Here is a 72,089-nt window from a genome sequence, read left to right on the forward strand (position 1 = left end):
TATTTTCCTCACAAACAAATGCAAATTCTGCAAATGGCAGATGGTTTCCAGGAACAAATCTATTCCCCCATCACTATTATTAATCTCAGTGTTACTACTACTGAGTTACTACTCAGTTTACCATTATATACACTGAAATGGTAAAAACAAGAAGGATTTTGGTTCATTGTAGTAGGTTCTAACTATTAAACAGATGGCTTTAAAATGTATTTTTTTTCTCATCACCCTGCTGCTATACTCTGAGCTATAGAGAGGAACCATGAGTTCTTTAAGAATATAGACTTGTCAGTTATCTTTGCTTTAGTGCACCGGATATAGCTGGCAATCTACCGGTGCTATTGACATTTTGTCTAACTTGGCTAAGTAATTTCACTCTGGAAGAGAGGATTATTTTAAATAGATAGATAGGTGTGAATATCTATATATATGTTATTCTAAGACTCGGAATGTTCACATTGGGGAAGTGGTGAACACCAGAAAACTTTAAATTAACATGAGACATATGGATATGTTAGAAATCACTGATTTTATATCACTTACTATGAGATTTTGTTCCTCCACTTGAATTCAAATGATGACCATCACAATACAACTTCACTGGACTAGGCACAAAATAAGCAAAAGGCTTAAGTGAGCTTAAGTGAATCAACAGCAAAACAGCGAGGCATGACAAAAACACTCTTAGGGATGCAATAAAGCACTTTTTTCAAACAATGTGGGAGGTGGGCAAGACACTTCAGAACAGCTTGGACCATAGCCATGTGGCATGTGGTGACATCTTTTGAGGAAATGATTTAGTCAACCACAGGTCAAGAAAGGAAATAATTATAAACAGTGACAATCTCGGAGAACAACAGCCATAGCCACAAATTAAAGTTCACTCTTCAAAGGACTTCATATTAAGCTTCAGATCCCAAAATAATTGACATGATTAGCATAACCTTTGAATATAAAGAACAACCTTTTTTCTAACCTGTGATATGGACCACTACAGAAAAGGAAAAAAAAGAAATAGTTGTTTCTTGTTTCTTTACAGTATTTGTGTGCCTTTTATTTTCCTTTTTTTTTTTTTTTTAAACTCATATGATCTTTTAAATGAAATCCCTAGAGAAGCTTCTTGGATTGCCCCTATTGAGAATGCCTTAGAGATGTGTGGAACACAGTTAAGAAATGGTTGCTGTTGAGTACGAAGAGTCTGACTGAACTTTTAATACCGCACGTTCTATTTTTCTTCTCTTCTTTTCCTCACTCAGAAGTGAACAAGCTCCTGAATGATGCGATGAGGGAAACTTGGTGCTTTCTTTACACAATGCACAACTTGTAGGAAAAACTGCATGTACCTTGTGTTTATGACCAGAGCCATGGGTCAAAATGAAATAATCAAGAGATTTCATTTGCAGTGCATTTTTATGTTTTCTGGAAGTTTGTTTTAAGACAAGGAACATATTTATTGATAGTTCAGTCTTTTCATTGGTCTAATGAATGGCTTAAAGACAATGATAAGACTTGAGTCTGTGTGTGTGTGTACTGAAGAAAACATGGAATTTACCTTCTCTACTCCCATTCTAGTATGTTCTCCCTGAATAAGCAACAAATTGGTGGTAGCTATTACCCCAAGTGGTTTCCAGATGTTAACCACGTGACTGAACAGAACTATTCTCTGACAAGAGAGGCAAGTGATGGGAATTGTTAGTATATGTGATGATTTTAATAACCATTAAGCACACTTTTTTGTCTATCAACTCCACCTGCACAATGTAAAAAACCTACATAAATGGGATACTTTTTATGGGAAAGACAAAGATTTAAATCTATATAGCATATGTGAATCTTTCTTTTTTTAAAATAAAAAATAAACTAACAATGAAAGCTGGTTATTATTTATCTTTTAATGTTTTAAACTTTTTTAAGACTAAATTTTGTGCTTATGCTCTATAGAAAGGCATGTACATTCTTACAGTCTATGTTAAGATATGACAAGCCCTTTTGATGTCTTATTACATAGTCTAGGTAAAAATCTGCTTTTAAATTGTTTTCCGCTAACATTGAACACTGATGCACTTTCTATTTTTTTGTTAAGAAAAATAAATAATTCACACTTTTGCAAGTGAAGGTATGTACTTTTTCTGGCTTTCGTTAAATTATACCATTGGAAGCAAGTACCAGCAGACTTCGTGGGTGGCATTTCTCACTGAGACGCAAGACATGAATCAATATTTTTATTAGAGTCAACCCACTTGTCTTCATCAACAAAATATTGTTAATGTTTTTCCATTTAGACTTCAATGCTGGTAAGAAGAACATACAAATTGTTAGAAGTAAGAAATAAACTACTCAGATGAACAGTTTTTCAAAGACTATCATTGGTACAAATTGAAGCAAGAAGTTGAGATTTTTGCCCGTGGAATTTCCAAAAGCTAATGTTTAGCGAGTGTTTTAAAAATGTAAATTATTGAATAGATTGCTTATTTCTCTCTTGTACTTTTACTATTGACACAAATGTAGTGAATGATATTTTTTGAACGTCCTTTGGCTATTACACATTCTATAACAACCGCGTAAATATAAACTAGTGGGGAGTATGGGAGAAAAAAGTAAATGACAATGCGTTCTCCACACATGTGTGCGCACACACACACACACACACAAATACACATCTGCAGCCTGCCTTCAAGTGAGAGAATCATTGTAAATTTTGTAGCACGGTGGCAACATTAAATGGAAGCTCTTTACTTTTGTTGGCCTTGTTTTTTAGGGCCAGAGTAGGGGAGTGGGAAGTGGGAAAGACAGAAAAGTAAATGGTCAAATGTGCATATGCAGTGTTTGTAATGGCCATGCGTGCTGGAGGAACAGGTAAGAGGGGCATTTGAGCTCAATAAAGACTAGACAAAGGAAGAGAAGATAGATTTGAGATTTGAAGAATGAATAGGTTAGTAAAGGAGGGGAGAGCTATGCTGCTGAGAGATCAGAATGGGCAAAGGCCAAGGGGCCCAGGGTGGCACAGCACATTGGGAGAACTCTTGCTGTTCAACATCATGAAAAGAGTAGAACAGATTGGCTGTCTCCAGAAATAAACAGGAAAAATAAAGAGGTATGTTCCTGAAGAGTGTTTTGAAAATTGCTTTGTAAAATCAACCTTTATACCAGATGCAAAAGCACCTAAAAAAAGGACTGTGAAGAATCCTTTTATTGTCTAGGCACTGGGACTGCAAAGATGGAAAAAATCCAATCTGCCTTCAGAAAGGTCAACAAAATATACTCAATGAAATATAAATTATGCCATATTTAATTTGTCTTGTACATAAAGACTTTGAGATGTATATGATGCTTTCTTTCTTAAAGTGAGGCATTCCCATAAAAATGACCTCATTTCCTTGTTCTTGCCATGCTCAGATCTGCAAGTATCATCTTCAAGAAAAGTGTTTTCTAAGTAGAGTAACTTGACCTCAAGAGTGTACAAGACATTCCTTTGGAATGTGGAAAGAAGATATTAAAACTTGTTTACATCTTATTTTTATCCCAAGCTTTTAAATTTCTACTTTTATTTATGTTTTGTGTACACAGAATGTATTACTAAATAATGTATTCATATAACTTATAAGTAAATAAATATACATATACAAGAGGTGTGCTAAAAACTTTTTAGTGATAGGGCATATATAACAGAAAAGTTCTGGAGACGATCTCTATAGAAGTTAATATTTTTCTCCTACCAATTAAGCTGGATGATACGGTAGCTAGCACCAGGTGGAGAGTGCTGCTTTGGTTTAGCTGAAGATATAAAGCACAGGGCTTCTCATAAGCTTTGCTTGCTGGGAATCGGAATGATCTTGTCACCATTAATCTTATATGTTGTTGCTTTCAAAACTATAAAAGCATGGAGCAAGGTAGTCACACCTGAGGTCCATATATTTCTAGGCAGTCCTTTGGTGGATTCAGAAAACCCCCAAAGTGCACTGGGGTGTGCATGTGTGTGTGTGTGTGTGTGTGTGTGTGTGTGTTTGTGTGTTTGTGTGTGTGTCTCCCTTTCACTTGAAATGGCCCATAACTTTAAGCTGAATCTTAGGGAGACCATGACCAGCCCCTACCCGACACCACCAACAATTTAATAGACTTATCACAGGACGAAATCTTATCTTTGTGGGCTGGCTGACCCGTGTGCTCCAATCACATACGCCACATTTTAAGCAACCAGCCTTCCTGGATTATGGCTCATTCCTTGTCCTTATGACCTATTTCTTCTTCTCATTCAGGGTTACGTCCTAGTTTTGTTTTATTCCCGCTACACGATCTCTTGACAATGCGCTGATTTTCAAAAAATTCTGCTTCCCAAGTGAAGTCAGAACCAGTCGTAATATTGTGATCCTGGCTCTGCCCTTGTCTGGTTTCCTCCAAGTTTTGGCCTGTCCACCTCTCTGGCTCTTCCTGGCTACTGCCAACACGACCAATGACAGGTAGATGTCTGAAGGGGTGTAGAGTTTAATTCTTCCTTCAGGCTTTTCCTTCAAAATATAACTCAATTAAAAGCATAATTCAATTCTAACAAGTAATATTTACGATTCCATTCTAGGCATCTCAGGAAGATATAAAAATAAGTAAAATAGGTCCTGCAAGTAAAATAGGTCTTGTACTTAAGGAAACTACAGTTGAGTAGATCACAGGGATAGCAGGAAAAGTATTTAAACTTAGGTTTCATACCTGAAAGCCACTGCACCTTCCACCATACTACACTGACAATTTTGTCCAAACCAGGTGGGAATTGTGTGTGGGTTTGTAGATTTTCAACACTGTTTAATAAAAACATTTCTTTTTAAAATCTGAAGCTCTATCTGAAACCCTATACTCATTAAACAACAACTCTTCTTTTCCCTCTTGCCTCAGCCCCTAGTGACCACCATCCTACTTTCTGTTTCTATGAATTTGACTACTCTAGACACCTCGTATATGTGGAATCATACAGTATGTGTCCTCTTGTGAAAGGCTTATTTCACTCACCATAATGTCCTCAAGTTTCCCTCATGCTGTAGCATGTGATAGAATTTCCTTCCTTTTTAAGGCTGAATAATATTCCATTGTATCATATACCTTACTCTATCCACTCATCTCTTGATGGACATTTGGGCTGCTTCCATCTCTTGACTATTTTGAATAGCACCGCTATAAACATAGGAGTGCAAATATCTCTTCAAGACCCTGCTTTCAGTTATTTTGAATATATTCACTTGCATCCATTTTTAACCTATACAAAGAAAATTTTCTCCTAAAGACTTACATTTTGCCAGCATTTTATAAAAAATTCTCTGAAAGTATAATTAGACAAAGGAATGGTATTTGCCTTTAGAATATGAATTAAGGAGAATTTTACAGTTTCTGTATTTTCTTAATAAAATAGAGATGACAATAGAAAATCCATTGTCATACCTTTACATAAAATATTTTCCATTGGTCAATAATATAGACAGATAGATAGGCAGAAAATAGTCCACTTCAGAATAAATTGCACTTACTTTCTAAATTGCAAAGATTGATTCATATGATCTGATTGTCTTCTTAAAAGATCTTTTTTATAATTCTTTTTTTTTTTAAACCTCTTTATTGAGGTATAATTGCTTTACAATGGTGTGTTAGTTTCTGCTTTATAATTCTTTTTTTCCTGGCTTTAGAAATCATCAGGAAGAGAGTAGAAAGAGAGAGTAAAGGTACTAAAATCAGCCACACAAGAAAGGAGGAGAATTATATTTGCTGATATTTCTGATACTACTAAATAAAAGTTTGTGCAGTACAATTAAGAGTTTTGAGCCAAGCATAATTAAATATCAGAGGTATACTTACAAAAGTGGCATGTGTCACAAATTTAAACTCCTTCATGATCTTAGAATCATAGGACTTGAGAGCTTATCAAGCCCTACTCCCTGATTTCTCAGTTGGATAAACCGGTTCAAAGAGACTAATGGTCTGTTTAATGTTACAAAGCTTGTTACTCCTGAAGCTGGAACATCACTTCAATATTCTGCTCACTGCATGCTATTGTGCCATTATGCTATTATGATTACATATATATTTCATCTGCTCTTAAGTGAACGTAGCAGGACATAGATGTTCAGACTGTATTAACAGGGAAATTACTCTTTCTGCTTTGCTTTGCTTTTTTTTTAAAACATGTGTACAGAATGCATCATCTTCCCCTCAGCCTATGGGATGGTTTGAAGATTGAGACTTTCCTGCCCTCAAGGGAACAAGATCTGGTTAGGCGTTGCTAATACCTCTTGCTCTGAATTTGAAGACCATCAAGATCTGTTATAGAAGGCAAAGAATGCATGCTAGGGTACACAGACATTCCGAAGATCAATGGAGGGATTCCCATGAGGGATGTGAGGACGTAGAGGAAGGTGACTAGGAAGCATTTCCAGAAAGTATCAAGAGCTTAGGAATATGAGAACCAGTCATGGGAAGTGCTCAAAAGGGAGATGATCCCTTTCCTAAAGAAGAGTCATGTCGCAATGCAAACAACATTGTTGCAGTTTCCAGTCACATACACTGACCACCCAGCCTACGTCTGAGGCAGAAACTTCCACCGTCCTCAACCAAGTCCTGTACACTGCTTTGGTGTGAATCACTCTGACTGTGAATAGTCCATCAGGAGTGACAAGTGCCCATGCTCCAAGACTGTATTTAGTCCGTATCTGAGTAACTCATGTGTCATCCCCCCCGCCATGCTGCCTCAGCCTAGCTCACAATACCCCAGGTGACCCATCTGCTGTGAAATGGCCCCATGTCTGCCATGCATATCTAGTAGGAGTAGTGGGTGAAAAAAGGAGGATTCCCCACACCTGCATTTAGAAGGACTGAACTGAAAAAACTTAAGGTCCCTAGAACTGAGGAAATGGCTATACTAAAGTTTATAATCTCATATAGCCATTCATTTCTAAAAAGTTCATTCTTATTGTTTAACAAGAATTCAGGACTTTTAAGTATTTTCTAGTTTTTCTTTCATAAATGGATAAGGGAAAAGTATAAAGGAACTTACTTTGTTAGTTTATAAAATTTTAAGTATTACCTAACACTGAGATATTTTGTCCAATTTGTACGTACTGTTAATGTATATGTGTTTCTCTCTCTGAATAATGCAACAGATAAAAACCAACCAACGCAAAGAGGGCAAGATTTGATGCTCAAGAATGAGGAAAACAACAAATGCATAAACTGTGTATTGTCTGATGACTAAAGTGATTCCAATTAACTGTGATCATTTGAAAGTACCAAATATACTACTCTAAATGGCTTATCTTACAATCATCTTTCTGAAGCCAGTAAGTGTGTCCTAAAGGATTTCTAAACACATAGTGTCACAGCAAACTAAACTCTCACCTTACCATTTATCTTTAGATCCCAACAGATATTGAAACACTGCAAAAAGGGAGGGTTTTTGTTTTTGTTTGTTTGGTTTTTGCTTTTATTTTATTTACTTGTTTTTCTGAGGTTAAACACTGAAGTTACCAAAAAAGGAGTGCATCAATAATGGGCATATAGATTGGCTGAAAGGAAATGAGTAAAAAACAAAAAAATTAAGAGACACACAAAGAGTAAAAGAATGTATGAAGAAAAATCTTCCAGGGATAACTCTTCCCCCAAGTTCAAAAGAGCAAAAGATCCACCAGAAAAGAAGCAAACAACCATCCTGGGACTTAATTGCATTGCAAAGTAATGCATGAAAGGATCATGAAAGTTACAAAACAAGTTACATGAAAGGAACATAACATTTTTGTTCAACAGTTTCCTACCAGATGGCATTTCTAAATACAGTAATCTAAAACCTTCTGTTTGTTCTATGAATAAAGATGAAAGGAATAGCAACAATAGCTAAGCATTGAAATCACTGGAAATAAGAGTATTTTGATTAGATTTATAAGAATCTGGCTTATTCCAGTAATGATCCTAAATGTGGGAAGGCTCAAGTTCTAGGTGAAACTCAGAATCCCAGCATTCAGGTACTGCTTACCTACTTGCTCAAAGTGATGCTCATTCAAGGCGAACTGGTGCTCATTCAAGGTGGAGGAGCAAACCAGGAATGAAAACCAGGAGACTTGGGGATAATCTGAAGAAACACAGAACTCCTAATCGATAGAGACTCTAAAGGGCTACAATCTAAATCCCAGAAGCATTTTTTTTCCTAAAATAGAAGAGTTGGGACATACCCTAATTTTTGTGAGCTACTGTGTAAATGTGTGTGACTGGACTTTGGCGTCAGATAGAACCAATATACAAATCAAGGCTCTACAAATGACTGGCAGTATGAGCTTGAGCCAAGTTCTTTACCCCCTGAGCCTCACTGGCAAAAACAGATAGTAACAGTGCACAGTTTTCTTACCGACCAGGGTTCTTGGCCTCCTTAATCAATAGGAATTGATAAGAAACCAGACAAGAAATTCAGGCAAGGCTTTATTGGGGCCCCTGCTGCAGCCACGGGCAGCAAGAACAAGCAACAGGTCCCCTTGCTTCCTCCCTGGAGGCGGGGCGGGGGGGGAGCTAGTTCCTTATATGGGGTGAGGGAAGGGATGTGTCCAAGGGTCAGGCCAGAGGGGTCCCTTAGATGGTCTGCCTACCCCTTTGGTGGTGCTGTGTGCAGGGGGCATGTGCAGTCCCCTGATTTTGCTCCTGGCTCTTCAGAAGTGGCGATTGGGTTTTTGGTCTTTTTGTATCTTGTTGTTCATTATTTGACCCAACTGGCATGCAAGCAGTTATTTTTAGTCCCTTATAGTTTCTTTGTATTTTGTAGGAGACGTCTGTCCAGGTGCAAGTACTGCAGCAAAGGGTCCCAGATTCCAGCCTGTCTCAGTTTTATGGGAATGTACTTATGATACCTAGTTAAGTCCCAATGTTTTACTCTTTTTTACTATTACTATTTTACTATTATTAGCAATAATAATCATAATAATTATGTTTCTGATTTTTTTGCCATTTCAAAAGCATGGAGTAGTGCACAAAAAGTTTTTCTGGCAGTAAATGGAGTTCTAAGAGTAGAACTCAAAAGCCTTACCTGGCATATCTCCAGTGGTCACTCCTCGTACAGCCCTGCCCCCTTCTCACCTGGCCTTGAAGGTTATCGAGAATTCAAGTGGGGAAGGCCGATCTAGAGACAGAAGTAATTTTTTTTTTTTTTACTTGGAGTATAGCTGCTTTACAATGGTGTGTTAGTTTCTGCTGTACAATGAAGTGAATCAGCTATATGTATACATATATCCCCTCCCTCTTGGACCTCCCCCCCAGCCCACCCATCTAGGTCATCACAGAGCACCAAGCTGAGCTTCCTGTGCTTTACAGCAGATTCCCACTAGCTATCTATTTTACACATGGTAGCGTATACATGTCAATCCTAATCTAGAAGCAATTTTTGAGAATTGGCTATCAGAGCTCTGCCCATCCCAGCCTGTCCTCATTAATGACTTCATTCTCAGTACTGTCTGTTGAAGATTTAGAGGCTTGTGAAAGAAAACAAGAGTTCCTTTTTGATCTGGTTAACTAATGGAATGTAGGGCCATTCCCAGGGACAGCATTGGTATAACACTGATAGCATAGAGCTTATCTTGGCGTCTGAAGATAAGCAGTTTAGTCACCTGGGAGTAGCATAATTACCTTGAACAAATAAAAGATATGTTGCAATTGCTTAAATATGGAGCAGACTACAGTGAATGGAAGGCTGGTGTTTAATGGCTCTTAAAGATCCACTGGGTTGTTTGCTGAATTTTACATGAGGAGTGAGCCACCTGCTGGGACTGAAGCCCTCAGTATTAAAAGACGCCTATGATTAGGCCTTGATATAGAAAGCAATTCCTTTTTTTTTTTTTTTTGGTACTTTAAAAATTGTGATAAAATATACATAACAAAAAATTTACCATTTTAACCATTTTTAAGTGTATAGTTTCAGTGGCATTAAGCACATTCACAATGTTGTATAACCATCACCATTTCCAGAAATTTTTCATCATCCCAAACAGAAACTCTGTACCCATTAAACAACAACTTCCCATCATCCCCCCCCAGCCCCCCACCCTGGCTTAAAGCCCTTGGTAACCACTATTCTACTCGACTCTGTCTTTAAGAATCTGTCTATTCTAGAGACCACGTACAGGTGGGATCATAAAATATTTGTCTTTTATGTCCAGTTTATTTTCAAGGTTCATCTGTGTTGTAGCATGTTATCAGAATTTCAGTCCTTTTTAAGGCTGAAAAATATTCCATTGTATGTGTATACCACATTTTCTTTTCCATCCACCCATCCATGGACACTTCGGTTGTTTCCACCTTTTAGCTATCATGAATAATGCCATCAACACTGGTGTGCAAGTATCTGAGGCTGCGCTTCCATTTCTTTGGTATGTATACCTAGAAGGAGCATTGCTAAATCATATGGTAATTCTGTTTAACTTTTTAAGGAACCGCCAAACTTTTCCACAGCTGCTGCACCATTTTACATTCCCCTCAGCAATCTACAAGTGTTCCAACTTCTCCACAAACATTTATTTTTTTTTCAATAATGGCCACCTTCAGAAATAGAGACACAGAGGTAGAGAACAAACTATGGACACCAAGGGGGGAAAGTGGGGCAGGGGGGATGAATTGGGGGATTGGGATTGACATAAAACCACTAATATGTGTAAAACAGATAACTAATAAGACCCTGTGGTATAAAAAATAAATAAAATTAAATTTTAAAAACAAAATGGCCCCTAGGGCTACCATGGCGCAGTGGTTGAGAGTCCGCCTGCCGATGCAGGGTACACGGGTTTGTGCCCCGGACCAGGAAGGTCCCACATGCCGCAGAGCGGCTAGGCCCGTGAGCCATGGCCGCTGAGCCTGCGCGTCCGGGGCCCGTGCTCCACAATGGGAGAGGCCACGACAGTGAGAGGCCCGCATACCGCAAAAAAAAAAAAAAAAAAAAAAAAAAAGGCCCCCTAATAGGTATGAAATGGTACCTCTTTCAATCAGATTATCCTAAGCAAACTATTTTTATAAACTACACGAAGAGTTATTATTACATGGCTGTCTTATCCTGTATATAAAATGCTACAAACATCCTGTGTAAGTCTCACAGGAGAAGGTAAAATATGGTTATTATATGTTAAATTTTAAACATCCTAACACCAATATTTCTCCAAATCAAAAGCAATCCTGAGTTTTCGAACTGCAGTTGAAAATCCTACGGCAAAGAAGTATATCCGTGCCTTACCGAAGGGGTCACCTGTATGACACCAGTCTTGGCAAAACCAAAGCCTCAGTACAGCCTAAACTGCCTCAGACTTGACCCGGAGGCAGGACAGCGCAGCCCGACTGCGCATGCGCGTCTTGAGGCGCGCTCCCTGCCAGCCTACGTGCGCGGGCCCGCGGAACAGCGTAAGGGCGGGGCTCGTGAATCTCCAGTCGTGGCGGCAGTCATGGCGGCTACGTCGGGTTCAGTTCGCCTACAGCGCTGCATGGTGTCGCCGGCGGGGAGGCACAGCGCCTCTCTGATCTTCCTGCATGGCTCAGGTGGACTACAGTTTTCCGTCCCGGTTACTGCAGCATGGGAAACGCCCCCCCCCCACTCGGTTCCCCCAGTGTTGCCCTAGTGGGGGAACCGCTGGCCCTAGTAGGGCGCGGTGGACTCGGAGAGGGTGACTCTCCCCGCGGTAGCCCCGCGGCTGTGGACATACGGGTCTGGTAACCTGTCCCCGGCCGTCCTTCCCCCCCACCCCACCCTTGTCTTCCTTTTGCCTGTCTTGCAGTCACTGGCCCGCTGTTCTGGCCTTTGTGTCCCGTCATTCGGCCAGAGGCCCTCTGTTTACATTCTGTCCATTGCAACCATTGCCACACATTCCCCCGCCCCATGTCTCTCCCCCAAATTTAAACAGAGCAAGTTAGAAAGGTAAGTCTTTTGCTAGAGACAAATAACATTATCTAGTACTTTTCAGAGTCAGCTACTAGTGATTGGAATTTTCAACCGCAGTGGATTATTTATCTCCTTTCTGTGAGGGACCATGCCAGGGCTCGAGTGCCTTTCCCCCTTCACTCTTTCCTGCTCCCCCTTCCTTCTCCTTTCCCACTCCCCCTTGTCTTTCAGACCCCAAGATAAAGCACAGAGTCAACTCTGAGTCCCAGGGGCAGGTATTCTCCTTCCACCGCCTGCCTTTAGTGATGTGTTTAATTCTGTACAGCGTTTCTTACACTTACCTGTAGTTACTTCTGTCTTCCCCACTTCACTTCTTCCTCAAGAGTAAGGACGCTTGTTTGAATCTTTGCATCCCTAGTGCGGCCCAGGGTAAGTTCTTGGGAAGTGTTTTTTAAGGAAATGAAATGCAGCTTGTGTCCTCAGGGGGCCTACCTAAATTTAAAAACAATTCATTTAGTTTGACTCAGCAGTGGAGATCACAAGAGATCACAAGATGGTGCATGATTTACTGCCAAGTGAATTGTAAGGAAAAAAACTTTGGATAGGCATTATTAAGGCTTTTGGAAAATGAAGAGCTTGTTAGGTTTGCCAGAGGAAGTGGTCTTTAAACTGGGACTTATGTAGGCTTAAAGAAGACAGTCATTGGATAGTGGAGAGGATTGTAAAGGTACAGGGCGGAAACCTGGAAATGGGCAGTTGTAGGAAATATTCTCATTTTAAAAATGAGTCTGGGTAGATTGAATAGTTTGTCCATGGTCACTTGGCTATTACTGTGAGTGGTGGTGGAATTGGGATTTGAACCCAGATCTCTGACTCCAGAATCAGTGCTCTGGACAGGTAAGTTGAAAAAACTGAACTAGGATGTATCATTTTGGAAATAGGGAAGAAAAAGACCAAAGATGTTTGAAGGGAAAGACTTGACTAATGAAATATACTTAGAAGATGAGGGGTCTAAGATGACAGCAATGCTTATAACTCGGAGACTAATACTAATATTATTTGGGGCTCCAAGGGTGTTTATAAGCACCCAGAAATTCCCCAATACCATAGTCCTTTTCATAAGTAAATAATTTCATAAAAAGTCTGAGACTTCTTTTTTCCCTGGACAGCTTTGCTTAAAGTTACTATCCTCAGTCTTTTCAATTTCAAATTACTGACATTTTAAAATTTGTAACCATATGTCTCTGAAAGCCAAAGTTGTACGTATATATTTTTTCCCTCTGTGCTTTGAACGAAGAGTTTATCCAAAGAATCCTGCCAGTTATGCAAGTATAATGCAGTTCCTGTGTATTTTGAGCTCCAACTTATTGGGAATATGATTTTACATTAGACAATAATATATGTGGTTATGTTATAGGATATGTTTGGCTTCTGGTTAATACAAATGTGGGCAAACCGATTTTAACAGTTTTACCATACTCTTGGAATAAGGTGCTGGCTTTTTAAAGAGCGGACTTTATGAATGGATCGATGCATGTTGTTTTGTAGCATTTAGTTTTGCTTTTCAAGGTTGAAAAAGTGTTTAGAGGCAGATTTTGTTTTTTTAAAAAATCTTGAAAACTTGAGGTTCTCTTCTAGGCTGTGGCAGCCATAGAACATCATATAGGAATAGAAGTTATATCTAGCCAACTTAATTTGAGTGTTTCCAACTACTAAAATACCAAAAAAGTACCTTCTTCTTTCAGGATGAGGAAAACAAATGATAGCTTAATTAGCTTTGCTCAGCTTCTCAGATTAGATAAGTTCACTATTATACGCTCCATTAGGACACCGTGGTTCTTCTTTCAGTGACATTCACCGTATTTGTAATTACCTAATTTAATGTCTGTATTCCACACTGAGCTCTAAGGTTCACACAGGCCCAAATCATGCATGACTTGCTTTCTCCCCGTAGAGTAAGTCTCAGCAAATAGACTGAGTTGGCTCTTACTAAATTCACCAGTAACCTCTGTGTTGCTAAATGTAATGGACATTTTTCAGTCATCATTTTATTTGAACTGTCAGCAGCATTCACCTTTCTTCTTGAAACACTCTCCTGGTTCTTGATATCTGTATATGTATTTTGCACACTCATTCTCCTCTCCCTGGCCATTAATGTTGGGCTTCCTCAAAATTCGGTCCTAGGTTCTCTTTTCTTCTCCCTCTACATTTTTCTCCTCAGGCTAAATTCCATACAAGCCCACAGATTCTATTTTTATCTCCGTTCATGTGACACAAATATGTGTCTCCATTTTAGATCTCCTTTGAGCTCTAGACCTGGTTATCCAACTGCCTAATAGTCATTCATGCATTAATCTATTCATTCAAGAAATATCTATTACATGGCCACTGTGCAAAGCACTGTGCTACGCTCTCAGCTCTTAAGAACCTGGATTTTGTCCTCCACCTGGTTGTAGTTTGCTCAACCCTTCGTGTAGGACCTAGAATGCATAACAAAGGGGTACCTCACACTCAGTGTGTGTAGACCTGCTGCCTCCTGTGTTTCCTGTCTTGGTGTATATAGCTCTGGCCAAAAACCTTGCCATCACCCTAGAAACCCTTCATAATTGACCCCTCATAACTAATCTGTTGCCATTTTCTTTTAATTTTATCTCCTAAATATCTCTAGTATCTATTTCTGTATACTGCACTGCTATCACTGTAGTCCAAGCATCTGTCATCTGAACAGTGGCCTCCTAACTACCCTTCCACATCTCTCTTTGTCCTCCTTCAGGTCTGTCTTCACATAGCTTCCAGAGTAATCCTTAGAAGCATGCCCCCTTTCTGCCCCCAAAAAACCTTCATGGCTTCTCCATGCTCTCAGGCTTTGTCGGGATGTTAGGATCCATCCTGCATTCACTGCTTTTCCTCTCATTTTCTGCTTTTCATTTCTTCAATGCCATACTGTTTCCTGTACAGCATTTCAGCATTTGCCATATCCTGTCTGAGATGCCTTTCCCTGTGCACTTCAGTTTTTACCATCCTGTAGATCGCAGTTCAAACCATTCAACGACTATCTACTGGATGCCTAGTTTGTGTCAGCACTGTCCTAGGCATCAGATGAACAAGTAACTCACTGGCTGAAACACAAAATGAACCTTGCCTTGTGGAGTTTATATTCTAGTGAAGTTGTCCCTGAATCCTTAACTGGGTCAATTCTGAATCTAATAAACCCTTGAGGTACGAAGTGTCTTACCTTTGCAGTGGTTACATTTGTCTTTCACATTCATTTATATGATTATTTGACTAATGTCTGTTTCTCACAATAAACTATACACTCCATGAGTATAGGAATTCTTTCTCCCCATCACCTTCCCATCACTGCCTCTCTAGCAGTAAGCACGGTGTCTGACACATTAGTAGGTATTCAATAGATACTTTTTTAATTGCTGCCTTAATGAATTGATTGATTAAAAACTAGAGTTGTTAACTTGAAAATTTTCTCTTTAGGACCACATAAAGTGAACCTATAATTCCTTCCATTTTTTTATGGAAATACACATATATTAATTCTTGCATGAGGCTTGGTTGTTTTTCAGCCATGGGATGTACAGTCATTATTTTAGATTAAACATTGCCAAAATTAATTTCTCATTTCTTCAGGTAAAAAGTGAAAGTATGCTGAATACCCCTTTTGAAGAAATTTGGTTTTTTAACCAAGAAAATTGTTTTAGGTTGTTACAATTACAAAATTTTATAAGCACTTTAGGAATTTACTATTTTTAAGAGTAAAAAAATAAATGACAGTGTTTAAAATCAGATATGGAAAGGATTTCTTTTTTAGAAAAATCAATTGATTTATTTGTTCCTATTGTATCCTTTAAACAAATGAGGAAACTTAAAACTCAAAGTTAAACAGGTCTTTAAAGTGAAGTCAGGAGTAAAATAATCAAAATTATTTCTAACTATTGATGGCTGATCAGTTATTTCCTATTAATAAATCGGTTTCTATACAGTTATTTTTATTTATGAAGATTTTTTTATTCTGTGTTCCAGCCTCTGTGTGACGTGAAAGTTATAGACTGCTTTTAAATACACTGTATTGTCAAACTGTTTTAACTTAATCTAGATTTTGTGATTCATCAGGTGATTCTGGACAAGGATTGAGAACGTGGATCGAGCAAGTTTTAAATCAAGATTTCACATTCCAACATGTAAAAGTTATTTATCCAACAGCTCCTCCCAGGTATGCAGTAATTTAATTCATTACTCAGTATAACTCTGTGGCATAAAATATATATAAATGTACCAGCTAGATGGTTTTACAGCTTAATTCTGTATTTAAAATATTTTAAATTGGGGTTCTTTTTTCCAGAACTTTTTTTTTTGGTTTAGCAATTACTCTGTTAGACCAAGTTTTGCTAGGTAGTTTATTCTTTGAAAAGCATTCCCTGAAGCTCTTAACTTAAACTTTGTCCTAGGCATGGTTTACAGGACTCTGCTTTCTGTGGCCCTGCAGATTGCTCATCTTTCAAACCCTTCCCCTTCATTCACCCCCTAAAGAAACTAATAACTCAAACAAGGATAATCTTTCTAATAATTCAGTTAAACCAGAGTTCATAATCTCTGGCAAAAGGCTTTTGTGGCATTCTTTCTACACATAGAAGGTTTTAGAAATAATTTTAAGCTTTTTGAATCAGTAAACCAGAATAGGAACATGGAATCAACTACTTAATCCATATTTATACAACCTGTAGACGTGTTTAACAAAATGCACAATCATAAGACTGGTATAGTTTTGAAGTCAAACTGCTTTTTTATGATTATTAAATTAACATCCACATGGTCTTTTAAACTGGGATTTACAAGTTTTTTTGTGTGTGTAAGTGAAATATTGTGCTGAGCTATGCAACCCAATCTGACTTCCCATAATCTGTTCTTGATTTGGTCTTATTAGCACACTGTGTGCTTATGCAAATGCTTTGATTTATTTTTCTGAAACTTAGCATTAAGGAGAAGTATTGATAGAAGCAGAACTTGAAGGACCTTTTCATATCTACTGTTAAAAATTTACTTACTTGAGTTGATAGAATTGAAAAAGGTAGAACAATAAAATGGTAATTTTGTTGTAAGATTTAAGATTCAAAGAAAAGTTATTATTTTAATATAATTTTGGAGCAGTTTAGTATTTTGGTAGTGAAGATAAAAGACCTAATGGCCAGTGGGTAATTTTTGTGCTGTAAATTGAAGGTCTTTGAAAATGTCCGAAGAGCTTTATTATTTACTCTTGGCTTTTAGGGTGAGTGAAGTTAAGAGGGAGGAAGACAGTGGTATTTCCCATGGGAATGGGAAAGATAAGTTCAGTTTTGGCTAAATATAAATGTAATTGGCTGATAAAATTGAATGGAAGATCATTGGAAGCATGATTCTAGGAATTACTATTTTTCGCTTATGAATATCATGTCATTACCAATTATGATATGAATTCTAGACCAGTGTACCTTATACTTAGGCCATAGATGTTTCTGAGAGTCCAGAAATCTCCATGTGCTCTAAAGCATTATTTGTAGGTGCTGTTGTGATTTAATAAAATATAAAAGCATTGAAATTTTTTACTGAATTCATAGTAACTTTTTATTATATGTTTTCATAGTCAATAGCTATTTGGACAGATCAACAGACATTTTAGACCATGCTATCAATGGAATATACTATAAGCTACATATATACATTTAAAATTTTTGGCACCAAATTAAAAAAAAGGAAGAAGAAACAGCTAAAATTAATAGCTTATTTTATTTAACCCTTATGTCCAAAATATTATCATTTCAACATGTAATCAATTTCAATATGAAATTATTAAAATGATATTTTACATTCTTTTGTTCATTTTCGTGTCGTAGACCATTTTAGTTTTTATCCTCAGTTTATCACTATGCATACCTATTTATCTTATTTCTTACTTTCCTTCAGGAAAAATTCCTAGAAAGTGCTCAGAGGTCTTAAAGTCAATTTCTTCTTGTTTAGAGGATTAGCTTTTCCAAATTGTTTTCCAAAAATGGAACAATTTGCATTATTTAACTTAGCCTGTTATTAATGTAATGTGGTTAGGTTAAAAAAATAGTAGATTGGGAATTCCCTGGCTTTCCAGTGGTTAGGAATCAGTGCTGTCACTGCCAGGGCTCCAGGTTTGATCCCTGGTTGGGGAACTAAGATCCCACAAGCCACGTGGCACGGCCAAAAAAAAAAAAACAAAAGTAGATAGATAGGTAGTTAAATAGGTATAGATGTGTGATTTTTTTTTTCTTGTACTTTCTTGTACTCAAAATTTTTTAAATATTTTTTCTTGATCACAAAATTAATTGTTGCCTTTACAGTGATACCTACTTTATAATTTAACAGCCTCTCAAAGAAGACTGAAAAGAAAAATATAGAGTTGTGTCAAAATAAGAGCAGACTACTAATTTGTTGATCAATTTTAAGCTTAGTTAATGGGTATGTGCTTTGGAAATATATTTGAAGTCACTTTTATGTTATAGTTAGACAGTTTTAATGCCATTTATATTTCAATATATCATTAATAAGAGTGAAGCATATGTAATACATATCTAAAGTGACAAATATAGTAATAAATCAAAAATAAATCCACTTGTTATTCCTTGTAATTAGTTTGAATGAAAAATCTGGTATGTACTATACAACGTGGAATTTTTGAGAAACCAGTACTTCAGTTAAAGAGGAAAAGTGAAGACTTTTAGAAATAGGTCATCTAATTCTTAATTAAAATAAAATTATAAGGGCTATTAATGAAGAATTTGTCAGTTCTGTGTCTTAATTTTCACGTCAGAAATTAACAGATTTGACTAGATCTCTAAAATCACTTACAATGATTAACTTTTTGGATTTGGGGACCCTTCAGATTTTATCTAGTAAAGATAGAGTAAGAGCCAGTAGTGTGGGACTTCCCTGGTTGCATACTGGTTAAGAGTCCACCTGCCAATGCAGGGGACACAGGTTCAAGCCCTGGTCCGGGAAGATCCCACATCCCGCAGAGCAACTAAGCCTGTGCACTACAACCACTGAGCCTGCGCTCTAGAGCCTGTGAGCCACAACTGCTGAGCCCACATGCCACAACTACTGAAACCCACATGCCTGGAGCCCATGCTCCACAGTGAAGCCACTGCAATGAGAAGCCCACGCACTGCAACGAAGAGTAGCTCCCGCTCGCCACAACTAGAGAAAGCCTGTGTGCAGCAGCAAAGACCCAATGCAGCCAACAATAGAAATAAAAAATTTAAAAATTTCTAAATAAATAAATAAAATAAAAAGCAAACTGGGTTTATATGAAATTCAAAACCAAGCTAAACAAAAATCATTTAAAAAAAAAGAACCGGTAGTGTAATACTCATCGTCTTTTTTGCTGTACTTGTTAGGCCAATAGGTCAGGGAAATACCCAAGATGATAATATTATTCAGCAGGAGATTGAAGATACATGGAAGTATTGTGGTACAGTATTTAAGAATGCAGTTTTTGGATTAGGCAGACCTGTGATTGAATCCTGATTTCTCTACTTAATGCTATAAGATTTTGAGCAAAGGTATATTGCCTCCCTAATGGTGTCCCAATTTCTTGAGCACTGAAGTAGAGATAATTGTATCTACCTCAGAGTTGTGAGAATTGAACATATAATGTACATAAATTCTTCAGCACGAAGTCTGACATAAAATAAGCACTCAATAAATGTTAGTTACTTAGAGTAGTCTATGATAACCTTGTGGGCAAGATATAGAAATATCCAAAGAATTACTGATAATCCTTGAGGAAATTTTCCAGATCTGTGTTTCTGGGTTGTATTCTTAAGCCTTATTTGGGTTTGCAGTTTTATTTTAATTTAGGTGAGGAGACAGTGCTCAAATTTCCAGATGATATCCTCAAAAGAAATGCCCAGTCATGTTGTTTGCCCATGTTTTTATTTGGTTGTCTATCCTTTACTTACTGATTTGTTAAAGCTCTGTATGCTTTTAGATACAGCTTGTTGTTGTTGTTAGATGTATGCATTCAAATATCTTGTCCCTGTCTGGTTTGCATTGTCACTCTTAATGAAATCCTGTGACCATACGTTTCTTTAAAAGTAAAATTTACAGTGAAATGCAAACATCTTAAGCATACAGGTCAATCCGTTTTTATGAATATATGCACTTGTTTACTTCAAATATAGAGAATGTTCCCACCACCCCAGCAAGTTTTTTTGTGCCTCCTTCCAATCAATTCCTACCACACATAGATTACCATTGTTCTGATTTCTATCACTGTAGTATAGTTTCGCCTGTTCTTGAATTTCAACTAAATGGGATAATTTAACCTTCTGTGTCTGGCTTCTTTCACTCAACATAGTGTTTATGTGCTTATCAGTAGTTCATTTAAAAATTTTTGAGTAGATATTATATGTGAATGTACCACACATTTATTTATCCATTCTACTGTTGATAGACATTTGGATTATTTCCAGTTTTTGAAAACAATGTATGTCACTGCTATAAGTACTTTTGTGTTTTTGTGAACATATTTTAATGGATTCTTACCTGAACTCTGTTCTGTTTCATTGGTCTATTTTTTTAATTTTATGCCAATATAAAACTGTTCTGATTAATATAGCTTTATAGGGAACTTTGAAATCAAATTGTATAAGTTTTCTTTAACACTTTTTCATCCTAGGTTCTTTGCATTTGTATGTAAATTTTAGAATTCACTTACCAATTTTACAAAACACCTGTTTGGATTTTGATTAGAATTGCATGTAATCCATAGCAGGTTTATTTACAGAAAATTGATGTCTTCCAGCCCATGCACATGGTGTGTCACCGTTTATTTAGATCTCTATTCATTTCTCTCTGCAGTGGTTTAGAGTTTTCAGTATAGAGGTCTTTTGCCAAATTTATTCACAAATATTTTATGTTTTTTTTGTTATTGTAAATGGAATTTTTTTAAATTTAAATCTCTAATTTGATTGTTACAAGTACATAGAAACATTTTATATTTGTATCTTGTTCTTATATCTTGCTATCTCCCTAAATTCACTTATTTCTAGTAGTTATTTAGTAGATTCCTTATGATTTTTGTATAAACAATCATATCATCTATGAATAAAGGCAGTGTTACTTTCTCCTTCCCAGTCTTCCTTTTATTTTATTTTATTGTCTGCCTTATTGTGCTTGTTTGAACTTCTGATAAAGTGTTTAATAGAATCAGGGAATGCCTTCCTGTGTAATCTTAGAGGGGAAGTGTCCAGTATTTCACCATTATGTATGATGTTAGTTAATAGGTTTTTTCTTTGCACCTTTTATTAAGGAAATTTATTTCTTTGCCTAATTAGCTGAGAGTTTTCTTTATGAATTAGTTAGATGCTTTTTCTGTATTGTTTTGAGATAATCTTGATTTTTATCTTTCATTTTGTCAGCATGGTGAGTTACATTGGTGGACTTTCAAATGTTAAACCAACTATTCATTCCTATTATACACCCTGCTTGGTCATAATGTATTATCCTTTTTATATATAGCTGAATTTGATTTGCTGTTATTTTGTTGAGAAATTGTGTGTCTGTGTTCATGAGGGATATTGATCTGTAGTTTTCTTTAATGTCTTTATAAAGTTTTGTTATCTAGGTCATACTGTCTCTTAAAATGTGTTAGGAAATGTTACCTTCTCTGTTTTCTGAGTTTGTGCTATTTCTTCCTTCAATGTTTGATAAAATTCACTAGTGGAATTATCTGGACCTGAAGTTTTCTTCTGTGAAGATTTTGATAATTTCTTTCATATAATGAGAATATTAAGATTTTCTGTTTCTTTTTCTGTCAGTTTTGATCATTTGTGTTTCTCATGGAATTTTTATCTAATATACAAAATTTATTGGCATAAAGTTGGTTGTGATATTTCCTTTTAATGCCTTTAGGATTTGTGTTGATATCTTTTATTCCATTGCTGATATTAATAATTTGTATATTTTTCTCTTTTTTCTTGCTTTATCTTGCCAAGGGGTTATTAATTTTATTAATCTTTTCATTGAACCAGCTTTGGCTTTGTTATTTTGCTCTCTTATTTGTTTTCTATGTCATTTATATTTGCTCTTATATTTATTAGTTCCTCCTATTTATTACATTAAAGCTCTAAATTTCTCACTAATTACTGCCTTAGCTAATTCCCACTAGTTTTCTCTTTTGTATTTTTAGTATTATTTATATTGAAATATTTTCTAATCTCTCTTATATTCCCATTATTATTCCTGTGTAACAAACCACCCCAAACAACTTTTATCATGGTGAAACATCTATGGGTTAGAAATTCAGAAAGGGCACGGCACTAATGTCTTGATTCTGTTCTATGATAATTGGGGCCTCTGCTGGGAAAACTTGAAGGCTGGGGATGACTGGGCAACTGCTAGGGACTGGAATCATCTGAAGGTTCACTCATTATCTGGCACTTAATACTAGATATTAGCTGGGACCTTCCTTTGGTCTTGTTACTGTGACACCTGCCTGAGTTCTCATTATCTGGTGTCTTGGGCTTCCTGGCAGAGTGGAGGCTGAGTTCCAAGAACAAATGCCCTAAGGAGAACCAGAAAGGAGCTGTATTGCCTTTTAAGACATAGTCTTAGAAGTTACATAGTGCTGTTTCCTCAAGAAGAGCATGTGGGATGAAAGATATTGTTCTGGCCAGATATGGAAAACAGAGTTCTGCAAGCTTCTTTAACCCGTAAGTTACTTAGAAATATGTTGTTAATTTCCAAATATTTAGGGCTATTCTCAATCTCTTATTGCTGTTGACTTCTGATTTCATTCTACTGCTGCCAATATTCTGTACAGTTTCAGTCTTTTGATACTGTTTGGCACTTGTATTATGGTCTTGCATAGCGTCTTCTTGGTGACTGTTATTCTGTGCCTTTGTGTATAGGGTTCTATAAATGTCAGTGGCTTAAGGTGGCTATAGTATTACTCAAATTTTATAGTTTCTTAGTGATTCTAAGTCATTCTATTAGTAACGAATGGGTATTAACACCTCCAACTATGATTGTAGGTTGGTCTATTTCTCCCTTTAGTCCTGTCAGTTTTCTCTTCATGGTTTTTGAGCTATATTATGTACATTCCCAGGTAGGATTATTGTCTTCCTCATTAATAGCTACTTGTATATTTTAATGTTCGTTTTTATCTCTGGTAATTCCTCAAAGTGTACTTTGTTTAATAATAATATAGTATATATCAGCTTTTATCTTTACTGTTTATATAGCGTATATTTTTCATCTTTTTACTTTTAACACCTATATCATTATATTTAAGGTAGGTTTCTTATAGATAACATATATTTGGGCTTTGTTTTTTCTTTAACGAATCTGTCAGTTTCTATCTTTTAAGTGATTTGTTTAGACCATTTGCATTTACTGTAACTATTGATATGTTTAAATTTATTGCTTTTTGTTACTCTTTTTTCCTTTTCCATCTTTTTTGGATTTAAGAAAATTAATACTCTATTTTCATTTATTCCTTTTTTTCCTGATCTAGGGATTATAAGATACATATCACACCTTTCACCTGTTTACTTTTTACCACTTTACACAAGATGTTGAAGCCTTACAACCGTATAGTTTCCTTTATCCTCCCCACTTTTATGTTATGTTTGTTGTATATGTTTTATCAATGTACATTGAAAACTCTGTCAAACAAAGTTATAATTTTTGCTTTCAAACATCATACATGTTTTAAAGAACTTAAGAAGAGAACAACAGTCTATATGGTTACCCAGTTGTGGCCTATTACAACATACCAGTATGTTTTGATTAAATTGTGAATTGCCACTTTGGCTATAAGGTATTCCTTTTCTCAACTCTATTTAATAGATGTTTTTAATCAGCTGAGTGAGGGGCATATTAAGTAAAAATCAGCATTTAGTTGCTATGTTGATTTAAATGGAAAATATTGCCTCATTGTATTATTATGTTAATTTAGACTATATTTAATTGAAGTGCTCAATAAAGATTTTTATTTTGTGACATACTTTAGCTGTATTTGTAATTAGAGGTTTTCTTGGTTTGGGTTTACTAGTAGAATTTCCATTTAAAAATTAACAGTAATTTTTAACGGGCCATCAGTAATTTATATGATGATATAGTTTCTCGGTGTTTTGAAAAATTCTAAAAGCAATAAGATTCAGTCTGTAGTGCCTCTACTTTTAGATTCACTGTTTTTTCACATGAAGTGCATGTTTATATTTTTCACTAAACATATATTCTGAAACAGGGTTAGGCACTCTTGATTTAGGTTTAGTAATGGGTTCATCTTTACTCCATCACTTAGGATTCATACCTGAAGCATGATATTAGGAGATCTCTCTCCTGATAACAGTGGATCTGTACTATAAGTACACTCCACTGGCAAGGAACCCTCATTAAAAAATGCTATTTTGAAGAAATAGTATACTTCTTTGGTAAGTATTTTAAATGGTACATTTAAATATCTATTAGTATGTAAAAGCTTATTTTCTTAGAAACATGTTCTTTTAAAAAAAAAACCAACAAAAGAAAATTTTGACCTTTTTCTGGAAATCACAGAATGGATATTACAAGAATTAAAGTCAAAAGATATTCTGAGCAAAATAAAATAATTTTAGGTATTCTGCTGACAAAAATTATTCCCAAATCACAAATGATTATTGGCATTCATCGTTCAACAAATACTTGTTCTTTGGACTGGGGGTATCACTGTGGAAAAGAGCATTACAAGGAGAGGGAATGTCAGGTGCTAAGTCCCTGGATCGGTAGTGAGGTGGTCCTGAAGAAAAATGAGGGAAATGTGACTGGAATCTAGTGAATGTTGGGGGAAGAGCAGTGAAATGAGCACAGAGAGGAAGCCTGGAACCCGATGATGTTATCTGAAAGGTTATGAATGACGTTTCGATTTTATGACTTACAGGGAACAAAATTTGGTGTCAAGCTGAAATGTCAACTCTTTATTTTTTTAGACCTTGGACATTCATTCCCGCTTAATATTTTACCAGTGTATAATGGTTTGATTGATTGATTGATTGATTGAGGAGCCACACGGATGTTCTTTGCCAAACATATTTATTTATGGTGGCAATGTCTGAGCTGTTTTATACCAGCTAATAAAGTGGTTTATTTGAGGAAGGTGAATGAGTGTAATATATGTGCCAGTTTGTTTACCTGCTTTAAAAGACAATCTTACTTTCATGCTTTATTGAAAGGTTTTTCTAACATCTTAGGAGAATTATGCATTCTTGATGGTTTTATTAACAAAAAAAGTTCAAAATTATTCTTTGTCTCATCACATTTTTCCTATTATCTCCTTTGAACAGAATTAATTTTCTTAGAGAACTGAGAGAACAAAAGGCTACTATATTAGTAAAACTTATATTCTATGGAGCATCTATCTCTAATTAAGTAAGGTACTGTCAAAGACAAAAAGTTAAGTGAATGTCATTTTTTTTCTATTAATGGCTGAGTTCCCAGAATGATTCATATTTTAGCCTACGATATCATCCTTATTTAAGTGCTTCGACAGGCAAATAAACCCTTAGAGAAACAGAAGAAAATGAAAAGGGAAGTAGAAACAAGTCAAAAAAGTACCAGTCTAATTCAGGCTTTAGTATGAGTGTTGTATATTGTTTTCATTCAGAAGATCACTGTGATTTAAGTGACAATTTCAATAGTTTGAGAATTCTTTTTCTCTAACAGTGACATAAATGCTATGTGGAAAGCACCTGCTTTCATTTTCAGAGTACTTTAAGAAAGTTAATCCTGAGAAGGGATTCTGGGAGGTGGGAGGATAGAATGCTTTCTGTCTTCTCTCCCCTTCTGATTCCAATTTATCTACCTCTATTGAGCCAAGCAGCTTCTGAAGTCAGAAGGCCTACAGGAATGAGGGAGAATTTAGGCTCTGTGGGGGTCCCCATAGAGAGCTGGCGCAGGATTTTATCTTTGCTGCACCCAGTGTACCCACTTAGAGCCTGGGGAACGAGGCAGGAGAAGCCTTAGGTAAGGCCCAGAATGTGGCCGATCCTGGGAAGAGCACAGTCTGCAGAAATCTTCCCACCTCCCAGATTCATGTCATAAAATGTTAATTCCCAGGCAATAATGCAATACTAGTTAATTCCCACAAGGACTTTTTTTTTTTTTTTTTGGTTGTGTTGGGTCTTCGTTGCTGTGCACAGGCTTTCTCTAATTGTGGCGAGCGGGGGCTGCTCTTCATTGCAGTGGCTTCTCTTGTTGCAGAGCACGGGCTCTAGGCGTGCGGGCTTCAGTAGTTGTGGCTCGTGGCCTCCAAGGTGCAGGCTCAGTAGTTGTAGCACACGGGCTTAGTTGCTCCACGGCATGTGGGATCTTCCCGGACCAGGGATCGAACCCATGTCCCCTGCATTGGCAGGCAGATTCTTAACCACTGCACCACCAGCCACCAGGGAAGTCCTGAAATCCCACAAGGACTTTTAAGGGGAATTATTTAAGAATTTACTAAATATTTGATTAATTTCTTAGAGAGATAAAGAAGATTAGATATCTGAGAATAGGCAGGACAAGTCTGGAAGACATGTGGTAATGATGGTAGGGAGAGGTGGCCCACCTGACTCCACCTCAGAACATATTCTAAAACCACTGTAAATACAGTCGACATGATCCTAACACAGGAGTAGATAAACAGATCAGTGGAACAAAATAGAGCCTTTCCCAACCAGAATTTTCCACCTGAATCACAGAACACACAAAATGACTTGTCATTTCCTTGAGTTTTGCCTAGGATAGAACAGAACTAGTACCAATCTAGATGCTTTGGAGAGAAGCCCATTCATTATAGACAGTAAAGGTTATTAGGTATTAGGGTTTAATTCTCTTATTTACCTAGCTTGACACAGACTAGATAATTCAGAACTATAATATGGCAAAGGTAGAATTTCACCTTTATGAGAAAAGTTTTTGGTTTTTTGTAGTAGTGCAGGCACAACTGGCTAAACATTTGGGAGAAAATGAATTTGAACCCTTAGGTCACTTCACGTATGAAGTAAATTCCAGAAAAATTCAAAACTTTAAGAATGAAAACAAAAATCTTAGAAGGGGGCTTCCCTGGTGGCACAGTGGTTGAGAGTCCGCCTGCCGATGCAGGGGACACGGGTTTGTGCCCCGGTCCCGGGAGATCCCACATGCCGTGGAGCGGCTGGTCCCGTGAGCCATGGCTGCTGAGCCTGCGCATCCAGAGCCTGTGCTCCGCAACGGGAGAGGCCACAACAGTGAGAGGCCCGCGTACCGCTAAAAAAAAAAAAAAAAATCTTAGAAGAAAATCTTGGATTCTATATGTAAAAATGTGTGGACTGAGAATACCTTAAATAAATCAGAAGACCCAGAAATTTAGTTCAATACAAAAAAAATGGACAGATTATATCAATTGTAAAAGTCTTTTATTTGGCTTTTTAAAAAAAAGATAGATACTTTAAATACATTACGTCAATATACAGAAATTGATTTGAAAAAAATACTTGAAATACAAATGAAAAATATTTATGGCAACAATACACAGATGCGGTTCTAAACTAATAAAAAAAATCAAAACCCCAATAGAATAAAATAGCCAACGTTATGAATAAGTAATTCCTTTATGTGGAGTTCTGGAAAGGCAGCACTAATCTATAGTGATAGAAATCAGTCAGCGGTTTCCTGGGAAGTGAACGGGGCTTTCTTGTAAGTGGGCATGATGGAATTTTCTGAAGTAAAGTAAATGTTCTGTATCATAATGGAAATACATTGTCAAAGGTCTTTGAACTTTGTATTTAAAATGTGTGCATTTATATATGTAAACTATACCTCAGTAAAGTTGATTTTAAAACCATAGTTGATACCCTTCAATGGTAATATTTTAAAGTATGTTAGTACCTGTTGTAATTAGGGTAGGGCTGTTGGGCAAAAGGATGTTCTCAGACCTTTCTTGTAGAAAGGTGAATTTTTATAGCCTTTGTGGAAGCAACTTTGAAACATCTATTAAGGTAAAAATCATACCTCTCCATCCTGTGGTCCTATTTCACAGACTGTTCCATAGGAATAAAAGTCCCAGTATGTAAAAACATGTACGTGAATATGTTTGATGCAGAATTGTTCTTAGTGGCTAAAACCTGGGTACCAAATAAATGCCCATTAGTAGGTGAAGAGCAGATTAAATTGTGGAACATCTTTATTATATAGCTATTTAAAAGGATGGGTAAGAGCTATATCAGATGAAAGGATTTCCATGAGGTATTGTTAAAGGAGAAAAGTATGACACACATAAGAAAACCAAATAGGCTTATTTCATTTTTGAAAAGCAAATGCTCTAAAAACTATAATGTAAAGAAACATGTTTTAATGTATGTGCAAAGAAAAACATTCCAGATCATTAACATAGTTTACCTAATGTGAAGGGCAGGATGGGGTGGGAGAGGAGAGGAGGAATGGAGAGTTGAGCAAAAAAATAAAAAGGACTTAATTGGAAGACATCAAAACAATACACACACAGACAAAATAGCCTGTATTTGCAAGATTTCATGCATGTGCATAAACTAGGAGAAAATGTTAGGGTTTTATGTACTGACTTACAGAGATATTTGTAATATACATTCAAATTTTAGAAAGTATGTTACCAAGTAAAGTTTATAACACGATTATATTTTAGTAAATACGAGGTTCTCTGAAGATGAGTTCTTGTTAAATCTGAGTCAGAGCAACTGCCTTGTTTCCAGATTTCTTTCACTTTCTCTTGAGAAAGTTTCCAAAATATTTCTCTTGACTCTTAGGCTCCTTAAGTGGATATCCATTTATTTTAGAGTGTTAAGACCAATACAGAACAACAGTTGTGTAGTTCTCCTATTCCCTTCAGCGCCACCCTTTGGTCCTAACAGTTGGATGTTTCTGATGGTCAGATCTGCACAGACTGCAGAGTCCTTTTGCTACAGTGGTTGAGATAATGAGAATTGAATAGTTCTACCTCCTTGGGTTTGCCAGGATTCCACTTGGTTTTTCACTAGAGAAAATGCAAAGAAGCACATTCAGATCTCAGCTGGTGTCTTTCAGCCCTCCATTTTTTTGTTCTGGCTGTACATTTTATGCTTTTATTTCACTAACTCTGGAGGGTGAGTATATGTAGCTAAATTTGAGATGGGGCAAAGTAGTAGAGGTGTTGGTCTAGGAGAAACCCTGCATCTGTGGTCATCACTGGTTTAGATTTCTTTCAAATTATAATGTATACTTTTGTCACTGTTTGTGTTTTCTGTGGTCTTCTTCCTTATAACATAAAACTTTTTCACGGTCACATGAGGAGAAAGCAAGATTTGCTAAGTGAAAAGCTGTATCTTTTATTAAACTTTACTATTCCTCATCTTTGGAAAGCTATTGTTCTCCATGTGTGTCTTATATATCCCCATAAACGTCTGTGTGTTTGCTACAGGAAGCTCTAAGAGTGTTTTCATTCCCTTCATTTACCTTTACCAACATAAGACTTGATACAGGACCCCTTGACCCCATTATAATTGATTAAAACAGAATATTTGGAATACCTTGGGATACACACAAACGTGTGCATACACACATGTATACTTAAAATAACAGAGCATCCAGAGCAAGATTCACTAATACTGTAACCACCCCATCTCATACTTAAATGTAAAGCATCTTATAATATCAGCCTTGTTCAACAAGACACCCAGTTCAGGGCATCTTATCACATAAAATGTTTTTAAGTCCAACAAGACACCCAATTTGAGATCCAAATGATGCAAACAGTGTGGAATATCTGTATGATAAGCACTTCCAAAGATTATTTGTATCCCATTAAACTCATTTCAAGGTTCCTGAGAAGATTTAAAAATAAAATAGCTCCAACTCTTGATTAACAAAACAAAACAAAACAAAAATACTGAAGACTCCTATTCTAAGGATAATCTACCTGGTGTGATCAAGAAACCTTTAAATTACTAACGTAGCCTTCATACTTATGTGCTACAAACTAACCACCTTTTGAAAAGCATTTTGGTAAATCATATTTTCTACTCTTGAGGCATTGACTTTTTGCATGGCCAGACATTATTTATTTAGCTGTAAATAGTTAAATAATCATTTAAATTGAGTGGAAAAAATAACATGCACACGCAATAAATAATTACCCTTTTTTCATGGGGATTTTCTGGAGAATTTATGAAACTTAAAAGATGGAGAGAAACTAAGATGATGAACTGGCATTAATAAATGTTAATAGAACCAAGGTAAGTACAGGAGAGTTAAGGCAATCAGCATGGGAATATTTTTAATGTGAATTACTTAACTTTTAAAACTTGGAGGAAATTGTAATTATTCAAAACACTAATTTTTTAGAAATTAAAACATCTATTTTAATTTTTTCTTTTTCTTTTTTTGGTTTTAAACAGGCCATATACTCCTTTGAAAGGAGGATTCTCCAATGTATGGTTTGACAGATTTCAAATATCTAATGACTGCCCAGAACACCTTGAATCAATTGATGTAATGTGTCAGGTGCTTACAGATTTGATTGATGGTGAAGTAAAAAGTGGTATCAAGAAGAACAGAATATTACTAGGTAAGATCTTTAGGTGTTGATAATTTAAATATTTTTTTCACTTTTGTGTAATTCTATACATTGAATTTTACTTGGAACATTATTTCGAAGCACTTTGTGTATCATTTGACCTATTCACAGTTTCAGATAAACTTTACATATTAAGAATTTTAAGGGTAATAGAATTATAAGCAAAAACTCATAAAACTTTAACTGATTTTCTTTTTAATAATAACATACTTTAAGACTCCCATGGCGGTTAAAATTTTCTTTCTACTTTAATTTTCAATTAAGAGATTATTCATTCCAGTTTTTAAAACATTTTATTTTAATTAGCTTAAGTTTTATATGTTTAAACTACTATCGCCATAATTAAGATAAATTCGAGTACATAGTCAAAATATAACAGCAAATTCGTGAAAAAATTCGTAAACTCTTCAGAGTTAATACTGTAGGAATAAGGTGTTCATAAACTTTTGTTAAACATGTCTTTAGCAATCTCTCTTCCCAAGGGGATATAGCATGCCTTTATATAAGCTTTATTCTACTTACACCCCTTTCCTTTTCTGCAGTCATAAAATACATAAACCATTTTATAATACATACAAAAATAAGATAAACTGTATAGAATGTGAATGATACAGGATGGATTTTTGTTAAAGAGTTATTTCCAAATAACTACTTAATTTATAATGAGTTGTATTTAATGTTGAAATTATAAAGCAAATTAAGTATCTTCATCATGTTCTAAATAACATTAAAATGTACATTGAAATCCTGTGTAGACAGGACTTGGGCAAATTAATAAACTTCCTTTGTGTTTATTGAAGTACTAAACTATTCATTGAGTTGAGAAGCAATATGATATACTGGATGGAATACATTTTTCTGTCTTGGCTTCAGCATTCACTTTTGTTAGTTAAAAGCAGTGCGCCCTCCAGTGCAGTAACATCACCTTTCTGGGCCTCTGTTTCCTCATCAGTGTTTAACTCTATATTTCTATGTTTCTGTGTTTAACATCTGTGTCATAGAGATAAATACAGAACGTTATGGGAGTACTGGGAAGAGCATAGTGAAGGGGCACCAATTCAGTCTAGGGCATCATGAAACAGTTACAAGATAGAATTCAAAATATGTGAATGTGTAACAGATTCTGTCATTCAATGATTTAGCAAATATTTTCTAAGTTTCTAAGTACTGTGTGTCTGGCAGTAAGTTAGATGCTCAAAGAGACACACCGATAAATAGAACAGGAATGCCACAGTTGCTTACAACCTAGAAGAGCCCATGAGGTACTTAAAATGGTAACTGTAAGGCCAGCCAGCCTTGATGATTGCCCTAAAGCAATATAACTGACAGCTCTTCAAAGGGAATGATCATCTGTATGTATTTTTATTTCTCAGGACCCATCGCAATGCCTAGCACAGAGCTAAACATTTATAATGAGCAGCATGACCTGATCTGTAAATTGATGACTTAAGTAGTTAAGTATCACAGGAATTCAGATGAAAAGAGGTAATAAGTATTTGGGGCTATTAGAGGACAATTTAATAGGAAAGTATCAGAGGCATTTGAGATTTTGAGATGTGCAAATAAATAAAATTTTAACTATTATAGTGTAGAGGTCTAAACATAGAGAGTAATATGAATGGTAAATAGGAGTAAAAAAAAAATAGTGCTTGATTTTATCTGTCTGGATGTTAGATGGCTTTAGCAGAAAGTTTGTTGTCTGACTGGAAAATGCCTATTGATCTGATAGCTGGACTAACAACCTGAAGAGTATAATGGTATAGTGACCAAAATGGGTCGAATCTAAAGTCCACCACTGCCTAGCTGGTTCATCACTTAATTGCCTACACTGAATTTCTGCTACCTCATCTGCAAAGTGGGAATAATAATACTATAAAAATACTATTTTACTGGGATATGATGTTTGTAAAACAGTTGGCTCATTTTACACTCTCAATAAATACTTTCTGGTTCCCCTTTTATCCTTTATTCTGTAGGTAATTGAGGAGAGATGATTAAAGTATGTCTTTGAGTCATATAGTTAGAACTGTGCTTTAGGAAAATTAATCTGGCAGAAGGGGTAAGTGAAGAGATAACAATTTGGGTATGGGAAAACCAGTTACTGAATTTATGATTATAGGGTAATGAGATCCTGAAGTCACGTAATGACAGTGGGAAAACAAAATATTATTACTGTAAGAAATTGCTTTAAATTAAAATTATAAAATCTTCATACATAAAAACGTAGAAAATATACAAATCGTACTTCTAATGTATATGTGTTAAAGAACGTATCACGTTGAATTGTAATTGCTTGTCTCTTGCCCCATCCCTCCTTGCCCTTCCCTGTATCCATCAGTTACTTCATCTTATTCATCTTTGAAAAGAGGTTATGGATTGTTTTAAGGTCGGAGAGCTGATAAGAATTTTGAATCTGGGTTTACTTCATTTCAAAGCCCATGGTTCTTCCATTTAACTGAACGTTTGTAAAATTCTTAATACATCTTGTCAAATTCCTTTTGTGAAAAAACTGTACCAGTTGATACTTCTCCCACCTATATTTAGAATGTCCATCTTATTATACCTCACTGAATAATATTGTCTTGAAAAATATTTTCTAAAAATAAGTAAACAAAAGTGGTAATTAATATGCACTTAATTTGTTATTTTTCTTTTAATTCTGTTTATGTTTTGACACAAGAAAGCTATTTTTACTTGTCTATTTTTTTTCCAAATAATTTCTCAGTTTAAGAAGGTATTTCTCTAGAACTTGAATAAATATTCAAATAGGTGTTCTACTGGCTTTTCTATAATTTTTTAAATATTTAATTATTTGATTCATCTGGAATTTTTTTTAGTTTCTTTCTACCATATCATGGAAGGTTTTAATTATTTTCTGAAGTACCAAGAGAACCTTGTTAAAAGATGATCTTATTTATAAAGCAATCAGTAATGTAGTCGATGTTTTATCAAAGCTCCACTGAATTTTTAACAAAATTTCATTTTGGAAGGGTTATAAACTATTATATTATAAAATTATAAAATTTGAAATGTATTACAAAGTGCGTATAATAGGATATTTATATACACTTATGAATATAAAAATTGGGAAAGAAAAAAATGCTTTTTTAGAATTTGTGAGATGAGCTTATGAACTCCTATAAAGCCTCTTTCCTAGCTTGAGGTATGAAAGAGATGACAGAAGTGCAGATCCAAGGTTGTTGGTCCTTGTTACTTTACTTTTAGTTATTTAAGCAGTCAATGAAAATAAATCTTCACTTACATTTCTGTAGAGTTAAACAAGTGTGCCAAAATACACGTGATTCTTGACCTTTTATTATGACAAAACGTTACTTATACTACCTCCTTTTTCTTTACATGGATTAGCTATTGATGCATAGAGGAAATAGCATTCTAGTCCTATAGGGATTTTCTCTTGTAGTTGTTTTTTATTTTTTTGTCTTATTGATCTAACTGAACTTCTCACTTATTTGAAAACATGGCACATGAAGCAAAATATCATTATGTATTCAAATATTTGTACATGCATTTCTTGAGTTGTGAATATCATAATTGCAAATGCATGAATGCAACTGACAGCAGTATAACATGGTTAAGAACCTGGGCTCTGGACTCAGACTGCAGGTTTCTAATCCTAGATTCACTATTTTGTAGGTATATGAGTTTCCTTAACCTCTGTGTGTGGATGATAATAATAGTACTTATCTTACAGAGGTGTGATGATTCAGTTAGTCAATTCATGTGAAACACTTAGAAATATGCCTGGCGGGTAATGTTGAAGAAATTTTCTTGCTGTTATTAAACACTCTCTATACCACCTTCCCCATGGTCTCTCCAGACAACAGAAAGGCCGTACTGGACCAGTGCTGCCTGTGGAGACTCAGGGAGCTCATTGTTCCTTCCCTACCAGCTGTTTTCTTTCCTCAGTAGTATACGTGCTGTACTTCCCTCTTTCTTTTTCATTGCTCATAGATTCTTTAAACAGAAGTTACTGCTTTATATTTTTCTACTGGTTTAATCCTTTTGTCAAGTGTCTATTATAGAACATTTTAAATTAAGTAAGATTTAAATGATATTTATAACATTTTAATGAAGGAGGGATCCAGTGGGATGTCAAAGCAAAGTGCATTTGAGATGCTAGACACACATATACAAACAACATAGGTTACTTTAAAAAATTAATTATAAGAGGAAAAACTAGAAAAATTAGAAGATTAGAAAGGAAGGGGACTTCTCTGGTGGAGCAGTGGTTAAGAATCTGCCTGCCAGTGCAGGGAACACGGGTTCGAGCCCTGGTCTGGGAAGATCCCACATGCTGCGGAGCAACTAAGCCCGTGTGCCACAACTACTGAGCCTGTGCTCTAGAGCCCACGAGCCACAACTACTGAGCCCGCATGCCACAACTACCCACACACCTAGAGCCCGTGCTCTGCAACAAGAGAAGCCACCACAATGAGAAGCCCACGCACCGCAACGAAGAGTAGCCCCCGCTCGCCACAACTAGAGAAAGCCCGCAGGCAGCAGTGAAGACGCAATACAGCCAAACATAAATAATTTTTTTTTAAAAAAAGGAAAAAATAGAGATAATAGTACAAAATTGTTACCCTTGTTGATTTTGTTTAATATGTGATAAAATTTCAGATTTAATATCACACATTGTGTCCTCATGGAACTCTTTTCTCTGAGATTGTAATTTTAACCAATATAGCTTTGTAAACAAAACTATTCTCTATATTTGTGTAGGTGGCAGCCTATTCTTTTTCTGTGGTTTTATTTTGATTAGTGATATTTTATTATATTAAACTTAGTTTAAAAACAATGTTTTTATAGAGTATGATATACCACCTTTTCTAGGTAGTTTACACAGCTTAGTCAGGTCAAAAATGAAACTTCTCATACTAAATTTAATTTCCAAATTGTTAATAAAACTTAAGTGCTGGAGTACCAAAAACTATCAAAAGCTTTACAGTATAATGAGGGAGATAACAGAAGTAAAGTGTTCTAAAGAACAAGTCGATTTTGGGGGGAGCTAGGAACTGCTTCTTAGAAGAGATCATCTCCAATTGAGTTTTAAAGAATGAGTGAGAATATGACTGGTAAACAAATAGGGAAACACAGTCATGAAAGAAAACAAGGGACACATTAAAATCTCTCAGGGACTACTAGTTTGATATGCGCTTCAACCCCTAGGATTATTGAATTATATACAGAGAATGACATGATCAGATGAGCATTTTAAAAAGATTACACTGACAACACTGTGGAGGCTGGCTAGTCTGAAGTCCGGGGGAATAGGAAGATGGCAAATGCAATAGATCCAGTAGAATGATGAAAGACCAACACGTATAGTGTTTCACGACTTTGGAAACAAAGGATGAGTAAGATTACACTAAAGAACATTGCAGTCAACTGTGAGTTTAGCTAAGAAAAATCCTTTGTTTTCTTGTTTTCAACAATGGAAATATATTTCTTTCTTAATGGAAAGAATAAACTTTGGTTAGAAAGGAGGAACTGGGCAAAAGCTTTAAATGTGTTCCTTGGAGACATTTGTGAATCCTTACTATGCATATTAAGAAGATCAGATACAAGAAAGTTTATTTATTTTTATATAATAATACCACACATGATTCTACAGAGGGTATGGTAAAAATTAGGGGAAACACAGGCAATAAAATAGCGACTTTTAAATTACTTTCTGAATTTGGCAACATAGCTATTGTTAAAACCTGGATTCAGATTCTGTATTCTGAGAAAATTATTAAGAATATAGTTTAACACTATAATGTGTTTAAATTATACACATTTTTTCATATACAGTATCTTTCTTGACCCTTGTAATAGGTGAAGTAGGAAATTATTATTCTCATTTCAGATAAGAAGAAACTAAAGTTCAAAGAGACTGCTGGCTAAAATAGAGTTGGGACTAGAACCCAGATCCTATGCATTGACTTAGGAACTTTGTACCATAATGAGATTCCTTTTTCTAACCACTAGGTGGTGATAATTTGTTGTTAAGAGAAAACTGACATAATTTAGATTTAACTTTGATCTAGGATGTATAGAACCTGACAAATGATAATGACCAGATTATTGGTATAGTTTTTCATGTTCTCTGATAATATTATCAGAATTTTGAAGCAGGGATAATCAAGTGCTTCTGGAATTACACCTGAATAATTTACATGGATGCTCTACATACCCATTATGATGCTCTAAATACCCATCATGAGGAAAGCGGTTAAGGGAGTAATGGTCTGTTAATACAACTGACTATTATGTAACCATTATATACTATATACATACATTTAGAAGGTACTTAGTATACTTAGTATGTGTTCAAGGAGTAAAAAAATAATTATGGAATTTTGTAATTCTGTTTAAAGACATTCAAATCAGTATTACATGAAAGTAAGGTATAAAATTGTACATATAGAGTGAGTTTAACTGTTAAAATGAATTTTTAAAAACATGTCAAAATTATATGTGAGTAGTGAGATTTTGGATAACGCATTTTCTTTATTTTTGTGTGGTGGAAATACTTTACACAGTGGGCATATATTCACATATTAATTTTATAATAAGATTTAAAATTAAAATGAAGGGGTAGTTGCAGTTACCAAGATGAAACCTAGCTCCACAATTTCCAGACTGACTTTCCTGACATTATATAAGTTTCTTTTGAAGCTCTTGGAGGGAAAACTGGAGAATGATAGCATCCTTCTACTTTCTTTTAACATATATATTTATCTTAAATAATGTACGTTTCTTCAGCAACAACTATCAGAACTTTTAAGGCTTGGGACTGCTGTTTTAATAGCTTTCCATAGAAGATGATAAATATTTTGTTTACCCTGCCAATTTTATATGAGAGAAAATATACAAATATGGTGGGCATAATTTATATATTCCCAAATTTTTGAGACTTTATCACAGTTCATTCTGAAAAATAATTATATATAAAGTGGAAAAATTGTTGCAATTTGGTTGGAGGGTGGATTTTATTCCATTTTTAAAATCCCATTCAATTGACGGTAAACTTGAATTGTAAGTTCCCTGCCTCCCCCCCACAACCCCACCCCCGGACTTTGTTTTCAGATAGATTAGCTTAGTTTTCCCAGTACAGTTTTTGTACATTATTACTGTTTTATTTAATTTAAAGAGTTCATAAAAACTAGGTTATTTTTTTAACATGTTTTTTATTCAGCCTATTAATCTTAAATGTATGTTGAAATGTTAACTTTGACATTTTAATGCTTCACCAGCGACTATAAATATACATCATAACTATTACCTACAATGAGTTTACTCATTGGTATTTACTTACTGAGCAGTATATTTTATATTGCATTTTAAACACTTAGATGAAAATTGAAATAACTAGTCTTTTGTGTTAAATTTTCTTCCATTAGAAAAAAGTACATAAAGTCCCTTTCACACCGGTGTCCGCAACATTAAAGGTGACTGTATTGTCAAAGATCGCTGGTGAGGAATTGCAGGCTACCTCACGAGATTATAAATGGACAAGGAACTTAGATTGAATCTTAAAATAATGAGTTTTCAACGAGTACATTTTTCTTCATTATAAATTAGGAGAATTGAATATGAGGTTAAATGTCTCAAGGATACCTTTGTTCATAATGGCATTTCATACGTGGGAAAGTGTTTTCTTTCTTAGTTTTGTTGCTGTTCTTGTTGCTGTTCTTGCTGTGAGGCTGGTCCCCCCGAGAGGCTCGGAAATCCCATAAAGTGATTAAGTTACCCTAGTCAATAAAAGCGCAGTGATGGGGTGGGTGCATTTAATGCGTAAAAATTTTCTCAGTAGGTGTGCTTTTATAATAATTTTTAAATATGTTTTTGCTCACTGGTCTATTTTTATTCACATTTTATCTTTGTATTATTTTTAAAAAATCTTTATCACATTAAAAGATCACATTTAATGATATTAGCCACATTATGTTTTTATGGAACATTAATTTCATTTTGCTCCATTTATGAAATTTAAAGCTTTTTTTCCATCATTGGTGCAGCTTAGATTATCTAGAACTTCATTGTCCCATATGATAACCCCTAGCCACATGTATTTAAACTCAAATTTTAACTAGGTAAAATTAAAGTAAATGTTTAATTCCTCAGTCATACTAGTCCCATTTAATATGTTACTTAGGTACATTTGGCAAAAAATATAACTCAAGCTCTTGAATTTCTCCAAGAAATAAAAACTGTGTTCCTACAGCCTTGTTATCTCTAACATATGGATTTCTTTTAAATCATGAGATGTCTTTTAACTCTCAGTCATGCTGGGGAATATCACACCGAGTCTCTAAGCTGAAGCTGGGCCATCCTCTCTGCTATGTCACGGTCAGGTACCTACCTCCATATTCTGTGTTGTGTCGGTTTTCGCCTTTGAACAGAAGGGTCCAGGTATTTTAACCTGCATATCTCTGGTGACTGGTGTCACTCCAGTGACAGTGTTTGGCACATAAAAGACAATAAAAGTTTGTCAAGTGAATATTTTTTCCCCAAACTCTTTTTTAAAAGGACATATGGGTACATACATTTGAATTATACCATCACAAGTCAGTTTTCAAAATAATATTATAATACGAATATGTTTTATCTTTCTCACCAAATTTTTGATCATCCTTCCTAATTCAGAGATCACTAAGCATCTATTATATGGCAAACTCTAGAAATATAATCCTCATGGAGCTTGTAGCTTGGCAAGTAAGACAGAAAGGTGCATGTTATTAATTGTAGCTGCAGTGTGAGGACTCCTATAAGTATAAACAAAATGTAAGTAGACACTAGAAGTTTAAATAAATAACACTTGTGCTGTGACTCATATTTTGAAATATAATAAATATTTTTACTTGATGACCAAAATTTATTTTTCAATTCTAGCTCCTTTTATAACAAATTATTTTACCAGTGATGGCATAGATAGAACAGTGTTATTTACTCATAGCAGGTTTTTTTCCATGAGATCTAAAGTAGGCTAAATTTCTCTTTAGCATTGTATCTCTTTTAGATCTCCAAATATTTATGGAAGATTGGCATAGCTATATCTTGTTCTAAATTATCGTACATATATTCTGCTTTTTCTGATAAGTGAATTTTTGCTTCTTTTAGGAGGATTTTCTATGGGAGGGTGCATGGCAATGCATTTAGCATACAGAAATCATCAAGATGTGGCAGGAGTATTTGCTCTTTCTAGTTTTCTGAATAAGACATCTGCTGTTTACCAGGTAAGTTCCAGATTTTAAAAACAAAACAGAAAAAAAAAATGAGACAGTCACACATTGAAACTAAAACAACATTGATAATTACACAATAACAATTGATTCACAGAGCATTCCTGGGAATTCAAATTACTTATATTGATAAATTCCAGCTGGTCATTCATGTTTAGGAAGTGCCTTGTACAGAGATTATTGTTAAGCAAAGTGTCAAAGAGAAAAGGATAAAAAATATGTGTATGCTATATATGTATCCTGCATACATATTAAAAATATAGATGATTACAACTAGGTTTGCTTATTATGTCATGAACATAATCACACCAAAGAATCAGTTACATGGCTGATACCTATTTTTCAGCAATATCCTGACTTATGAGTATGGCATATTATAGTGCTGCAGCCTCATTACAAGAAGTAGAACCAGTAGGTATGGAAATGAAAACAAGAATGCTTTTTTTTCCTTGATTGTACCTAAGCTCTGTGTTCCTCCCTCTTTCCACTCCATGTGAAGAGGTTTGTCTTCCCAAGACACAAGGTTTCTTCGGGAAATGCTTTGACCACTTTTGAGACAGTCCTCTACAGAGTAAATTCAGATCACGTACAACTGCAGCTCCAGTGGTGCCAGCAACCAGCTAAGCTCCTGGTCCTGGCCCATCAATATATACCTCAGAGAGCTCTACCACTGCCTCTTTTTCCCCTTTAAATATTGAAGCTTTGGTTAAATTGGAGTTTTTCTGCCCCCTCTGATTTCTAAGAATAATGTTCTTAAATGAATTTCTTAAACTTCTCCATTTTTATGTTCTCTTCTCTAGGCTCTTCAGAAAAGTGATGGTGTCCTCCCTGAATTATTTCAGTGTCATGGTACCGCAGATGAGTTAGTTCTTCATTCTTGGGGTGAAGAGACAAACTCAGTGTTAAAATCTCTAGGAGTGAGGACAAAGTTTCATAGTTTCCCAGGTGTTTACCATGAGTTAAGCAAAGCTGAGCTAGAAAAACTGAAGTCATGGATTCTTACAAAGCTACCAGACTGAATGAGTCAAGATTGATTTGTTAATATATAAGTAATGTCTTTATAAAAAGTGATTTTTACTGCCAAAATCTAATTTGATAAACAATAATCAAAGTATTAAAAATATCAGCAGTTTACTGACTTATTAGTTATTGAAATGCTTAGCACCATAGAGAGTAGTATAATCTTATTAATGGTTAACGTTAATTTAGGCAAACGTCTGTGTATTATTTGGCAGATACATTTTTATAAATATTTGAAGGCCTTGTAAGTAAGTAAATATTGAAATATTAGAAAGTAATTAAACTAGCTTAAATAAAGGCAGTGAGAAACCAGGAAAAGTTTTAACATGATATTATTTTATCTTTGTTATCACTTTCTTTAAATTGCCTTTCCAGAGATATTCATGCTCGTGTAGTTTTTGACAGAATAACATTAGTACCCCACATTTATAGAGTAGTTTCCCGTTACCTCACCTGACCATCACAAGAGCTTGATGAAGTAGACTGAGTAGTTGTTACTGGTATTTTATAATAGGGTTAGAAGGATTGAAAACTTTCCCAAAGCCTCAAGAGTAAAAACTAGAATCCAGACCTTCTGGTCCCAGTGGAGCTCCCTTTCTCTGAGACCAAATTGCTGCTCTGCTCCAGTCCTAGGGTTTCGGTTGCTCTTCAGATCCTTGTCAGCACTCAGTATGGCCAGCCTTTTCAGTTTTATCCATTCTAGTGGGTATACAGTGGTAACACTTTGTGGTTTTAATCTGCATTTTCCTAACCTAATGATGTTAAGCAATTTCTATATGCTTATTTGTGATCTGTATAAATTCTGATGATATCTCTATTCAGATCTTTTGCCCATTTTTTATTAGGGCATTGTAAGAGCTTGCATTGTAAGAGCTGTTTATATATGCTGGATAGAAATCCTTTGTTAGCCAGATGTTTTACCTTTTTTTTTTTCTTAGTCTGTGGCTTGCCTTATTTTCTTTACAGTGTAATTCAAAAGAGCAGAAGTTTTTAATTTGATGACGTCCAGTTTATTCATTTTTTTCATTTATACTTTGTGCTTTTGATGTCATATTTAAGCAATCTTAAGAAATCCTAGGTCACTAAGATTTTCTCTTATATTTTCTTCAACTAATACACTCCTTTAGTGCTATAAATCTTCCCGCAAGTATTATATTAGTAACATCCCACGATCTTTTATATTTTGTGTTTTCATTTTCATTCAGGTCAAATCTTTCTAAATTCCCTTTTGATTTCTTCTTTAACCCTTGGGTTACTTAAAATTGTGTTATTTTGTTTCAGTATATTGGGAATTTTCTAGAGATCTTTGCTATTGATTTCTAAGTTAATTCCATTGTGGGTCAAGAGAGCATACTTTGTATGGCTTGAAACCTTTTAAATTTATTGTGACTTGTTTTATAGCCCAGAAGATGGTCTATCTTGGTAAATGTTTTGTGTGCACTTTAGAAAAATATGTATGATGCTAGTGTTGGGTGGAGTGTTCTCTACATACCAGTCAGATCAAGTTGGTTGATATCCTTGTTTAAATCTACTATATCCTTGCTGATTTTCTGCCTGCTTGTTTTATAAATTATTGAGAGGGGAATATTGAAAGTTCCAAGTATAACTGAATTTGTTTCACTTTGCCATTCCCTCAGTTTTCGCTTCATGTACTATGAGGCTCCATTATTAGATGCGTCAACATGTAGGACTATTATGTTCCCCTGATGAACTGGCCTCTTCTTCTTTATGAAATGATCATCTCTATCCGTGATAGATTTTTTTGCTCTGATATACTCATTGTGTGATATTGATATAGTCCTTCCAGCTCCCTTTAGACTAGCATCTTTTTCCATACTTCTCTTTTAACCTATTTGTGTCTTTATCTGTAAAGAGCAATGCCATCAGGCAGAACACAGTTAGGCCTTCCTTTTCTATCCAGTATGGTCATCCCTGCTTTTTAATTGATTATTTAGAACATTTTAATGTGATTGTTGGCATGTTTGGATTTCAAGCTACCATCTTAACTGTTTATTTTCTCTATATTCCATCTCTTCTTCTTTGCTCCCTTATTCCTCTCTTTCTACTCCCCCTTTTTTTCTTGGATTATGTGTTCTTTTGCTGGCTTCTTAGTTATGATACTTTGTACTTTTATTTTAATGATTACTTTAGGGTTTATAGCATATAATTTTTATAAACTTTTTTAAATTTTGAAATAATTACAAGCTCACAGGAAGTGTTAAAGGTAGTACAGAGGAGCCCCATGTACCCTGCGCCCAATGGTTACATCTTACGTAACTATAGTATAATGTCAAAACCAGGAAACTGACATTGGTACAATGTGTGTGTATAGTTATATGCCATTTTTTCACATGGCTGCATGGATTCATGTATCCACCACTACAATCAATATGCAGAACTGTTCCATCACCACAAAGATGCCCATTGTGCTGCCTATAGTCATATCCATCCCTTCCTCTGTCACCATCTAACCCATAACAACCACTGATTTGTACTCCATCTCTATAACTGGACATTGTGAGAATGTTATAGAAGTAGAACTATACAGTATGTGACATTTTGAGATTGACTTTTTTCACTCCATCCAAATTGTTGCAACCATCAATAGTTTACTTCTTTTTATTGCTGAGTAGTATGCCATGACATGAATGTATTCAGTATTATAGTTTGTTAAACTGTTCTCCAATTAAAACACAGTTTTTTTGGCTATTACGAAATAAAGCTGCCTTGAACACTCTTGTATAGATTTTTGTCTAGACGTAATTTTTTTTCTCTCTGGGATAAATACCCAAGAGAGTGATTCCTGGGTTGTATAATAAGTGTATGTTTAAGAAACTACCAGACTTTTCCAGAGTAGCTGTGCCATCTTATATTCCTGCCAGCAAGGCAGGAGAGATAAATATTCTCTGCATCCTCATCAGCATTTTGTAGTTTCACTATTTTTTTTTTTATTTTAGCTGTTCTAATAGGTATATCATGAAATCTCGTTGTGGTCAAAATGTGCATTCCCTAATGGCTAGTGATTTTGAGCCTATTTTCATAAGCTTATTTGCCATCTCTATATCCTATTTGGTAGATGTTTCTTCATGTCTTTTGCCCATGATCAAATTGGATTTTCTTTTTTGTTTGCGTTAACTGTTGAGTTTTGAAAGTTTCTTTTAATATCTTCTAGATGTGAGTCTTTTGTTAGTTATATAGTTTTCAAATATTTTTTCACTGTCTGTAGCTTGTCTTTGCAACTTCTTAGGTCCTTTTATGCAAAAGTTCTAAATTTTAATGAAGTCCAGTTTACTGACTTTTTCTTTCATGGATTATGCTTTTGGTGTTAGTGAGCTATTGTGAGTTAATTTTTGTATAAGTTGTGAGATTTAGGTTGACATTCATTTTATGTTTTTGCCTATAGATACCAAGTTGCCCAGCACTGTTTGGTGAAAAAACTATCCTTCCTCCATTGAATTATTTTTGTACGTTTATCAAAAATCAGTTGTCTGTTGCTTGTGTGTCTGTTTCTTGTTTATCTGTTCTGTTCCATTGATCTCTGTGTCTGTCCACATAACGTTAATTACTATAGTTATGTAATTCTTGCAGTCAGGTACAGTTAATTCTTCCTAATTTATTCTCTTTTTCAAAATTGTATTAGCTATTTTAGTTCCTTTCCTTTCCATATAAATTTTAAAATACACTAATCTATATCCACCCAAGAAATCTTGCTGGAATTTTGAAAGGAAGTGTGTTAAATTTGTATAACAATTTAGAGAGAATTGACATCCTTTCCATATTGAATCTTCCAATTCATGAACATGATATATTACTCCACTTATTTAGGTCTTCTGTAGTTTCTTTCATTATTTTTTTGTAGCATTTAACACACAAGTTCTGTACATGTTTTGTTAGATTTGTACCTGAGTATTTTTTGAGGAATTATAAATGGTACTGTATTATTAAATACAGTTTCCCTGTGTACATTGCTAGCTTATTGAAATACAGTTGTTTTTTGTGTGGGTGTCTTATATCATATGATCTTGTTTAGGTCAGTTACTAATTCTAGGAGGTTTTCTGTAAATTCCTTGGGATTTTCTACAAAGAAAATGTCACTTGCAAATTGGAAGCAATTTATTTGTTCCTTTCCAAATGAAGTCCTTGTATTTCCTTTTCATTGCTTATTACACTGGCTAGAACTTCCAGCACCATGCTGGATGAGAACAGTGAGAGCAGACATCCTTGTCTTGTTCCCAGCCTTAGGGGGAAAGCATTCAGTCTTTCATTAGTAAATATGTTAGCTGTAGGGTTTTTTGTAGATGTTCTTTATCAAGTCAATGAAACTCCTCTCTATTCCTAGTTTTCTAAGAGTTTTTATCATGAATGGTTGTTGAATTTTATCAAATGCTTTTTCCACAACAAGGGATAAAATTATGTATAATTATTAATGATATAATTTATTATTATATTATAGTTATTAATAATATAAGATTATTCTCTTTAGCCTGTTAATAATATGTTCTTCTATATCTGGTATGTGTTTTTACTCTTGCTGTTTTTAAGAGTTTCTCTTGTCACTGATATTGAGCAATTTGATTATGACATATATTGGTTGGTATAGTTTTTCATGTTTCTTATCCCAGGGGTTCCTGCTAATCTTTCTAGGTGGTTCTTTCTGGCCCCAGATAGTTTTCTCTGTGAATACTCCAGGTGGACCATCTCTAGATCTCTGGAGTTCTGTCTCTGTGAAACTTACTCTTCTCTGGCACTCTGTCCTCTCAATTCTAGCCAACATCATCTACTCAGACTCTTAGCTCTGCATGTCAACTCAGGGAGTCCACCAGGCTCTGCATGGATTTCTCCTCTCTGTTCTGCAGTCTGGGAACTCTCTCAAGGCAGTAAGCTCGGGACATTATAAGGCTCACCGTGTTTCCTTTCTTTCTCTCAGTGATCACTATCCTTCATTGCCTGATGTATGCTGCTTTGAAAAACATTATCTCCAGTACTTTGCCTTTGTTTGTTTGTTTTGTTTTTGTTTTCTGTTTGTTTCAGGTGAAAGAATCCATCTAGTCCCTGTTTATTAATAACATTATGTCTGAATGCTAAATTATCCTTTAAAGAGATTTTTTAAAGTTCTTTAAAGTCTTTTATATTTACCCATATTCTTTCCTTTTCTAATGTTCTTCATTCCTTAATATAGCTTCAGATTTTCATATGGTATCATTTTCCTTCTGCCTGAAATACATTAACATTTATGACAGACATGTCTGCTGCTGTTAAATTCTTTCAACATTTTTCTATCTGAAAAAGTATTATTTTGTTTTTATTTTTGAGAGCTGTATAGAATTCTAACTTGACAGGGTTTTCTTTCTTTCATTACTTTAAAGATCTTATGCTGTCATCTTCTAGTTTGCATTTTTTCTACTGTTGTTCTAATCTTTTATCCTCTGGCTGCTTTTACAATTTTCTCTGTTTTTAGTTTTAAGCGATTTGATTATGATGTGCGTTGGTGTTGTTTTCTCCAGTTTCTTTGTGCTTGGAATTTCTTGAGTTTCTAATCTGTGGATTTATAGTTTTCATGAAATTTGGAGATGTTTTGGCCATTGCATTTTCAAATATTTGTTTGCCTATCTCCTGTCCCTTTTTTGTAGGATTTCAATTATACTTATATTAGACTATTTGAAGTTGTTTCACAGCTTACTGGTACTTATTTTTTTCTTTTTTTAAATTTGTTTTCACTCTCCATTTTAGTTTGGATAGTTTCTATTCCTGCTGTGAATTCACTGATGTCCTCTTCTGCAGTTATTTGTCATTAATCCCATCTTTTTTATCTCAGATATTGCCTATCTCTAGAAGTTCTTTTTTTAATTTCTTGAATTCATATAATTAATATGCTTAGTCTTTTCTCCATCTTCTGGAATATATGGGATATAGTTTTAATAGCAGTTTTAATATCTTTATTTGTTGAGTCTATCATCTCTGTCATTTTTGACTTTGCTTCAATTAATTTTTCTTTTTATTAAGGATAAATTTTTTTGCTTCCTTTATATGCCTAGTGATTTTTTATTGAATTTCAGACATTGTGAATTCTACATTGTTAAGTGCTAGATCAGTTTGCATTTCTATAAATATTTATGAGCTTTGCCATGGAATGCAATTAAGTTACTTGGAAAGTACTTAGAAGTATTTTGATCCTTTCAGGCTTCCTTTTAAGCTTTCTTAGGTAGTACTAGAGCAGTGTTTGCTCCAGGACTAACTTTGCCCCACCATTCAAGCAACACATGTTTGAGTACTCTAGCTGATACTCACTGGATTGTGAGGTTTTACACTCTGACTAGTGGGAACTCAAATTTTTCCCAGTCCTCTCTGAGCCTCAGTGATCATTCCTTCTGTTCCTTCTAGGTAGTTCATACTTGCCTTACACAAATCTGTTGGTTAGTACTCTGCTGAAGATTTCAGGGGGACCCTCTGAAGATCTCTGGCAGTCTTGCAGCCGTCTAGTACTCTGTCATGTGAACTCGAAGCTCCTTGACTTTCTGGACTCCCAACTCTGTCTCCTCCTTCAGCTCCATCTGGGTCTCCGTCTCCATGCTGTAGCCTTGAAACTCTTCACACAGTAAGCTGGGCATTTGTAGAGCTCACTGCATTTGCTTCTCCTTCTTAAGGGATGACTCTCCTGCACTGCTAGTGCCCAATATCTGAAAATATATACGTGGCCCACCTTTTCAGTTGTTTTAGGTCAAAAAATAAATCTGGTCCCTGTTCCACCTTGGCCGTCTTGGTCATAAGTGGAAGTCCCTTCATTCCCCTTTTATTTGAAGCTATAAACTGTAAATTTGAAGAGGGAGGGAAGGAGAAAGAAAGGGTAGGAAGGAGAGAGGAAGAGAGACAGAGACTGAGACTTTAACTAATAAAGTCCAAATCCCCTCAGAGAAGACTCAGTTCGTGCAGTGTTTTAATTATCTTAAGCTTTTAATGACCTTCAACTTCTTTAAATCTTAAATGCCCTGGCTTGAATATACATGGTATCACTCATGTTTAAAGCCCTTATGGCTGCAATTTGCCTTAAGAGTAACATATATACATATCATAGATAAGGGTGTCAGGCTTATATGTGTTGAGTATATACATACCAAATATAAGAGAAAGGAATCCAGATTTTTTTGGTGAATATTTGTCCTATCACTTGATAATTATGTATTCTTGGATAAATCTCAACCTCTGCTACAGTATACTCTTGTGAAATTGTTGTGTGAGGATCAAGTTGTATAGCATGTGTAAAAGCCTTTAATAAAATGTAAAGTTAAAAAAATTGAAGGTATTCCCTGTATTGTTTTGCCAGAAATGGAGGGATGTATGTGTGTAATGGTTATAAATCTTTCTCCACAAACTGACCTATGCATGGAGGATATATCTAAATATTTTATATGATAATCTTCGATCCAATTCTACTCCCCTACCCATTGGGCTGATAGGATATTCAATCTTAGTTATCATTTGCTGCTTTACCTCATTCCAAATCATGCCAGTCTGGGCCCCCTTGCAAAGGGCAGTATCTTTAGGGGAGGCCCTCCATTATCCAGTGCTCACTCACCTTGAGACACCTATTGTCCATACGCATGAGGTCTCTTAAAGCCAAGTATTTGAGGCTGAAAAGTCATTGATTGCTAAGGCTAGGCACACGGGGGTTTAAGGTTTTATCCTCCTAAGGAAACAGCTCAGCCATTTTCCTCATGTTCTGTTGCTTCACCCACATAAACATTTCCTAAGGCAAGAGAGTCGAAATGGTCTTGATACTTTCTTACATGGGAGAAGAAGAATAGCAACAAGAAGAAAGCATAAATCAGTATCACAGTAAATTATATATGTTTATATGTTGGGGAGACTGGAATTTTTCAAGAGAGGAGAGATAAAGCTAGTATGTAAGTGAAGGGAGATGTTTCACTTTTTACTATATATTTCTTCTGTTTGAATTTTTATAATGAGCTTTATTGGTTTTGTAATCCTTAAAGTGAAGTAAAATGTTTATTGATGGCAGTTTTTCTCAACTAAGGACTGAATAGGAAAGATCACCATCAGTGGTAGGAAAATTAAATGTATTCTTTATAGGAAGTTAAGAATTTCAATTAACAAAATGAACTGAGAACAAAATATGAAACAGACTGGCAATTTGGCTATTGAGAATTTAAAGTACTTTAATACGTTAAAAAAAAAAGTCCAGATATCACTTAGCCAGAATATATTTAAACAATACGTCTTTATCATATAAAAGGAATTTCCTGATATACAATAAGAGAACAGAAAGCCATGTAAACATTTCAAGAAAAGTCAGATTATATGATACACAAAGACCGCTGGTTCACAAGACTTTGTATATAATTTTAATACATGAAAAGCTAGAATTATATTTACAGAGAACAAATGTACTGTTATGTACATTTTGATTCTCCTTTAAAATTTACCCTTTAGAAATATGTTTCTGTGAGTATACACATGTACAGTCTTCTGAAGGGAGTGTAGCCTCAGCATATTCCTACACTGAGGGTAAGATGCAGACCCATGCATGTGTTTTCTCTGTCATATTTGTTAAATTCTGCCATTTAGCTGCAACCAAATCAGCTCAGTTTGTTTCATACAGCAGTAAGACTATGAACAGGACTCCAAGCACCAGAATGAGGTCAACCTACAGCCCTGCTCTCAGCTGTGCTCCCCAGGGCCCTGGTGCCACCCAGCTGAACAAATTGCATGGCCTAGTAAGGATGTGCCTTAGGAGGCCAGCTGTCCTTCTCCTTAAGTTTCTGTATTAACCTTCCTACTTGAACCAAAGCATTAATCCAGGCATTGCAGGAGCAATTGCACAGACTCCACCTTGGCCTGCGAGGACACAGTCTAGGACAAGGTATCCTCCACAGCAACCATGGCCATGAACTGAGGTGGACCTGAATGCTTCCAGGAACAAGAAGGTATCATTGATCATTTTAGCTAAAGATACACGCAAATTTCATACCAGTTTTTCCAATTGGATGGTTCCCATGGTAAGGTCACAGCCCTTAGGCTGTACATAAATAGCAAATTGGTTGTCATCTCTCTAGAAAGCTTTCCCGAATGATCAAGGTAGCTTCATTTTGGAGAGATCTCCAGTCATCTTAGATTTGCATGAGCTGTTTGTGGTATTTCCTAAAACGCTTGAAAGTCTATTATGACAGGTGAAAGTCACCATGTTTTCCAGCGATACAAGTTAATACCTACTTTGCAATTCTGAGGCCCCCTCAAATGGGACCTACATCAGCCAAAGGCATAGGTGACAGTGTCTCCAGCATGACTCCTGGCCAGCTGAGAAGCCTTAGTGTTCCCAGTTCAGTTCAGCAATTGAGTCTAGTCCTTGTTTTTGCAGAGAATGCCCAGGAGAAGTCACCCCAGCCTGTGCTGTTTGTCCACACCACGAGCTGTGTTGCATTTGTCCATACCACAGACTGAATAAGTGACAGTTATGGGAATGGGTATGGAGGAGATATCTGGGGAGTGTGCTGACAGATGGTTGTTTTTTGTCTTTTGTGAGGGAAGGGTTTGGTACAGGGGCTGGGGCCATCCTTTGCTGTTTCCACAGACTTAGTAAGGTTCAGAAGAATGGTGATCAAATCTTGAATCCTCTGTAGAGAGATGGCAGACCCGGCAGTCAGTTAAATCTAAGGTGCTTGTAACAGTGTGGGAAACCTCACCAGGGTGTTTTCCAGCTTGAGGAAAGCTCCAGGGTGGTCCTAAAAGACAATAATCATTAATGTCCCTTTCTTCCCCATAAGTTCCTGGGGTCTAAGATGCTCTCTCCTATTGCTTTCTCTCCACTTATACATAATTTATGTCCTATTCCAGTAGCTATAACTTCATCTTTTTTCTAGTTGCCCCTTACTCACGCCTAGACCTTTCATCCAGAAGGGTTGGGTACAACAAGGGCAAAGGCATTTTTATAAAACCTACAGAGACCCATTATGCCCCCCACTTTGGGCCACATGGACCACTATAGGGGGACTCAGCAAACACTGTGCTCAACCAATTAGTCATGATCTTGTTTCTCCAAGATCATGTCATTGAAACAAATAAATCCATACTTGTAAACCAGAAGTAAGTTTAAATCTCCTTCCTGCTTTTGACTAAGCAACCTCCAGGAAGGCGTACCAACCAGATCAGCCTGGGTTGCCATTAGGGGAAAGAAGAAGCATTACACTCGGTGGTCAGGAGGAACAACAAATTTTCAAAAGCACTTTATATAATCTCCCAACACTTTTATTCTGACCCTTACCCAGGAAACAGCTGAGAGGAGATGATCCCTTTCTGAGGGCAGGTGTATTCCTTGACCTTACCAAGGTGCCTGGACCAGAAGAAAGTGAAGGAGGTAGAGCCAGACATCTTTTGAGTCAATTTTTGACAAGAATCCCCCAATTCTCAACAATACCAAATCCCAGTGAATTGCAGGGAATGTTCAAAGACTACCGAATACCTGACTACCAGCCCACTGTTTTGCAACAAAAGGCACACCATTGCCAGACTGAAAGCCGTCCAGAAATATAAGCCAAAAATATAACACAGATGAGTTTCATGACCCACAATAGTGTGGCCAGTGTAAACTTATCACACTGGAACGTCAACATATAACCTGAAAAAGTGTTAATAAGTAGTGAGGCACCACCTATAACCCCAAGAAGAGGTGAAAGGTCAGATGTAATCAGTGTGTCAGGAACAAGTATGGGCAATGCCCCCTGCTATGTGGTTGCCTTCACTGCCAGACAACTGGGTCAGCTTTTGTCAGGACTCAAAAGTTTGGCATGTAGTGGTAGCCTGTGTATCAAAAACAGAAGCTGTTTTACCTTGTACCCAACACGATGGTCGATGTGTCACTCTGTCTGGTCTGATGATGGTTCAAGTAAGCAACACTTGCAGTCTGGCAGTGCAGACTCAACCAGCAGCTTGATTCCAGTTGGTTTCAGTGCCAAAGGGGGTAGTCTTGAATCTTACAGTCTGTGGTTTTCCAAGTGACAGTCCAAATAATCAGGCCATGGCAACAACCCAAGAGTCGGTAAAAATACAATGAGATTTATCAAGTGTCGTATTTCTCAGAGCTATAAGAGCGACCTTGGGTTTTGCCCACTGAGCAGAATGACCCTGTCCACTTTGAGTTCTGAATAAGTTGGCCCTGAGCCTGAACAACTGCAGCTGCCCAGTGGACACCACCAGCTGTCAGCTTAGCCAAACCATCAGTGAAGCAGTCCCAGACATTATGGGGAACCTCTGTGAATCAAGGGCCCCAATGAGCCAGCAACTTTGCTACAGGTGGTGGAGTGGAATAGCTGCCATTTTTTCTTGTAGAGCCAAGATGCTTCTGGGGACAGGCTGGCTACATTCTTGAATGTACCATTTCCATTACCAGATCCTTTTTCACTTTGTTAGTCATTGAGTCTGAATTGATCCATCCCAAAATGGAAATACCAGGCCAGAGAGTCACAGTTGCTCCAGGGGTCAGGCACTCAGTTTCAGTAAGAGCCCAATAGTGAGCTAAGAGCTGCTTTCAAAAGAAGTAAAACTGGTAGCTGTGTCAAGGAGTCAAGGAGTCTAAACCCTAAGGGGCACCTCCAAATAGAAGGCCATCTCCCTTTGCCAGAAGCTCCAACTGGTAGCATCATTACTCACAGAGACTTGTAGCTCAAAGGGATCATTGAGGATGTAAGCCCCAGAAGCATCAGTACCTCTCTACGTGCAGCTCTTCCCAAACAGGAGACTCCCTTTTGGATCTTATGGGCATTTACAGTATAAGAATATAGAACATAAATACCAATTACACATTCAGCAGCGGAAGCCAGAACAATGGATTGCATTAACACAGAGGACTCCACTCCCTGGTCACGTTAACATTCCTTTCTTACTGTGAACTCTGTCCCGACCCCAGCAGTTGAATTTGGGCATAAACTCACTAATGGGACCCAGCTGGATGGTAACTCAGGTGCCAGTATCCACCAGAGCCACAAAAGTTTGAATCCTTTCTCTTCCCGACATTCCCTAACCCCTTTGATAGATTATGGCTTCTCATCCCTTCTGGGAACACAGCAATGTCACCTAGCCCCAACCATCTTACTCCTTAAACCAGCTGAGGTCAGCAAAAGGAGACAGGATGGGTCACAGGGGTATGGAGAAGGAGGGTGACTCCACGCAGTAAGCAAGTCACATTTCAGTTTGGGGAGGCATGTCAGCAGCAAGCAATAATTTATTTAGATTGTTGGAGTCAGTTTCTCATTCTTCAGGGGATCCGCCTCAACAGCATTATAAACCAAACCTAGGACACTAAAAGCCTGAATACCAGTCAATGCCCTCTCTGTGGCTTCCCATGGGAAATTGTCTCAGGGTAGTTTTCCCAGGGGGCCAAAATTCCCTGAAAGCAGGCAGGACCCACTGCAAAAAAATAAGACAAAGCTCTGAGACTTTTTACTGCCATCTTCAAATGGATCTAAGGTTGGCATAACAGACTACAGGAGGGTCTGAGCCATAAGCCAACCCAGCTGTTCTGTCCATAAGCCAACCCAGCTGTTCTGTTCTTCCTTAAGGAGCATCCTTGCACGATGCTCTCTATCTACCAGGTGAACCAGAGAACGTTCTAAAGATTTGCCTGGTCTCTCCTCTTAGGGATTGTGAATTTCGCTCCTTTCACACTCAAGGCAGATATGTGTCTCTGTAACTGTTGTCTGAAAGAGAAAAGATACTTCTACCCATACAGAATGAATGTTAGTATCAGTTATTCTAAAGGGGTGGGCCCGAAGCTGAGGTTGACTGAGGTCCTTCCACTGAAGGAGAATTAGCAATGGATAGGGTACCAATTGGATAGTTGTCTGGATCCCGTTCCTTAGCCTGCAATGCCCCCCCCCAATTGTTACTGAACACAAGTTTGTGTGCCCGATGCACAGCCAAACAAACTGAAATGTTGGAGTTTGGATCAGAGAAAGGTTTATTGCAAGGTCATGCAAGGAGATGGGTGGCTCGTGCCCAAAAAACTGCGAGCTTCTTGAAGGGTTTCAGCAAAGCACTTTTAAAGGCAAGGTGAGGGAGGGGCATGGTTAGTTGTTGCAGACTTCTTGGGGTAGGATTCCTTTGTTCTTGCAGCTGTCCGTGTTTGTCAGGTCACGATGTTCCTGTAACCCTGCAACAAGACAAATATTATTCTCTGTTCTGCAACTTTTTATCTCTATATGAATGGACTCAAAGATCAGAGCCCTGAGAATAGTCTATCCTGTGTATTTCAGGCAACATTGTTTTGCAAAAGGTGCAGAGCCAGCATGACTAAGCACAGGCAACAAAACAGATCTAATATGGAGTCAGATTTGTTATTCTCTATTACATAATTTCTTTTCATTAAGAATAAACACACTGGAAGACCATTTATTGCCCAGTTGACATACAATTTCTTCAATGTGTTTGCTGCCATTTCCCATGGACTTCCCTCAAATTCTGTTCATCATCCTGCAAAGCCTTCATTCTTTCCTTTCTCATACTTCAGCATTTTAGAAAATGAGTGTGAAATTTAATTTGAAATATTGAGTGCACTTTTACAAAAATGTAAAATATTATCTTAGAATACATTTTCTTTGTGCTATCCTCAAGTTATTATGTGCATTACCTTCGTGATTTTACTCAGGCCTTTTTGTCTTGGATTGGTTGCAAAAGCCATATGTGATTTTTATATTGGGAATAGAATTAATGAGTCTATGATGAATAGTGGACATCCTGTTTTGAAGAAATCATATTTTGGGCAAAATGCCCATAAGAGACATGTTTTTGCCAATAGTTTAGTGCAGAGCCTCAGGGATCTTTTCTTTCTTTCTTTTTTTTTTAAAGAAATGAGAAAGTTTGATGCTTTTGCATTCTATTTTAAATTCGTTTTAGGGGAGATTTCAAAACAACTTGTTACTTCATTTTTTGTTATTGTAACAAATTCATACTTTTTTTGTTTTGTTTTGTTTTATTTTGGTGTTTCACTACCTACACTTAAGGGCAGATTATTACTTTAATTAAAAATCACTCTGGGGACTTCCCTGGTGGTCCAGTGGCTGAGACTCCATGCTCCCAATGCAGGGGGCCTGGGTTCAATCCCTGTTCAGGGAACTAGATCCCACATGCATGCCACAGCTAAGAGTTTGCATGCCACAACTAAGAAGCCCGCGTGCCACAACTAAAAAAGACGCTGCATGCTGCAACTAAGACCCGGTGCAGCCTATATAAATAAATAAATATTAAAAAAGGAAATCACTCTGTTTTCATTTTCTGTTTCTCTCTTTCTTCCCACCTCAATTTTTTCTAGTCAGTTGGTGGCTTGTCCAATTGAAACTAGAGAAACACTTGACATATTAGTTACTTGACATATTAATTTTGGCCACTTCTGGTATGCTTTCTTTTGCCAATGAAATTATTGCAATTGAAAATTTGCGTGCGGGTCTCTATGAGAAATGGAAGTCTTTCCCTTAGGCATTAAGTATTAAGCCAGTTTCTCTACCATGTAACAAGAGAGAAGTGTTAAAACCAAAGTTCATGGCATGCAATTGGCAGAGGCAAATAAATGGTTCTCTTTAAAAATGTAACTTCAAGAGCAATAAATCTCTAGTTAAACTTAAAAACAGGATTTTTAAATGGCAAATGAAAAATATACCAATTTCAAATAGTAGCTGAAATCCTTTTTTTTTTTTTTTTTTTAACGTTTCTTTAATTATCCTGTGAAATGTCAAGTGTGCTTTAGGGCATCTGGTTAACATTGTCTTAGTTCTGCCATATAATCAAACAATTTTTACTGCTGGAGGGAATTCAGAGATGATCATTTTACACATATGGAAACTGAGATTCAGAGACAGTGATGTACCCATAGTCCTGAACAAGCAGGGCTAAAACATAATTTCCCTTTCTGATGCTTTTTTCACTATGCCACATTGCCGTAGCAGTAACTGTTCAGAAAGTATAGCGAAATATTCACATAAATTTCAAATGTCTTAGATTTAAACCTTTGTAGACATTTTATATTCATGCTCCGTTTGGCTCCATTTGTACTGTTTTGCTAAATGAATGTAGTGGTCTCTCCCTTTGCCTCAATGTAATAGTAGGCCCAGCCTCATTTTTAAGTAATGGTACAGATTTAAGAGTTTTTAAAGATTATGAACCATTTCTATCAGAATTCTAATTTCTGAATCCCATAACCTGCTTCAGTCCTTATCTTACTCGATATCTTTATAGAATGTGACACGCTGATTAACCCCTCATTCTGGAAACAGCTCTTCCAGCCTGGTTTTTCTAATATCTCTGGACTATGATTTCTCTATCTCCTTCAATGGTTTCTTTACTGTTAGTGCCTTAATGTGGAGACTCCTTTTGGTTTTATTTTTGTCTTTATTCTCTCTCTGGGTGATCTTCCACTTTTATGGCTTCAGAAAACTGGCTTCCTATCTACACCCCTGGCCCCAAGCTCTCTTTGTTGCTCCACATCTGCATTTTATACTTCCTGCTGAAGCTTCCCACCTGGTTGTCAGACAACCAAGATACATGTCATATATTCACAACATTGCAAAATTTTCACACTTACCAAGTGTGATTTGGGTTAAAAAAAAACAACTGATCTCTCCAAGTTCCTGTTCCCTCACCTGTACAATGGATTTGTTATGAGATTAAATGTGAAGAGCCCAGCACAGCAAGTGGAGAGTTATTGCTTTGTTGTCCACTCCAGAATCTACTTCTCCTGTTGTGGTCTGTTTTCAATGACCTTCCCTCCACATAACAATGTCTTTGTGTCATACCCTACTCTTCTCCACCTCTCATCTTTTCATTATGTCAGTTAACAATTCCTTTTGATGTTCTATCAGTGAAACATCTTTCTGTTTTCGCCTCTAAACCTCTAAATCGTCTCTGCCTTAGTTCTGGTCTCATTGTACCTTTGGACCTGTCTGCCTCTGGCCTCTTTTGTCTGTTCATTCTCCAGGATGGCCTTCTCTACTACCTAACAACCTCACTGTCTGGGTGGGCTTCCCACTGTCTTCAGGAAAAAATTAAAAATTTTTAAGCAGCAAATCCCTTTGCAATCTAGTCCCTACCTACTATTTCAGCTTCATCTCCTGCCCTTAACTTTGTTAAGTTAAAATATTATATATGATGAGGTAGTTAACTTGTAAAACTAATTTAGTGTCTTCTGGTTTAGTTAATAACAAGTAGGAAGGTAGGCTAGACCAGTGTATGTTTTAAAACAATTTAAAATTTATATAAAAATCAATTGCAAATACCGTACAAAGAACTTTTTTTTCCTGAACTATTCGAGAGTAAGCTGCCAACAGAATGCCCCGTCATCCAGAATACTTTGGTGCATATTTTCTACAGACAAGAACATTCTGCACGTCCATAGTACAACCATAGTCATCAAGGAGTTCAAAATAATACATTACTACAGTTTAATCCTCATTAGACTAGACCCTCATTCAAGTTTCACCAAGTGTTCAATTATATCATTTATAGAAAAAAAATCCACACCAGATCATACGTTACATTTATTTGTTATGTCTGTTTAATTGCCTTTGGTCTGGAACAGTTCCTCACTTTTTCCTTGATTTCTATCACTTTGATACTCTTGAAACTTTTAGGCCAGTTAGTTTTGTAAACTGAATTATTCTGATGTTTCCTCACAATTACATTTGGGTTAGTTCCTCTTGTGCAGAAATATAGAAGTGATGGTGTATACTCCTCATTGTATCCTATCAAGTGGCTCATGGATTCAATATATCCCAGTACTAGAAATGTTCATTTTGATCATTTTATCAGTAAGGATAGTAACATAAGTGTTATTCACTGTAAAGTTACTCCTTTCCCTTTGGCAGTTAGTAAGTATTTTGTGAGGACATACTTTAAGACTATGGCAGTATCATATTCCTCATTAAAATTTTCATTTGTTTATTATATCAGAATCAACTCATGGCTTCCTATTTTATTCAATGGATTGTAATATGCTTCTGTCATTTCCTTTTGATACCAAAATTTTCCCAGAATTGGCCAGTTAGTGCCTTTTTTGAGTTGGCTTCAATGGTCTTTTCACAGGTCTCTTTCATTCTTTGAACATTGTGTTATTTTACAGCTCACAAAGATGTTTCAGGTGCATCTTGCACTTTTCTTGCCCAAGCCACTGAATCAATCATTTCTCCAAAGACTCCTGGTTCCTATTTAGTGAAACATGAAATTTAGAAACCAAGATCTGGGCACTAAGTAGACTCATTCTATTAGGGTATTGCTGTTCCCAGGCCCTTAGTGGAAAGAACTGGGGATAAATGTGTGTGTGTATATATATATATATATATATATATATATATATATATACACACACACACACATTAACAATGATATTTAGGTATATGTATGTTCTATATTATATGTATACATATATATGAGTTATACAATAGACATACCTTTACATGTATTTATGTTGTATAAATACATATATGCATATATGGAATGAGTTCATACATGAATGAGAGATAGTGTATGATAATGGAATACCTTCTGACTTTTCTGAAACGTATTAAAAGTTAAAGTAATCAGTACAGAGTGACTTTAGCTGCAGAAATCCTGATCAACTATGACTTAAACAGTAAAAACAGTTATAAATCTCAGAAAGAAAAGTTGGAGAAGTGCTCTCTGGTTTGGTATAGCTGTCCAATGCTGTCATTAAGGACCCAGACTTTTCCATTTATTCACACTGTCATCCCCAGCATGTTGGCCTTTTTCCTGACACTTGTTATCCTATGGTCACAAAATGGCTGCCAGGGAACCAAACAGTGCATCCTCACAGTGCAGCATTCAATGCAAGAAGAAAGAGAAGGCATGGCGAGAAAGACTTCATCACTTGTCTGTCTTTTTTCAAGCAACATAGTCTTTCCCAGAAATCTCCCAACTGTCTCCTCCTTCCATACTAGTTTTCAGAACTATGCTACATGGCCCCAGATCCCTTAGAAAAAAAGTCATGCTTAGCCAAAGTTTTCTGACTTTGTTAACTATATATATATATACACACATCTTTAGTTTGAAGTTTACACTAACTCTTCTGTCTTTCTGCTGGGTGAATATGTAGAGAAAACCACTTGTGTGCTTTCTAAACTTGTTGACACTCCAATGCAGGGACCCAGTTCCACCAAGGTGACAGAATATGTATTTATTAATTCAATGAGTATTCACTGGATAGTATTGTAAACGCTAGAATATGAAATTCCTGCCCTGAAGGAGCTTGCATTCTAGTGGCGTGCTCCATTAGAGGAAATCTAAATCCAGATCAGAGGAGATCAAAAGGCTTTTCAGAATTACCTTTACTTACTTCCTATCACTCTGCTTTACTCTTTCAAAAACAGAAGTCGGCTGTTCATTTCTGGTGTATATTTGACTCTGACCTAAATTATATTTTTCCTGGCTGATATTTCTGAGTTTGTGAAATGAATTTGGGCTTCTTCCTACTTTTAAGTACTAACATTTGCAATGCTATTTTTGCATCTTTTTGTTCATTTTGGTCAATTATAGTGTTGAGAATTCTGTAGTCCTGCTCTTTGAACAGCCACTCTTCCTTAAATTTAGTGTGTCCCACTTGGGAAGAAACTCATACTTTAAATGGAAACTTTTGCTGTACAATATGGCTTTGGAAAATTGCCACAGGAATGTTTTTTGATTGTATAGGACTTGGCAATGAAAATAATTGGTTAAAGAATGACATTAAAAAATAATCCTCGGATTTTGACACCTTAGAGAAGAAAAGAGGGAATGTTATTATATCACTCTTTCTCCATGATATGCTTTTCTTAGAAGAGAACAGTATATGTTTAACTAAATAATAACTTACTGCTTAATGTCTATTTTAAAAGGACATATTATCAGTTTTGGTGCTTTGGAACAGCACGAAATAGAAAACACAGACTCTGTCTTAGTCCATTTGGGCTGTTGTAACAAAATACCACAGGCTGGGTGGCTTATAAAGAACAGAAATTTATTTCTCACAGTTCTGAAGGCTAAAAGTCCAAGATCAAGGTGCCAGCATGACGGGGTTCTGGTGAAGGTCCTCTTCTGGGTTGTGACGACTTCTCACTATGTCCTCACATGATGGAAAGGGCGAGGGAGCTCTCTAGGGTCTCTTTTATAAGGTCATTAATCCCATTCATGAGTGCTCCTCCCTCATGACCTAATCACCCCCAAAGACCCCACCTCCTATTATCATTATGTAGGGCATTAGGATTTCCAAATATGAGTTTGATTGCACCAGGAATGGGGGTGACGGGGGAAGCAAAAACATTTAGCCTATAGCATATTTTTCAACTGAGTAAAGAAATAAATGTATTACTTCACAAAACAAGAAGTCCAGAAGTTGCGCAGGCTCCTCCACCGTGCAGCCAGGCTGTTAGGGACACAGATTCATTCCATCTCATGGCACTGCCATCCCAAGAGGGCTGACTGTGCTCTCAGGCCAACTCCTCTCTGGTCGAGTGATGGCCTCAGAAGTTCCAGGCATTCCATTCAGATGCAGCATCATCAAGAGGAAGAAGAAGAACCACCCTTTTTTCTGATTCTTTTTTGGAAGTGAGAAAACTTCCCTAAAGGTCCCCAGAAGACTCCCTCTCACATGTTACTGACCAGACTTGGGTCATATGCCCATTTCTAAACCAGTTGCTGGCAAGAAGTGGGGTTCTCCTGATTTGCTTAAATCAGGGTCCATTTCCCAGCACTGGGGACTGGATCATCTTCTCATGACACGCTTTGTGGAGCACAGATACCTGAATGAAATTGGATTCTGCTAGGAAAGAAGAAGCTGGAAGGAGAGGAAATGGATGCTGAAGAAGTGACCACTTAATAACCACCGAGTGGGTTCTCGCTGCTATTTGATTGGTTTAGCAATGTCAATCCATTGGTCAAAAGAAAATTAGTTTAACTAGGATTGTATTGTCCTGACCATATGTTTTCAATAGTGTCTAAAAGCAAAATACAAGCAAAATATGTATGAAGTGAATCTCATGTCATTTAAAAAATCTTGGGCTTCCCTGGTGGTGCAGTGGTTGAGAGTCCGCCTGCCAATGCAGGGGACACGGGTTCGTGCCCCGGTCCGGGAGGATCCCACATGCCGCGGAGCGGCTGGGCCCGTGAGCCATGGCTGCTGAGCCTGCGTGTCCGGAGCCTGTGCTCCGCAATGGGAGAGGCCACAACAGTGAGAGGCCCGCATAACGCAAAAAAAAAAAAAAAAAAATCTTAGGTGTAATTGCAATTAAAGTTTAGCAGACAACCTCCAATCCCCAAATGAAATCATCTCTCTCCATTTGTGTCTCCTTTAACCTTATTCTATTACCTCAGTTGGTTTTTAATGCCTGAGACATTATCTGAATGTTCAGCTGAGATCCGCATTTGTTCACTTTAAATCCCCAATAATTGGTGCAAAGAAGCTTTTTAGGGTGCTGGTGCAAAGTTGTTTTCACTCAGGCTGTTCTAGATGAAAAGTTTAATTCTGTGGGAAAACCATGCCAGGGCAAGTCTCAATCCAATCTTTATGCCAGACTCACACTTGGTCACTCACCCAAATGGACACTGTTCTGATTCAGAAGTTATTTTAGAGGCCCTTTTAAAAAATTACTTGTCAAAATTTAGTTGTATAAATCCCTGAAAATAGCTCATAAAACTACTAACAATGACAGCTAACTTGTAGAAGGCATTTCTAAAGAAATATAATTCTACTTTTAAATTAGTCCCTCTTGCCAGTATATTGAAATGCTTGGAATTTTAAGTAAATCATCCTTAAGATCCCTTAACAATTTTGTACAGATGGAGGGCCACGTGGGTGAATATCTTGCATGCATGAGGATGAGATCCAGATGACGAGAACATAGAAAGGGTTGTTTGAAACATATTAGAGGAGAACATTGAAAACATCAAACACTGTTATTGTAAGCAACTGTCCTAACTCTGAAACAATGCAAGAATATGAAGATATCAAAACCCATGGCATCTTCATTTAGTCTTTCTCTGGAGTAAAAATATTTGTGTCTCCTTTCAAGAAGAGATGAAACTTGAATATATAAATATATTCAGACAAACATGCACGTTAATAAACACATTTATGCAATATGTTACATATATTACATACATTGCATGTATGTGTGTATATATATGTTTGCATGTATTCATATGTATGGAGGATTTTTAGAGGACATATGTCACTGGTAATTGATGGAAAATGTTCATTTTCAAACCTTTATTTTCTTATTTTCTTAACACCACCACCAAAGCAAGAAAATATAAAAATAAAAAGGATCTTCATTTTTTTTAAACAGATGGGAAATATACTCTCTGGGGAAGTACAACCAGACTGATGTTTTGTCTGCATCAGTTTCTTTGCAGACTATCTGGCATTCCTTGACAAGCTTGGCATGCTTCCCTTCCTTGTTGAGCATCAATATCTATGGGCAACTACACATATATTCTCATAAGGGTAAAGGCTATGTCAAACAATCACCAATAAATATGTATATGTAAGTATTTCTATGTGCCATATACTAGCTGCCTTATTTTCACTAAATACTAAGCTGTCTCAGAAATAGAGATTTTTCTGATGTTCCCCATAACACATACACAGAGAATACTTAGTACAGAATTTTCATGATACTGTAGAAGCTGTCCATGTATATGTAATTGAAATTCTGTATGTTTCTACCACAGTTATTTCCATGAAACTGGCTGTCAGCTTTCAGGAGACAAATTTTCTCTTGAAATTCTAAATTTTTATTTCTTCTCTGTCATGATGTTTGTTTCAGAAACAAAACTTTTTCTTTTATATAAGCAAGGATTACCCATATCAGCTAAAATCTGTGAGGTTTTAGGGAGATATTTATTACACTGACTTGGAATAAAGTGGTATTTTTTACCCTTTGCTAACTCAACAGTAATGCCGAAGCTCAGGTGACCTGATTGCTGTTCACTTAAGCACACACACACACACACACACACACACACACACATTTTTTAAAATACAGTATAGCATGAAGTTGGACCCTTATCTTACATTATACACAAAAATTAACTCAAAATGGATCAAAGACCTAAACATAATAGCTAAACTATAAAATTCTTAGAAGAAAACATAGAGAAAACCTTCATGACATTTCATTTGGCAATGATTTCTTGAATATGACACCAAAAGCACAGGTTAAAAAGTAAATATAGATGAACTGGATTATATCAAAATCAAAAACTTCTGTACACTGAAGGACACAACAGAGTGAAAAGGCAACCTATGAAATGGGAGAAAATATTTGCAAATTATATACCTGATAAGGGGTTAATATCCAGAATATATAAAGAACTACAACTCAACAACAATAATTAAAACATTAAAAAATGGACAAAGGACTTACTTAAGTAGACATTTCTCCAAGGAAGCTATAGAAATGGCCAAAAAGCATATGAAAAGATACTCAACATCACTAGTCATTAAAGAAATGCAAATTAAAACCACAGCGAGCAATCACCTCACACCCAGTAGGATGGCTGCTATCACCAAAAAAAGAAAAAAAAGGGAGGCAAGTGTTGGCAAGGTTGTGGAGAAACTGGAATCTTTGTGTACACTTGGTGTAAATGTAAAATGGTGCAGCTGCTATGGAAAACAGTATGACAGTTCCTTAGAAAATGAAAAATAGAATTACTTTATGATCCAGCAATTTCCCTTCTGGGTATATATCCAAAAGAATTGAAAGCAGGGTCTCAAAGAGATATTTGTACATTCATGTTCACAGCAGCATTGTTCACAATACCCAAAAAGATGAAGCAACCCAATTGTCCCTTGATGGATGAATAAAATATGGTATATATGTACAATGGAATATTATTCAGCTTTAAAAGGGAAGGAAATTCTGACATATATGCTACAACATGAATGAACTTTGAGGACATTATACTAAGGAAATGTCAGTCACCAAACAGTAAATACTGTATGATTCCTCTTAAGTGAAGAATCTAGAGTAGTCAGACTCATAGAAACAGAAATTAGGATGGTGGTTTTCCCAGGACCGAGAGAGAGCGTATTGAGGAGTTGTTGTTTAAAGCAGAGGTCTCCAACCCCCGGGCTACAGACCGGTACTGGTCCGTGGCCTGTTAGGAACTGGGCCACACAGCAGGCGGTGAGTGGCAGGTGAGCGAGCAAGTCTTCACCTGTATTTACAGCCGCTCCCCATCGCTCGCATTACCTCCTGAGCTCCACCTCCTGTCAGATCAGCGGTGGCATTAGATTCTCATAGGAGCGCGAACCCTACTGTGAACTGAGCTTGCAAGGGATCTAGGTCACAGGCTTCTTCTGAGAATCTAATGCCTGATGATCTGAGGTGGAGCTGAGGCGGTGATGCTAGCGCTGGGGAGTGGCTGCAAATACAGATTATCATTAACAGAGAGGTTTAACTGCACAGAGACCATAATAAATCAATTGCTTGCAGACCCATATCAAAACCCTATCAGTGAATGGCAAGTGAAAACAAGCTCAGGGCTCCCACTGATTCTGCATTATGATGAGTTGTATAATTATTTCATTATATATTACAATGTAATAATAATAGAAATAAAGTGCACAATAAATGTAATGCGCTTGAATCATCCCGAAACCATCCCCCCACCACCGGTCCGTGGAAAATTGTCTTCCGCGAAACCAGTCCCTGGTGCTAAAAAGTTTGGGGACTGCTGGTTTAAAGGATATATATTTTCAATTTTGCAAGATTAAAAATTTCTGGAGATTGGTTGCACAACAGTGTGAACATACTTAACTCTACTAAACTGTACACTAAAATGTTTAAGATGGTAGATTAAAAAAGTGTAACAAAATGTAGCTAGATATAACAATGGAAGATGCTTTCCAAGTGAGTGATAATCTCTGCCTATAAGCACTGCCGCGTAAAAGGGGAACAGGCTGTGAAAGGCATTTTGAAGAAGAGATGTGACATAATTGTGGGGAAAGCAGTAAATAATACAGTGGAAAGACTGTCACACCTGGGGTCAGTCATACTAGGACTTGACCATGCTAAGTATTGTTATGTTGAGCCAAGGTCACTAAGTGTTCTGATCCTGGGTTCTCTTATTATATATGGCAAACATACAAACCTTAGAAGATTATTTTGAAGATTAATTGATATATGTGAGCTTGTTCTATCCTGGAACAAGGAAAATACGAATACATTGTTGTTGCTTTTACTATCATTATCACTGTTCTTCAAATCAAAATGTTTTGCTTCAAGTAAACATTGTTTTGAACTTTGGAAAATAAATAACATACCAGAGCTTATATTTAATAGATAGAATCTTATGCCTAAGTTATTAAATTGATAAATTATTGATGAGTCTAAAAATGTATAAAATATTAGATAACTTCCTTAAATAATAGTATCTTTCCCTAATCAAATAACAAATACTCATAGAATTCTAAGTGTAAAGTGTCTCACATTTACTTAGGCACAAAGAATAAACTAAAGATAATCAGAGACGTTATAAATTTGAAATTAGAGAATATTGAAAGTTATAAAAATAATAATGAAAGTCTACACATTGAACAAGAAGAAAACAATTGCTTCTATGTTAGTAACTGTCCATAACTCCATGGGCTTTCTTTCCTACCTACTGCTACAAAACAACTAGAGGCTGCAGACATCTTCTTACTGTAGAATTCTTACTAATTTTTGAAATATCTTGTATTTGGTTCCTTTATAAAACACAGCATTTGATTACTGCTGACTTGGTATTTGTACCACTTAGAAATATTTATTGAGTCCACATTGTGGAGGCCCTAAGGAAGTTCTATCTGCAAACAGATGGTGGATAATGTACATGCAGCCTCTAGGTCGGAGGTAGAATGAGGGTTATATCTTTCCTCTAAATGTTGAAGATTACTTATTTCTTTATCCTTCTACTTGATGTAAATAAGAATACAACAAAGATCAAAGTCACTCAAAGTGATTTTTTAAAAGTACTAATTTTTCACACTGGCTTTCTATGTACTTCTTATATAATGTAATCTGATATCTCATCTGTGTATATCATAATTCACTTTGACCAAAATGTCTTGAGGAAAAGAAAAGATTAATTTGATTAACATATTATTTGGCTTTGACTGCTGAACATATGGGTTTTGATGGCTGACAAGACACTTTGCAGAGGTTGAAATAACCACACCATTAAATCACACACTAACCGGTGTACTTGCTCACGGCTACATCAGTAAGCAAAAGTAAACATCTGAAACATAAAGGTGACATTCTTGAAACAGAAAACTTCTTTCACTGAGAACATACACTTTCTAAAGTTAATACTGAGGCATCTTTGATTACTACCAGACCACGCTGCCTGAGAAAGTGAGGTTGTCAAGCCAAGCCTTTGTTTACAGAGCATAATCTAATTACCTAAGGATCAGTGTGGTAAAATGGGCCAGGATCTGACTTGACATCAATGCGCTTTTAATATTTCAGACAATCTATTTTACATTCAGCCTTGGAGTGAGTGTGTGACTTGACCAAAAATGTTTTTACAGAGTAGCACAGAAATCAAGCTTGCCCCTTCTACTATGCATGCATACACATACAGAGTGTATTCAAAAATAAAATTACCTACTTCCTACATGGTTTTCTAAGACATATTCATTACGTATGTGAGCCTCTGAATTCAAGCATAGTCTTGGCATCAGGAAGACTTCTCAAAGCCAGTATGGAGGTTAAGCACACCATGCTTATTTTATGTAAGATTTACGCAAATTGCCAGCATTTCCTAAAGTCCTTGTCTACCTTTGGCACGTTTGTGTATGGAGCCAAGAGAATAGGTTGACATTGTGAAGTTCCATTTTCAGGGAAAGGACCAAGGACGTGGCTTTAAGGTTCGGCATTTGTTTGGAGTTCCAACAAGATTGTTTTCATTATAGTGAGCTTAAGTATTAACAGTCTTTCTATCAAAGAAATTAGTCCTTATGTGAATGGCCTATAAATAAAATTGTTATACAGTGGAATAATAGGAGCATGTAATGAAACTTGATTTCCAGCCAAACAAACATATGGACATTAAAAATTTTAAAAAGGAAAATGTGCACTATATGGGTCCCATGTGGGATGATTGAAGTCATCCACTAACATGTGTGTCTGGATTCTATCCACTTAGGAGTGCAAGATCCTTTCAGGCAGGGGACCGCTCTTACTGTCTGGGGGTGTTGCAAGTGAGAAGATGTGGTTTCCTGTGGAGGGAAAAAGGGGTGGGGCAAAGTTTTCAACAGTTACCACAGTTTTGTTCAACACGTTTTATTGGGTAATGGGATACTGAGATTCAGGGCATAGGAAGTATTAACAATTATAGCATTCACTATTATCTCAAAGCAACTAATGGTGCCTCTATTTTGTGTGAAGTTAACTTACAAATACCTGCATGGTTTTTGTTATTTTACAAAAGTTATCTTACAGAAAAAAAAGTTATCTTACAGAAAAAAAAAGTTATCTTACAAAAACCTGCCTGGTTGTCTACATCAGAATTCATGTTAATTTCATACATTCACTTATAGTTTCAGACATTCATTCATTTAAAACCTTTATCAAACACCTGTCAATAAAAGAGTCTCCTAATAAACAAAAATGTATAATAACTTTATGTATCTCTACCTAAACAGTCCATTCATTCAAATAACCCAAGTAACAATCCTTTTTACATACCCCAGAGCTTCCCTAGTCTTCTGTGAAAGTGTAAAGTACTGAAATAATGGACTTAATTACAGTTAAATAATCCATTTGAACTTTTTATGAATTTTCAGGTAAATGCCAGTTGAATATAAGAGAAAGAACTTTTTAGTTTTAAAACCTTAAGACTGTATGGGTTCATAGAAAATGCTAACAAGAAACTAATGCTGTTAACTGAGCATATTGATAATCAGGAAATTAATGGCTAAAGCAACATAAAAAGTCAGGTCAGGGGCTTCCCTGGTGGCGCAGTGGTTAAGAATCCTTCTGCCAACGCAGGGGACACAGGTTCGAGCCTTGGTCCAGGCAGATCCCACATGCCACAGAGCAACAAAGCCCATGCACCACAACTACTGAAGCCTGCGTGCCTAGAGCCCGTGCTCTGCAACAAGAGAAGGCACTGCAAAGAGAAGCCCGTTGAGAAATTTTTGAGTGAGCTATTGTGTTAACTCAATCATCAGCAGAATAAAATTTCATTGTTTAAATGTTTTGTACTTTCTTTTCAGTACAACAGAAAATTATCTTTTTTCTTCAAGTAACATTATTTGGGGGATCATATTGACCAAACTATGGCTCATAACAAAGATTCAGACCCTGTGCGAGGGAGAAAAAAGTGGTAGGGAGAAGTTTCCAATGGTTAACAAAGATTTTGTCAACACATTGTATTGGGTAATGTGATACTAAGCTTCAAGGCAGTATTAGTAATTACAACATATGGCATTCTCAAAGCAGCAGTGATGTCTTCATTTTGTATAAAGAGTTATATTAGTTATCTTACCGCTGGGTCCAGTTTGATCATAAACTTTCTACTATCTCTGTTTTCTCTCTTCTCTTTGTCTGGTTTTCGTCTGTTCTTTTTTCAGTTTTCAGCTTAGGCTTCTCTTCTTCCAGGAAGCTTTCTGGGAGTATCAAGGCTGAGTTGGGCTTCCCATAGGTTTTCTCATAGCTCCTTATACTTCCTCTTTTGTTTCCCCTATATTATAATTCCTTGCTTAATAGTCTGTCCCGGCCTAGCTGCCCCCTCCCTGGTATGCTCTACTAGGGCAGAACTATCTCATCTACCACTTTATCCCCAGCAACTAGCACAGTCCCTGGCACATAAAATTTGTCCAGTGTATACTTATTGAATTAATGACATAATGAGTGAATGAAAAATCAATGAAGAAATGTATGAATGAGAATCTGTAGACTTGGCTTCTAGACTTGCCATTAACTGTCTGTATGGCTTTTGGCAAATCACTCACATGTCTCTGTCTTAGTTTCCTCAAGTTTAAAATGAGGTGTGGGCAAGATGATTTCTAAAACTTTACAAATCACAATGTATATGCTTCTGTGATGAACCCTTCAGAATAACCCTTTCTTCAGAGTACCATTTCATTTGCCTGGGGAAAAACTTCAGAAATACTTCATATGCCATGTTGAGGGAGAATTGCTTCCATAAGCAAATTTGTAGCTAATAACTTAAATATGGAGCATTTGTTTAGCCTTTGAGGCAGAGTCTTTATTGCAGACTTTGTACATACCATCTGCTGTATAGTGTTGAGACTGTCATAGAAAATCAAACAATAGATAATAAAATAGGACCTTATTTTACCTATACTAGCACAGATAAAGAACGATATAAACCTCATCTTATTTAAAATTTACATTTACCCATTTAAACAATAAACTTAATATAAAATGACAATTAGAGTATGAAAATGAACATACAATCTCACTACCACTATGCAGATAAATATGTTTTGTCCATTGTCTATATGCATTCAATCAGAAACTAACTAGAAAAGAGAAAGAGGGGAAGAATATGGCAGATGTTATCTTGGGTATAGAGTGAATGACCTTGAGAAGATGTTCAAATCTGTGTAGATTATGTACTGATAAGGGTCTGTCCCAGGAAATCTGTACATCAGGAGAAATTTCTTTAATTAACTTCTTATTTATCTGTCTTAACCACTCTGGCCCTGGCCCAGCCAAAGAGACTGTCAGATAATAATAGCATTCATTCAGAGTTTGCTATGTGTCAGGCACTGTGACAGGAAATGTATTATTATCTCTAGTTTACAGATTAGGTAATTATAAAATAAATGGGAGTACTGAGATTTGAATGTGGGCTATATGAATAAAGACCAAACATGTTGTTACTGTGTGTTATCTCTGCCACCAGCTTGGTCTGCTGGTATTTCCAGCATACAACCTAGTTCCTGGCACATAGTAAGTGCTCAGTTTATGTTTGCTGAATTAATAAACGAATAAATAGTTAAATAGGTAGGATTCCAGAAGTAGCTGGGGAGCCCAGAAATGTGAAGATAGTCTGGGGAGTTGGTCAAGATGACAGTGGAATTCCCTTTATGAAAGAAACACTATCCTAAGATATAGAGAAAGGATTTTGTCAGAAATATCTGTGTGGTTCACAATATGTGTGTGTGTATGTGTGTGTGTGTTTTCTTGTGTTAGCATATATAATAGTTTTAAAATGATAACGCCTAACCTTAAAAGTGAAATTTAGGTATTATATTCTAATTTATAGCCAAACTAAATGTGACAGAATATAAACTCCTGACAAGGAAGGATTATAATGGAAATCTTGGCAGTTCCTCAAGTATGCTTCTAGAAATACATCATAATATTTTAACTCTTCGTATTTAGGCCTGGAATAAAGTTAAGTTACGGCATTTTCCCTTAAGACATTTAATCCAATAATTATAATTGAATCTGTTTGGCTTGGCTGCTCATTTTGAAGTGATCATTGAACTTTTCCCTACTCATCAGACACTGATCGATGGATTTGCAAAAGACTCATTAAGATGAAATATTTTAAACTGGGACAAAGAAAGGATCACAGTATTTCCACTATCATTAAATATTTGTCAAACGATGACTCCAAATGGGAAAAGACAATTTGATTTAGTCTGAAATCTGGAGGTCCTGGTTATAAAACATATGGAAAAATAAAAACTGGATTCTGTAGCGTACTGCACTAGCAGTTGTATGTTTGTGTGGTTTTCATAATGCAGTTGTGAAAGAATCACTGCTGGAAGATATTTACAAATATATATATATATACACACACATATATATATATACATATAATACTAGTTGTCCATCTTTCTGGACCTAAGAACAGGAATGTGAGTAAATTAGTGTATGTACCGTGGAAATAGCTTAAAAAATAGAATTTATAAATGTGTACATATTGAAACTACATGTTTTTAAACAAGCATGAAAAACTCTTAGAATTATCAAGGCATAACTTCAATGAAACTGTCTAGGACATAATGATAGACCTAGGGTTTTACACCATTTTAAAAGATTTTCTACAAGATGCATTGGATTAAAAATGCACAATTATGACCCAAATGCTTAAACTGGGATATCTAGAGATCCTTAAGTCTATTTGCATATGGGCTACTTATCCTTTTTATTTAGAGTTTTTTAAAATACTGTTAAAATATAAATAGCCTTATAATATCAAGAAATTAAGTGGAAATAACATGTTGCTCTCTGATTTTAAATTATGGAAGCCAAATTCCCCAAACTGAGTATTGCAGACCTAAGTTCTTATCAATTCTATTGTTTTCTAATGAAATTCTATTCAATAGTTCAAGTAATATTTATTAGGTACAGAAAGGAAACTGAGTTGACCTCCAAGAACTTACAAAAATGAATAGTCTTATCTGGTATAAGCAGGGAATATGTATTAACAAGGCCCCTGTGAAGCAAAATGAAAGTGGGAAATTATTTCTTAATTCTCAGTATATGACTTTGTATGATCATGGTTCCTTCTTAGTAATACTTGCTTTTTTTCATCGATGCTTTGCATATACTGCAGTGTTATTTGTATTCTATTCAGAGAATGAGATAGATTTAAATTGGAAAAGCTGTCACAAACTTGAAATTTGAAGTCATATCCACTTTTTGTTTTTAGATATTATTGCTAGACAGTAAAGATTATACTTAAAGCAACAGTAGCTTTCAAAAACCCTATAAGTGAAACTTGCTCATCTGTTTCCTAATCACTAGAGTAAGATTCCATTGTAAAGAAACACCTTTCTTCCAAAGTAAGACTTGCTCTACAAAGTATCAGCTGAGGTTGACTTCTTGGTCTATGCAGTGTGGAGTTTATAAAATTCAAACATGCTTATAAAAACCGATTCAATACTCATTTGAGGCACACTGTGGGAAAAATGTATATACTAAAACTCTAAGAGCTGCCATTGTCTCTGATACTCTTAGATGATATTTCTCTTATATTTTCTTTCTTGTTCATGGATAAACTCATTTACATGAAAAAGCTTAACTTTGAAAATTGTTGCACATATTCCTTGTAGAAAACTTAGAAAGTACATAGGACTTTAAGAAATAAAAAGCAAAAACAAAAATAAACACTACTCAGAGATAACAACAACAAAAATATCTGCTTAGATGGGCTTAGATGTTTCCAACTCTGTTCTTTCTTCCTGTGCATACAAGAAGACTTCATTACCCTTATGGAATGTGGGCACAAATGGTGTTTATCATCTCTAGGCCTGGTCCTTAAAATGTCCCATGGGATCTTCTATGGTGTTTTTCCTGTTGACATGACTAGAAGTGAAAATAGCCACGAT

The 72,089-nt window shown here is 36.1% G+C and overlaps 1 protein-coding gene across 1 annotated transcript; it reads left to right on the top strand.

Moving 5' to 3' along the window:
• The first annotated feature begins 11,383 nt into the window (after positions 1-11,383).
• Positions 11,384-45,736, top strand: LYPLAL1 (lysophospholipase like 1). The gene is made up of 5 exons (XM_022579245.2): positions 11,384-11,526; positions 15,992-16,091; positions 30,292-30,461; positions 39,600-39,715; positions 40,522-45,736. Exons 1-5 carry the CDS (start codon positions 11,433-11,435, stop codon positions 40,738-40,740), a joined length of 699 nt encoding a protein of 232 aa, XP_022434953.1. The 5' UTR covers positions 11,384-11,432; the 3' UTR covers positions 40,741-45,736.
• The last annotated feature ends 26,353 nt before the right edge of the window (positions 45,737-72,089 follow it).

Source organism: Delphinapterus leucas, chromosome 1, assembly GCF_059928025.1.
Source record: "Delphinapterus leucas isolate spDelLeu-1000000601 "Yukka" chromosome 1, BTC_Dleu_Yukka2, whole genome shotgun sequence".
NCBI classification, from domain to species: domain Eukaryota; kingdom Metazoa; phylum Chordata; class Mammalia; order Artiodactyla; family Monodontidae; genus Delphinapterus; species Delphinapterus leucas.

Coding starts and splice junctions, on each gene's coding strand:
- LYPLAL1 (XM_022579245.2), top strand. CDS start 11,433: ATGGCGGCTACGTCGGGTTCAGTTCGCCTACAGCGCTGCATGGTGTCG. Junction 11,527..15,991: donor GATCTTCCTGCATGGCTCAG/GTGGACTACAGT, acceptor GTGATTCATCAG/GTGATTCTGGACAAGGATTG. Junction 30,462..39,599: donor GAAGAACAGAATATTACTAG/GTAAGATCTTTA, acceptor TGCTTCTTTTAG/GAGGATTTTCTATGGGAGGG.